This window comes from Cololabis saira, chromosome 16, assembly GCF_033807715.1.
Source record: "Cololabis saira isolate AMF1-May2022 chromosome 16, fColSai1.1, whole genome shotgun sequence".
NCBI lineage: Eukaryota > Metazoa > Chordata > Actinopteri > Beloniformes > Belonidae > Cololabis > Cololabis saira.
This window is the reverse complement of record NC_084602.1, coordinates 30,945,246-31,017,334: the sequence shown is the minus strand read 5'-3', so window position 1 is coordinate 31,017,334 and position 72,089 is coordinate 30,945,246. Positions and strand designations below refer to the sequence as shown.

Below are 72,089 nucleotides of genomic sequence, written 5' to 3'. Positions count from 1 at the left end.
AGACTGTAAAATAAATACAGGACTGTCTCAGAAAATTTGAATATTGTGATAAAGTTCTTTATTTTCTGTAATGCAAAAATGTCATACATTCTGGATTCATTACGAATCAACTGAAATATTGAAAGCCTTTTATTATTTTAATATTGCTGATCATGGCTTACAGTTTAAGAAAACTCAAATATCCTATCTCAAAAAATTAGAATATTCTGGGAATCTTAAACTGTAAGCCATAATCAGCAATATTAAAATAATAAAAGGCTTGCAATATTTCAGTTGATTTGTAATGAATCCAGAATGTATGACATTTTTGTTTTTTTAATTGCATTACAGAAAATAAAGAACTTTATCACAATATTCAAATTTTCTGAGACAGTCCTGTATATAAGTCATGTTCATTTTGATACAGTGCTGCATGCTGATTAAAATATGGGGTTTTTATTTGCTTTAATAATGTTTTTCTTTAAAAAACAAATGAACAAAAAAACTATTCTGGACAAGTTTTCATTATTTGTATCACCATAGTCAATCAAGGCCTAAAAGAGACCATTAAACTCTAAACATTCCCAAAGCACTTCTGAAAAACGCCGACCTGCAGTAAACAAGAATGGGTACCAACATTCCCACACTCATTATCATAATTATATTAAAATACTATGCCTCCCGCTGTGCCTTCTCTGCCTTAAACATCAAAGGTTAACACTTGACTAAATAGGATGTTGCACGCGTCGGTCATTAGAAGAGTGAGAAAAGTCAGAAAGGAAAAACTCAGCCTGTGGTTTCTGAGAGCTGTTACCAGCCAGGTACTGCATCTTACAAAGAAAACCATTTAAGCTAGAACTGATAAAAGAACTACGGCTAAACTGTTAGCAGCTTTAGTGCTTGTGCACTAAAAGCACCACAGTGCACAGCTCAAAGTTATTTTCCTGCATGTCAGAAAATTGCTACAAAAACAAATTTAGGTGCAAAATGCTAAAAGAAAAAGGAATTTGGAACATTTTCAGACTTCATTGAAATAAACTCATCTTCTATAAGTGCACATTGACTTGTGAGACGCAGCTTGTGTCTTTAACATGTTTGTATACATAGTGTTCACCGTTGAACCCTCTCAAGGCTAAAATGTCCTGCTCCTTTCCTGTCACCAATCAGGTGTTAAATGGCATGTAAAAGGTCAGGAGCTGGAGATTTATGATGAGATGCACTACAGCGTAACGCATTCATTATGCTCGCTGTTTTTGTTCAATGTGTAATTTGTAGCAGTTGCACAAACAAGAGGAAAGCTGCCTCAGTTTGTCACTATTCCTCACAGAGGCAGACATTCTGAACACAATGAATAACAGGTGTTTTCTTTTTCTTCTCTTTCTTTCTCTCTTTGCTGCTGAGATTGTTACTTCCCAACGGGTCTGATCGCGAGCTTCAGTGAAACTCATCTGTTATCCCTGACTGCCATCTGGTGCCAGCAGCTGATTTTTACCTCTGACAGCAGTACCAGATGTTCACCTTACCAGAATCCAAAATGAAGTTAAATCATATCTTCTTCTTCATTTTGTCAAATACAAATATCAATATTGAAATATCAAACTGTGATACTAACAGAAAGACATGATAGTGCTGATAAATTATAAACTACTGGTTTATAGCTCAAATATTTTGTAGCAATGACCACATATGTGCTTTCCCTCATGGAAACCTTACATCTAAATAAAGATGGTGATACTCAGCAGCAGGTTCTTCCCTATCTTTTGTTGGCATCTGCTTTCACTGAACCTTGATCGGATTTCCAAGCAACTATGGAAAAACATATCTGTAGAGTCTGGAAAGCAGAGCTGGATTGAACCAGTACATCCATGGAAATGGCATGCAAAAATACACATATTCTATGTTTTTGTCATATCGGTTATTTTTAATAATTTCAAACAAATGATTTATTTTGTATTTTTGGTATGACAAGAAGTCTGATATCTATTCTCTTTATTCTTAGATAGATCATCTAACTTTCTCCAAAATGCTCCCGATGGAAAGATGGGTTCCTCGGTCCCAGCTTTGCCTTTGAGGCAGGAGAAGACGGATAACAATGGGATGGGAAAAAAATCAAAGAGTGAAAACAAAAAGTACTGCATAAAACACAGACATAGGCGAAAACGGTAAAAAGAAGTACAGCAACGTGAGAGCAAGCAGACAGAGAGGAGATTCAGTCCCCTGAGAGCTCATTAACACCATGAAGCTGAGTTCAAGGCCACTTTAAAAAACTAATGTCGTGTCTTTTTCCTCCCTAACTTTCTCAGGATCTGCAAATAAAATGCACAGCTCCGAAAATTAACTGCTATTAAGGGGCAAGTAAGATCAGTGGTTGGTGCATGTCTCTGAGCGTGTTCAAAAACATCTCTGTGCAGCATCGTTAAAGTTGCTGCACAGAGACTGAAAGATCCTTGTGTTCATTTGTCTGGTGCACCATAAGAAAACCAGGGAACAGAATCAAATTTAATACAAGCTTTTATTATATCATGCACAATGTTTTCCAGCCGGAGGTAGACTTTTCTCAAACCACATAGGTAGGAGAGAAATGCACACCGTGGTCATCGATCCAGTCATATTTATACTGAAAAAGGGAGGTGTATGTACGTTATAGGAGCTGATGTTGAACCTTATCTGGGAAGCCAACTGCAGGGAAAGAAACTTAAACATGTCACACTTTCAGCCATATATTTTCTGTTGTCTACAGGGGTGTAGCACCAAATTCTGGGCCCTGTACACTCTCAATGTCAGTGGGCCCCTATCCTTGCCCGCGAGGCGCGTGAGAGAAAAAAAAAAAAAGGGGGGGGGGGTGTATTTATACAATCTACTACATTCAACTACAATCAGATCAGATTATATTGATGAGTGGTTCTGAATTGATGCATTTGGCCTACTTGTGCTCAAATACCTAAAACATTAGGCTACATCTGGCTGTAATAAGTTGCAGAGGCAAAAATGTTTTAAGCCATTTTTCAGCCAGATTGAGAAGAATAGCTAATTGTTTTTCTATGTTCTCACCACCCAGACCTATCTCTTTCTCTCTCTATCTATCTATCTGTGGCAAAAATCACAATCACAATCACTTTTGATTGATAGTGAGATCACAGTTATTTAACATGATTATTCATTGGCTTTGGTAACATCATGAATTTATTGAACATTGACAATAGCTTTTAAGCACAGCACAGCACAGCACTGCACCGCAATGCTAGGGCTTTTTACCAGACAAAAATAATAAATTGCGTTATTGCTCAATTAATATATTACTAGTGTGCACTTGAACCTACATGGATATTGGTATGTTATTTACATGTTGATATATGCAGCAGCAATATTGCTAGATGGATTCATTAAATCTCAGCACAGAGTTTAATTTTATTTTCTGTAATGCAAAAATGTCATACATTCTGGATTCATTGCAGGTCAGCTGAAGTGTTGCAAGCCTTTTATTGTTTTGATATTGCTGATCGTGGCTTACAACTTAAGAAAACTCAAATATCCTATCTAAAAAAATTCTTGGGCTGTAGGCCATGATCAGCAATATTGAAGTGGTGGAGGGCTTGCAGTGTTTCGGTTTATTTGTGGTGAATCCAGAATGTATGACATTTTTAGGGCCCGAGCACCTTCAGTGCGAAGGCCCTATTGTATCTGTAGGAATTTTTCTTTCTTTCTTTCTTTCTTTCTTTCTTTCTTTCTTTCTTTCTTTCTTTCTTTCTTTCTTTCTTTCTTCTGACGAAAGGAGGGCCTTTTTGCCCCCCTAAACGTGCCCAAAAAGTCACCAAATTTTGCACGCAAACCAGGCCTGGCGAAAAATTTGATATTTAATGGTTTGCATTAATGGGCGTGGCAAAATGGCTCAACAGCGCCCCCCGGAAAACTTTGTGCCTCAAGCCCCACGATACGGTTTGACGTACATGCACGAAAATCGGTACACACCTGTATCATGTCGCAACTTAAAGAAAAGTCTCTTGGAGTCATGGCCGAAACCGAACAGGATGCCGGCCATTTTGAATTAATCGTGTCATTTTGGCGAAATTCATGCCATTCCTTCGGCAGTTAATACGGCCCGAACCGTAACGTGCACCCAGGTGTGTTATACATCAAAATGTGCGTCTCCATCCTGCGACACGACGCATTACTTTTCTCTTTCAAAAGCATTACCGTGGCGACGCTAGACGCCAAAAAGCGCGCCCACCCTTCATCTGATTGGTTCAGACAGAAAAAACTTTGTGCCTCAAGCCCCATAATACGGTTTGACGTACATGAACGAAAATCGGTACACACCTGTATCATGTCGCAACTTAAAGAAAAGTCTCTTGGCGCCATGGCCGAAACCGAACAGGAAGTCGGCCATTTTGAACATTCTGAATTAATCACGTAATTTTGGAGCAAGATATGTCATTCCTTCGAGAATTAATACGGCCCGAACCGTAACGTGCACCCAGGTGTGTTATACATCAAAATGTGCGTCTCCATCCTGCGACTACACGCATTACTTTTCTCTTTCAAAAGTGTTACCGTGGCGACGCTAGACGCCAAAAGGCGCGCCCTCCCTTCATATGATTGGTCCATATTTGATAGTTCTCCAAAAGTCACCAAATTTTGCATGCAAGCCAGACGTGGCGATAAATTTGATATTTCATGGTTTGCATTAATGGGCGTGGCCTAACGGCTCAACGGCGCCCCCTAGAATACTTTTATCTGCAATAACTTTTGAATGGTTTGACATAGGGTGTTGTGGGTGGTGTCATGGGACTCTGTAATGAGTCCTTAAGCTTTGTTGGCCTTAATTAGCCCCGCCCCTTCTTCTGATTGGTTGTCCCGATTTTCTGCTATAACATTGGAATGGTTTGACATAGAGTCCTGGGTGGTGTCATCAGATTCTTTATGGAGTCCTTGACCTTCATTGGCCTGAATTAGCCCCGCCTCTTCTTCTGATTGGTTGTCCCTTTTTTCTGCTATAACTTATTAATGGTTTGACATAGGAAGTCGTGGGTGGTGTCATGGGACTTTGTACTGAGTTCTTAAGCTTCGTTGGCCTTAATTAGCCCCGCCCCTTCTTCTGATTGGTTGTCCCGATTTTCTGCTATAACTTTGGAATGGTTTGACATAGAGAGTCGTGGGTGGTGTCATCAGATTCTGTATGGAGTCCTTGACCTTCATTGGCCTGAATTAGCCCCACCCCTTCTTCTGATTGGTTGTCCCTTTTTTCTGCTATAACTTTTGAATGGTTTGACATAGGAAGTCGTGGGTGGTGTCTTTTCTGATATGCTTATGGGGGGCGGTGGCCGTGAGTGCGAGGGCCCGTTCATCGCTGCTTGCAGCTTTAATTGTTTTTTTAATTGCATTACAGAAAATAAAGGACTTTATCACAATATTCTAATTTTCTGAGACAGTCCTGTAAACTTGCTGGCGTGGTTGTGCTTGAACCACTTCTGAATATCCATCGTTACTTTGTGTTAACGGAGCAGCAGAGAGCAGCGTCTTGCAGATGAGTGACGTACACCGGCTGATTTATGGTTTCGCGTGGCACCAACGCAGATCTTGCGTCGTGGGGTACGCGGGGAAGCGAACGTACGGTGCGCGTCGCCGCGTAACCTACGCCGTAGGTTACACCGTCGATTTAACGCGGAACCATAAATGAGGCTTAACAAGCGCGCATTTGTCAGTTTTCTTTTCGTCTCTTCAACTGAGCATGCAAACACATAAACTGAGGGTGCAATGCTGATGCACCCTCGTAGAACCGGGCCTGTATAAGCAGCAGCTGTCTGGAGTGGACTATGTTAACTTTAATTGGACTTTGCATGACAAGCTAACTTGGTTCACCTTTGGGAAAGAAAGCAGTCAGCAGCTGCCTCCCCTCGTTCTGCCGTCTTTCTTTTTGTTTCCTCTCTTTCTTTTTCTGATAGGCCGATTTATGTTTTTTGGGCAGCATGATGTCCTGCACACAGGTCTCTGATCTGGGCCATGGATGTATTAAAGAAAACTGGATGGGGCGTCAAAAATGGCCGCCCATTCATTTCAATGCATTCTGCTCAGCCAGCGCATCCGCTGAAAAAATCTCTGACTTCCGGGTTTACTTCCGCATACAGCGGCCCATAGAGCATGCGCAGTTGAGTCACCTCCCATGATGCTCTGGGGCCTCCCATCATGCCCCGGGGCAATGACGCGATTATTAATATAATATGTATTAATATAATATATAAATTAATGTATATTATTACATGTATAGTATTACATATATTATTAATGTATTAATATAATATAATTACATAATATATATTAAGACACGGCTGTGACGTCAGCCGTGACGTCACGCCCAGAAAGAGACTTTTCTTTTACTTTTCTGGCCGTTATAAAACATTTTTGACGGATATAAAGTCCATGACTTAAAAATATAGAATACAAAGATTAGTAATTGCCGGTGATTACAGCTGGAGGTGTCCTGTGAACAGTTTTAGAGGCTTCTCTTTTACTATTGCGGTCTATGGGAAAAAAGCTTTCTGGGCCGCATGGGATTTTTGGTTGCAGTACCGCGGCTGGCCACTGGAAAAAATCGGCGCGCCTGCTGACTGCTGGACCCGGGGGCTGATCTGGGCGCACTGTCTGACCTGTTGCCGGTCGCTGTTGGGCGGACTAAACCATTTTGCATCTTCAAGAGGGGGGCCCCAGAATGTCTAATATTTTGGGAGAACTGTGACATTAAGTTCATTCTCTCATTTGATGTTATCAATATATTTGAAATAAATTATGACACCAATTAATTGGAGGGCCCAATTCATTCGAAATAAAAAAAAAAAAAAAAAAAAAAAAAAAAATCTGGATTTTCATGGGCCCCTCTCTCTACTCGGGCCCTGGGTAGTCAGGTCCACTTTTCCCCCCACTACCACGCCCATGGTTGTCTATCTCTAATCCGACATGCCAACCCAGCAAAGATCTACGACAACCAAAACCCAGGGAAAAACAGGAGGGGATCAATCTTAAACATCCGTTCCTCTTCACCGTCCTCACCTAAAGAAGAACTCAGCTAATCAGTCTAGTCATTAAAAACAGGTACAGGTTCTGCACTGAGAGCAACCATCAGTGTACAATGTTATAGAAAAAAACACTCATACTTTTAACAATTTCATAAAATCTTAACATTATGAACAATGTTGATGACTTTCACCAAGGTTTGGATTAATGTTTTCTACAGAAAAGAGCTCTTCTATTCATTTGATGCAATATTTATTCAGAAAAGAATGATGCAACCTATGAACAATCACACTTATAAATGCAACCCATTTTTCATAGCAGATTGAGCCAACCGGCAACCTTTTGTTATGGTTCTGACAACTGGTGGGCAGAGGATCTTTGTATTTAAATTATTTTATTCCTTTTTTTAAGTGTGTGTATGTGTGTGTGTGTGTGTGTGTGTGTGTGTGTGTGTGTGTGTGTGTGTGTGTGTGTGTGTGTGTGTGTGCGTGCGTGCATGATGAGGGGGCTGGGTAATTGTACACAAGAGCTGCGTCTGTGATGTGAACAGAATCCCATAAATCTGAACGGCTCACTGAATGACATATTGTCACATCTATCCTGACATAAGCTACAGGGTCAAGTCATGTTGGAATATTTGCTCTGTTCAGACTGTCGTATTTGGAGAATTTGGTATGAGTGCTCTGTTTTTAATGTCTGTCTGCTGAAAAGGGACATTTATCTATGCTGACCTTAAAACGTATGAGACTTTTCCATACCACCATGACATTATGAGGAATAAGTGGAAGCCAATTCCAGTCCTGTAAGCTCCTTAACTCATAAGGTGACACAGGTGTCACACTGCCTTTAAATGTCCTAGAAAGGTCCTGACACAAATGGTCCACTTCTTCCCAGTTTTCCACCCCATAATTTCTCTTCTAGTAGTATTCCTATGGGTTAAAAAAAATAAAATCTTAATGTAACACCTAATAACTCGAGTGTCGCTGCCACAACCATAAAGCTCGTAGTACAGGCCGGATAAAGCCACCGTGACAGCTTTTGTTATCGAGCAGCTGCTGAGTTAATTACAGCAACAGCTGCCAGACCCGGGAACACTGGCTGCGCTACTCATCTTTTTAAATGCAGTGGTAAAGACTTGTGCGGGTATTTATAGTAGCAAAGAGTATGAGGGTCCCTGTGAAACTAACGCATTAAAATGACATAATGCTTGTCCCAATAATGAACAAAAGTGCTTCCGCTAAGAGCCAACAACTGAAATTCCTCATGTGAAGTCTTTAAGTGAACTCTTCTTCGTACACGTCCACAGAAGTGACTGTGGTAAGGAAAACACTGTCCTTCCAAGAGTTTTATTCTCAGAGAAATTAAATGTCCTGGACCAGAGAAAGTGGAAAAAAGACATCACTAATTAGAAAGTCGATTCAAGAAAGGAGTCAACTTTATTTAGGTCATTAAATGAAGGTTTGAGTCAATGTTTCCAGTTTTTCTTTATAAAACATGATTTAAATGGCTAATTAATGAATGCTTGGTTACCTTACCTTGTGGCTATTTTTTTATCCAAGAAGAATGGATTTTGAACAGCAGTCAGTGATACATGGACATACATTGACTCATTTAACTCTTTTAAATTTCTTATGCTCACCCTTATTTTTATTGGATCTTACTGCTCTGTTTTATATTTAGTTTATCCTTTTTTATCATATTTTATTTTTGTTTAATCTCATGTTTTATCTAAATATTTTAGTCGTTATTTATGGTCTATTTTATACATTCTACTGTCTTATTCTTTTAGTTTTTAATGTCTTGCTTTCTAGACATACTTTTAGGATTTTATGTTATGTTATACTCTTTTAAACTCCTTTAGTGTATTTTATCCTGCTTTCTTGTAGCTTTTATCTCCAGTGTTTCCTCATGGGGAGCCTCCATGCTGGGAGTGACTCTGGCCTGCAGGGGGTCGTCCTGGGGGTGATTCTGGCCTGGATGGCATTAATAAGTTTTATGTTTATTTGTTTTATGTTAAGCACTTTGTGTTGCATTATCTGTATGAGAAGTGCTATATAAATAAAGTTTGATTTGATTTCATTTGATGATATTGGGAGTTAGCACAACAATAAAAGATATAATTCCTGAGTTAAAGTTTGTAAAGGCTGAAATATGCTTCTGCGTCACACCAACGCAGAGCACACGCCGCAGCCGTGACGCCGTGCTGAACCCTTCTGACTTCTCCGTCTCTCCGTTTGGTCGCGGTGCAGTACCCCCCGCGGCCACTAGTTAGCGATCTTTTTCTGAATGGTTTATCCGACTTTTTCCGGTCACAGTAAATCAAAGAAATAAGGACAACTATTGTGCAAAAAACAAAAACAAAAAAAATCACACATAAACGAAGAAAAGAGCCCTGGAAGTTCACTACTGATTCAAACCGGAAACCGGAAATGCTTCGCTTTCAAACGAACCAATCACAGCCCTCTCGGTCTGCGTGTGGTCGCCGTCTCCTCGACGCGTAGTTACAATTTTCGGGAGGTGCACGTCAGTGACGGCGCATGTGACGGCGTGTCCTCTGCGTCGACCCAAACCACACGCCGTAGGCAAGGCGCCATTTTGACGCAGAAGCATAATTCAGCCTTAACTGTTTGATTTTACACTTATGTGAATGTAACGATATGATAAATATGGTTACAAAATGATTAGCATGCCCACCTGACTATGGGTGAACTACACCTCGTGATATGGTTGGAAAATATAAACAACTAATTGAATGGTATATATTAAAGAATAAAATAATTTCAATATCAAATTAGATGGCTTGGTGTCTTTTATAACTGACAAAAATCTGTTTTATACTCACCATTTCCTGTGCTGAGCTGTACTCTTCTTTCCAAGGACACTTTTTAGTCTGTGAAAGTCTCTTGGAAAAAAACAGAATGAATGAAAGGTGTTAAGTTCATTCACATGCTTCATTTATCATGCCTCATTTTCTTCACTGTCTGATATCATCTGGTTCACATGAGTGACTTACCCGAACGTGCACTTAGCTTAACGTAACGCAGAATCTATTTAGAACACACATTCAGGTTCTGTCCAACGAACTCCACTTATCAAGTTTCATCATCTAAAATGTTAAGCTAATCATCTTTTTTGCTCTCACTAATATTGAACTTGACAGCTACAGATATGTGGTGTTGATACTATCATCTCTTCACTACTGTATTTCTTTAAGCAAGAGGAAAGTGAGGCGTGACTCACTAAATGTTCAACAATGTTTGAAGTTCCTTATATTTTACTGTGACAGGACCTGCACACTCAGAATTTGGGATTCTGAACTCTGTAAATGATATAAATGTTCATGTTTTCTACATGTTTTACCAGATATTCACTGAAATCCATGTTCTACAAGGACGACTCCACTGAGAGCAAAATATGAGTGAATCAAAGTTGAAATGTGGTTAGACAGAAACATTGAATTCATGTTGAAGCCATGTCTGCGTCAAACAGAATGCGTTGATTCAAAAATTGATAAGACGTTGGCATTAGAATTGGATGATTGATGGTTGATCTACCATCAATTGTCGACCTTAACCAAAAATCGACCTTTTTGACCATAATTCAACATTGATTTAACATCTTTTGCTCTCTGTCATCATGTTGTGCATCATTGCTTCATGCAGTCTGAGTTGAAAGTGTTGATGCAACACACAAGCCTCCTGATGAAGTTATCAATAAAAACTCTATTTATAAAACACTTTAACGTACCATAAGACAACCAAAGTGCTTTACGAGTGAATAAAAATTGCAAGTATCAGGTATCTCTCTCCTGTTGGAAGAGTACAAGCATTTTAAAAAGATTTTACACAATAAACTGTGTCTGCATGTGAAAATCTGCACTCACAGACATTAACTAATTACTCTCTTTCAACCACCCCTTTGTCTCTTTGCCCTTCATCTGACAGATGGCTTTTTCTGCGGAGCTGACTGGCCATTTATTCTGAAAGATAAAACAATAGAGGATGATAAAGGGGTCCGCGTGCTTGTATTTTATATAGACCCATAAAGAATTTGAGTGTTCTGTGTTTCAGAGTATGTGAAAAGGTAAACATTTATTTTCTATGTTCTTTGTTCGTTAAAAAGGTAACACTGAACAATGAAAGTCTTATCTCATTTGTCTCTATGGTGATGTCAGCCAGACTCAGGGGTGAGCGTTCTTTCTTTGGCTCCAAGAACAAGCCGGCCAATGTTGTAATCAGCTGAATTAATTATACTCAAGTTTTTTACTCAAGTAAAAGTATAAAAGTACTGGTTTCAAAACTACTTAAAGTATAAAAGTAAAAGTAATGTAAGGGGGAAAAAAGCCATTAAGGACAAAAGCCATTGAAAATGAATGCATCTTAGTTTAATGCAAATATATTAAAGAACCATATATGTGTACTATTGAGCATTAACATGTGTTTCAGAGAGCAGAAGATATGATGACTAGTTGCCTATAAGTATTGTAATTGTCACAAGGCGTGGTGTTGAGGACCCAAACGCAAGGAGAGAGAGGGAGGCTGGAGGCAGGAGTTCTCAAAAAACAGAAGGATTTGTTCCACAAAAAAGCCAAACTAAAATGCTGCAGAGCAGGATCAAAAACAACTCACGTATACGGGGATCGAAAACCAGGAGTACATGGAGGGAACAAACAGTCGACAATCTGGCAAACTAGAAGGTGGAAATGGGCCGGTATATGAGGGGAACTGCTGATGAGGGAAACCAGGTGTGGAGCTGGGCAGGGGAAGCACAGGTGAAGGGAATGAGTGGATTTCTGGCTGATGAGGGTGGCAGGGTCTGGAATGACAGGAGAGTGAGTTAACAAGTAAAAAACAAATCAAACTGAGAAACCATGACAGTAATGGTGCAAAAAGTCAAACTTCAGAGGCATGTTATCATTTATCCTAACCTTTATTGGAATGTACATCCAAGTTTAGTTGCAGGAATCTGAGGGAACGGATGTAAGAACAAAACTGGACAAGAACATCTGAAACAACCACAACCAAATTCACTCTATCCGGATGGAGCAATTTAACTGGATAGTTTTTTTTAAAAGCCGGAATTAAATAGAGTAACGAGGCTGTTTTTAAAATGTAAGGAGTAAAAAGTACAGATAATTGCGTGAAAATGTAAGGAATAGAAGTAAAAAGTCGTCTGAAAAATAATTACTCCAGTGAAGTATAGATAACCAAAATTTCTACTTAAGTAAGGTAACAAAGTATTTGTACTCCGTTACTTGACACCTCTGGCTAGTTTTAAGGATTCTAGCAGATTGCTGGAGATACTTTTTCTCATAATAAGACCATTTTGACTAGATTAAGGGATATAAGGCTTCTAGAGGGGTTGTTTTTGCAGCATAAATGTACAATTATGTTGAAGTTTCTGCTCCATATTTAACCTTTGTGGCATGTACAGTAAACCGTAGCGTGACATTTCTGGATTGGTGCTTTCATTCGTAGTTGTTTCCTCTATTAAGTAATATCTCTTTATTCATTTGGAGTTTGACATAATGATACTTTGTCCAGAGGATAAAAAAGTCTCCAGTAGCATTTGACTTTCTCAGTTTCATTGTTTGTGATACAGTCCTGTAAACGATATACCGCTACTGGGAGACGATGAGAGATGGATGAAATTCCTAAAAATAACATTCCTTCAAATGAAACTGAAACTGATCATTTAGCATGGAACTTCTCCTTGATGTCTTTAAGACGGCTCATCTTCTACGGGACAGAATAAGAGTAAGTCATCCACACATGCACTTGGGGCATTATAAAATGCATAACACAAATGGGAGTAAACAGTTGTGTAGCCATGAAAAAGGAGAGAAAACATTGATCACTGTGGTTACAGTAAATCAATGACTAAATAAAAATAGAAACAAAGTTTCAGTTATATGTAATAATAAAGACTGGAGAAAGATTGTGTGTTGGTGCATCAGGATAAGAGGAGCAGTAGATGAAGTGCTGCACCCATCATACCTAGCACCTAGCATGTGTTATAATGCAGGGGCTGGGAAAGACCCCAGGCCATAAACAAAAGCCCTTTATTAGAACAAAAAAACACAGCACAAGCAGGACGTCCAGAATAGAAACAAAGACTATTGATTGCAGGGAAAAAGAAGCAAAACCGAACCATAAATTAGAGTACAGGACCATGAAAGGACGGCAAAGAGACTGGCGGGGAAAAAGGTAAAAGACAAGACAGTATATCCTAACAGAGGCTGACTAGAGACACAGATGTGAGCAATCAGGAGTCAAACAGAACTAAACACACAAAAAACTGATTTTTAAACTTAAACAGGAAGTTTAGCAAGCAGGAATAAAATAGAATACAAGAAAACAAGACTAAAATCAGGAGAACTAAGAAAAAAAAGAAACAAAAGAAAAGAAATCCAAAAACCATGACACCATGCGGGTCAGTATGATGTGAGTTGACTTCCAATGGTCATGATTTGGTTCAGCAATGTTATGTGCTGAAAAACAAAATTGTTTTCTGTCAATTGATACTTTTTTCTTTCTTCAGGCATATCCCAAGATGACAATTCCTTGAGTTGTCTTTTTTCTGTGGATTGGCCAAAGTTCTTGACCCCTTTGAGACTCTACCTGCTGCAAAAGGCCGGCTCTTCCAGCATTAATACAAGCAACTCTGAAAAGAAATGTTGACTTCATATAAGCTTATTGAAATGATACCATAATAAATAGCTGCTGTAATTAAAACTAAAGCCCGTTCATCAACACTGTTTGGGGTTTATCTTTTTTAAGCCAGACAGTATACATGGTGTGTAAAGTGTGATTCATCAATAACTTTACAAAAGGTTCATCCATACTCATTTGTCAGCTGTGATGGTAACACATGCTACCAGCTAGCGTCACAGCCTTAAAGACCAACTGTTGAGGTCTCAGTTTAATCTAATATATTGTAATATATGCTATTTCAATGCTATTACTCTTTGACAATCTATAATTATTTTGTGCATATGCAAAGCATACTTTGACAATTACTTAAAAGTGAGCATCTTGCACTCCTCTGATGCCTGGAATAAAAGCAGGATAAAGGAAAATGGTCAGAAAACCACTTGTCCAGCTGAAAAGGACTGCTGCTGCTGCCCTTTATGCCAGTTTTTGACTTTAAAGTATGTGCATATTTTGCGCCACAAGAGGGAGCCGTGATCATTTCCTCAAATGAGAAGTTTTGCAGCGACCTCAGTGTTAAATCATAAGGACAACAATGTAAATGTAATGTAACCCTTCTTGCTCAAAGGTGGCTGAATGTGTAATGTGTATATTCTGTAAATGGATAAAAAGTCAATCAATTCGATCAATTCATAAAGAAAATATGAGGCTGATGCTTTTAATCCTGTTTTCTTCCAGTATTATCTGCAGCTACAAAATGTGGCATCACCTGACATCATAAAACAATCATATGAGCTGAATAATGTGACAGACAGATTGTTTGTTCATTTGAGTTCCAGCAATGTTGTATCCAGACTACTAACACACACACACACACACACACACACACACACACACACACACACACACACACACACACACACACACACACACACACACACACACACACACACACACACACACGTGTGTTCAGTGAGATGTGGTTCCATAGCGATTCACTGATGTTTTTCACTGCATTTATTTTGAGATGGTGAAAAATTTGTACGGTACTTTACATTTCATTGTTGGCAGTTTTAAAAGTCTTTCGCGTTGTGATTTTTTTTACCCCCAGAACAGAAATAATAACTGTGCCAGCTAGATTTTTTTGTTTTTTACCTTGCTTTCAGAAGACAGAATTTAGGCAACACGAATTATAACGACACAATTATAAATATAATAATAATAATAATAATAATAATAATAATAATAATAATAATAATAATAATAATAATAATAATAATAATAATACATTTTATTTATAACGCACTTTATATTTAGTAATCTCAATGTGCTACAAAACAGAAAAATAAAACATGAACATTTTTTAAAAATATATTTAAAAACAGAGCATATAGAAGATATATTTAGCTATAAGCTTTCTTAAAAAGGTGAGTTTTCAGGTCAAAGCCTCTTATATATCATAACAATGCATAGTTTTTATTTGGTTTTATTTTGAACCACGCCCATCATAACATGTAAGACCCGCCTCTTTCTAAAGGCATGATAGGATGGTTAACGAGGCATTTATTTCCGGTATTTAGTATCTAGATTTTCAGGTTTATACTGTGTGTATATATGTGTGTGTGTGTGTGTGTTGTGTGTGTGAGAGAGAGTTTGTAGTGTGTGTTTATAAACGCTCCTGGCTCGGACACTGTCACCGCTTAAAGGCTGATTTATGGTCCCGCGTTACACCAACGCGTACGGTACGCCGTACCTACGGCGTAGGTCTCTGCGTCGATTTAACGCGGACCATAATTCAGGCTTTAGCACGGCGGAGCAGGTTCTGCTTCCTACATGCCACTTCCCGTCGCTGCTGCAGCACCGCCGGTGTTCTGCCAATCCTTGCTACCTTACCGAAAAGTGCTACCTAATGGTTTTCTACCTTTGTTGAGCTACAATTTTACTGTGTTTTACTCCCTAAACCACTCCCTTTTCCCCCAAGTCCTTGTCGCTTGCCAGGCCGTCATTGTAAATAAGAATGTGTTCTTATCAATAGATCCATGGTTCTTATGCTGCGTTCCATTTACCTGGGAAGTCGGAACTCGGAACTGGGAATGACGTCACAGCCGAGTTATCAGCTTTCCAGTTACAAAGTAGATGTAAATTACACTATATAGCAGCATATATAGCAGCATATATATGCCGAACAATACTTGTATAAGACTGATTTAGTGTGACCAAAACTAGAATGAAGTGCTACGAATTTTTACAGAGCTCTCTTCTACTCTTTACAACCGGGGCAGCTATCTTGGAATGTGAACTCGGGGGTGGTGAAGCTTCTCCCACTTTCCCAGTGGGAAATCCCACTTCGAGGGGCGTTCCAGTTGAAAATTCTGACTGGGAACTGGGAAATCCCCACTTCCGAGGACAAATGGAACGCGGCATTAATGACCTGCCTGGTTAAATAAAGGCGAATGACTGAATGAATATCAAATAAAGCCATAGAATTTTTTTTTTTCTCTCTTTATCGTATAATGTTCACAAAGTATAATGCAATTCATGTCATGGGTAGTGTATTCTGAAGGATCAAAATACAACAACATCCCTTATTATTAATTTTACATCGTGCAAGAAATGATGGGGGTGGCAATCAAACTTTGAAAATCGACTGTGCGCATGCGCAGAACCACAGAGTAGCATTTCTCGGCAGGTAGCAAGGATTGGCAGAACACCGGCCAGCCATGAGCGAGAGCCCCGCGACCGGAGCCTGTCAGCGGGGGAGGAGCGGGCTGCAGGCCGGCAGGAACGGCTTCGTGCGGAGCTCCAGCGGCGGGTCGCGGTTCCACCCGGACGAAGAGGAGGGGAGGCCCGGGATGATGGCACGGGGAGGAGAGGTTGGTGTGCTCGGGGAAAACCTCCATTGTCTCATTTCTAGTAAAGTCCCAGTTTAGCTGTTTGGATGTGTTTATGAGGACTGATGAAGACATCGCCATCGTCGTAGTTTAAGGCAAGGCAAGTTTATTTTGATTTGAATTGATTTTTATTTTTGTACATGTAAAAAAACAACACTTCAAGAGAAGTTAAGAAAACAAAACAAAGAATTTCATCCTTTAACACTTGAGTAGGAAGAAGTGTAAACTTATTTAATCCTACCCCCATTCACTAATCATTTAACCTGTATTTATAAATACTCACACACTGTACTCACACTGCTAAATAACAGTATTTTTCTTCTTATTATTATTAATATATACTGTAATTATACTCACACACATACCTATACATACACACACATATAGTTGAATATTTCTATATATTTGTACACATATTATATTATACTCACACTGCTAAATAACAGTATGATTATTATTATTATTATTATTATTATTATTATTATTATTATTATTATTATATATCATTATATATTTAATATATTTAATTATATATTATATATATTATATATATATATATATATACACTGTATAAATACTCACACACATACATACATACGTACACATAGTTAAATATTTCTATATATTTGTACACACATGCCCATATAAATATGTATATAAATATACTTATTTACACTATACTGTCTCTATTAACTGCATCTGCTCTATATCTATATCTACTTACACACACACACACACACACACACACACACACACACACACACACACACACACACACACACACACACACACACACGTGTGTCTGTGTGTATATATATATATATATATATATATATATATATATGCATACATACAGATATAATATAATTTGTATAGCACAATTCAACACAAGGTAATTCAAAGTGCTTTACATCAACATTAAAAGCGGCAAGACATAACTAGACAGTAAATAACAAATAAAATGAAATAAAATTATGAGAAAAGAAGGTAAAATGATAAAAAGCACAAGCTGCTGAAAACTAAGGGCAGTAGAGTACCGCAGGTACACATCTCATTCACGGTTTTCAGAAAGTATTTAATTTAAGAGTACGCTTAAATACCAAATAAATGAAATAAAATGATAAGAAAAGAGGTAAAATAATAAAAAGCACAAGCTGATAAAAGTAAAGGCAGTAGAGTACAGCAGGTAAGTATTTGTTTTAAGAGTACGCTTCAGTAAACAGTAATGTTTTTAGTCCTGATTTAAAGGATCTACAGTTGGAGCAGACCTCAGATCTACAGGAAGTTTGTTCCACCGGTGAGGAGCAGAATAACTGAACGCTGCCTCACCTGGCTTGGTTCTGGTTCTTGGGAACCACAACAAACCAGCTCCAGATGAACCTCAGTGTCTGGGAGCTTCAGATCAAGCATGGATTTTGGTCCAAGACGATTCAGTGCTTTGTAGACCAGCAGTAAGATTTTAAACTCTATCCTTTGACTCACTGGAAGCCAGTGGAGTGATTTCATGACCGGTTTAATGTGGTCCAGTTTCCTTGTGTTTGTAAGTTTAAGTTGTTTAAGTTCTGATGGCTCCGTGCAAATCGAATCTCCATGACACAATGTCAGTATTTAAGAGTTCCGATTACATTTTCATGCTAAATCCTCCCCCAAGTAACTGATCTAATTAATTTCCTCAGTCTTCATCATATTATCTTTAATTTGGCTGCATATCTATTCCGAACCCTTCACTAATTAGCTCGTGCTGCCCTCACTTTTAGAGAAGGAAAGTTTTGAGTTTGCTCATCAGTGCTCAATTTTGAAGAATTATTTTATGAATTTTTTTTAAATTTTAAATTGGCATCGTTTCATCAGGTCTGAAAGAGTATGAGGCATGTTATGGTCAAAATATTACAGACAAACTTCACTACAAACTCTAAAGAGCCCTTTTCAACCATGTCTTAACAGCTGTGTTTAGAACAGCTGGTTTTAAGGGGCAGGTTAAAACACTAGTCCTGGCTGGACCTCTCTTCTGGGCAGTGTGGCTTTTAAGATTGATGTTACAGCATTTTGTTACCCACTTCTGAGATGCAGAAAATGCAGCAAGATGTGAAATTTGCAGTAACATGTAGAGCTTCAATGGCTTATTGAATGAGACTTCAAGCTTATTGTCGCCCCAACTAAGCTGACATTATTGTGTTTATGAAAGTATTTGAGATGGTAGTAATTTCAAACACTAAAATTAACGTTATGTCAATTTTTGGGGGGGATATGCCCCCTCTGAGAGAAAGACTGCCCAACTGTTTTTAAAAGAAACTGTAATTCCAAACAACTTGCTTTATAATTGGTGCCATTCCAGCAACTTTTAACTGATGACATTGTGCTACATTGCCAAGGATCAATAAGTTTACAGGTTGCATCCTCAGTTTTGGTTTTATGAAACACAGGATAAGATGTCAATTTCATTTTTCCTCATATCTTAAATTGAGTTTTTAGGGTAGGATATTAGTTTTAATGCTCCTTCCTACGATATTGACTACTCTGCTTCAAATCCAGCAAGAATTTGACAGAATTTTTGTTTTGCAAAGTTTGTGTATATGTTTGAGGGAGAAAAAAAATGTTTGAGTACTTATTAATTCAGTCCAAACTGAGTCAGAGCACCTGTTAATTTCAAGCAGTTTGTTGAGGCTGCATACATGAACTGTAACAGGGATTTTTTTTCCAAAGAGGCTCATAAAATGTTTACCCTTCACTGCACTCTCTACAACCCTTCCAATTAACAGCTTCCCTTTGATGTAATTTTATGGTTTTTCATACACGTACTGATGTTTAGGCGCACATATCATTTTTGATAGTTTTTTTTAATGTAAAATGAATTTATGAATTATCATTCCACTTGTCTCCAGATTGTACTTTATATGAAGAACTTGTTAATCACAGCACTGTTTATTATGGCATTGATGTTATCACACATGACTTGCGTTAGCAAAAAGAGTGAATTTCTTCTGCTGCACTGGCTCTGTGAAATGGTTAAAAAGGGAGTGCCTGTGGATTGAATCTGTGCATGATTAGAGTTCATGCGCGTCAGTGTTACAACTCTGTAAAGTATTTGAGAAAGAGAGGCATGACTGGTCACATGTGGTGCCTAACAGGCATGAGTTCAGAAACCAGCACGATGGAAACAGCAAATGCCTCCGAATAGTTCCTCTTTTGCCTTTCTGCTTATCAAGATGGAGATGCAGTTACAGGCATTTGGATGTTCATTTCAATGTACTGACATCAACATCAGGACAGACTGGTCCTCCCTTATTTTTCATTAACATCTTTCCACCGTCTTGGAAAGTAAGTTGAGTGCAGGCTTGAACTGGAGTTTATTACCCTCCAAGTTATCAACAAACCATGGCAACAGGAGAAAAAAAAAATCTGATTGGACTATAGGGAAGAAAATTAACTAAAAATGAAATGGACTCAGCCTACATTTTGTGAAATTTTACATTACTCTTGGGTTGTCTTCTATTTTCTATATAGTATTGCTTTTTAATTTCAACGTATGACTATTAAAATGTTCTTAAATAGTGAAAATGTCTGCCTATTCCTTTGAGGCTCCTGAAGTGGGTTTAAGGTTTTCAGTAGCTTCATTTTATATGGAAATCAATTTAAAACCACATATAATGTGCTGATAGTGTGTTTAATGTGTTTAAGTCCACCAGACGGATTATAAAGCTCATAATTGATTTTCTTCACTTCATAGCATCAATGCAGTCATCACTGAGACTAGTTCTTGTTTTTCTGTTTTCCCTGGTCTGGGTTTATGGTGTGTGATATATGGGGTCGGGGGCTGTGTGCTGATGTGCATGTCACCCGAAGAACGCATCATTGTGCATTCACAACTGCCGTATAATGCTGGTGTAATATTTCAGCATGAATGGATAATGGTCTGCTCTTAAATGGCCATCTTGTGATTTAAAGAGGAAGGTTAAAGGTGGTTATTAATCATCAAAACACTTGTGATGCAAAGGGGATGCTTCTACCTGTAATGTGATTAATACAAGACGTGTATATCGATGGATCTTTATTTTTTTTTTCTGTCTACACCAGACAGACTAATTACTTCACTTGTATTAACCTGTGTAAGAAAACATGAGCTACAATGTTGCTTTGGACCAGACATAAAGAAGGATAAAGGGGTTATTATTTATATAACAGTTATTTATTTTTATCCATATAATTCTATTTATGGCACTGCACTTTTTATTTTATTTATTTATTTTTTTATTTCTATTTTAATTTTTATCTTTTTATCTTTATATGGGTGTTTGGTTTTTGGGGTGTTTGATTTGTAAATGACAGTGCTGTGTGAGTGAGATGGAGATGTCAATTTCCCCGAGGGAACCTCCCAAAGGGATCAATAAAGTCGTCTGAATCTGATTTTCAGATAACTTGTATGTGTGGTACACTCACAACCTTTTGTTTGTGTATTATCTTAAATACCTTGTGTTTTTCTTCATTTTCTTTTGCACAGGTCCATACAGTGTCACGGCATGGCAGCTTGTACAACCGTCCCTTTATTGAATCTTTCGAAGAGACGCCCATGCTGGTGGCAGTACTCACGTACATGGGCTATGGCATCCTTACCATCTTTGGCTACCTCCGCGACTTTCTCCGTCACTGGAAGATTGAAAGGTGCCACATCGCCAGAGAGAGGGAGGAACAAAAGGTAAGAGTGTAGCGAACCCCAGCCAGACAATGGTGAAGTGTACTGATGTTTCTCAAAGAGAACTTTATTTATGTTCAGCCGTCATCCTTATTGATTGAACACAGCGTGAAACACCTTCAGGAAACACCGTAAGAGCTAGAAAAAATTGATAAATAAATGCAATTAGCTCTTACAAACAAATAAAAACCTATATGACTGTTAGATTGGCGGTCATTTTAAACACTTTACCTTGTTCCCAATTCCAGCTAGGTGCTTAATAATCATTAGATCAGCTTTTAGCAGCAGAACACAGTCTGTTTTCCGTACCCTGCTTCAGAGCTGCGTTCAATTGACTTACTTTTTAGATGCGCGATTGTTACTTCCGGCGAAGAGTACCAAAATAAAAGCATGTAACATGAAATCCGGTAAAACAAATAAAAGCATACAGGAGCAGTTACCTTATTAATTGAACATATTTAAGAGTTACTTACAAAGAGAGAGAGACCATGGATGCACGGTTGCACGTGGAGGTAGAAACGTATAAGGACAAACTACATGGGCCCTCAGAGAGCACATCTTCCACCAAAACCTATGTAACATTTCTGCTGAATGTATTGGTTCTTTATTTGCTCATGTTCCCTTGACTCATACGTTTTCTTAAAGCTCGCTTCTCTATTTTTTTTGTGTAATATCAAAAATGCGGTTTTCGTCCCGGGCGTGGGACACTGGACCAGCTCTACACCCTCATCAGGGTGCTTGAGGGTTCATGGGAATTTGCCCAACCAGTCTACATGTGCTTTGTGGATCTGGAGAAGGCATTTGACCGTGTCCCTCGTGCCTCGTTGGTGAGTATGGGGTCCGGGGCCCTCTATAAAGGGGTGTCCGGTCTCTATATGATCGGAGCAGGAGTCTGGTTCGCATTGCCGGCAGTAGATCAGACTTGTTCCCGGTGCATGTTGGACTCCGGCAGGGCTGCCCTTTGTCACCGGTCTTGTTCATAATTTTTATGGACAGGATTTCTAGGCGCAGCCAGGGGCCGGAGGGGATCCGGTTTGGGAACCACAGGATTTCATCTCTGCTTTTTGCGGATGATGTTGTCCTGTTGGCTTCATCAGACCGGGACCTCCAGCATGTGCTGGGGCGGTTTGAGGCCGAATGCAACGTGGCAGGGTTGAGAATCAGCACCTCCAAAACCGAGGCCATGGTTCTCCATCGGGAAAGGGTGGCGTGCCTTCTCTGGGTGGGTGGAGAAGTCCTGCCTCAGGTGGAGGAGTTCAAGTATCTCGGGATCTTGTTCACGAGTGAGGGAAAGATGGAGCGTGAGATTGACAGACGGATCGGTGCAGCGTCCGCAGTTATGTAGTCGAAAGGCGAGGCTCTCAATTTACCGGTCAATCTACGCTCCCACCCTCACCTATGGTCATGAACTTTGGGTAGTGACCGAAAGGACAAGATCGCGGATACAAGCGGCCGAGATGAGTTTCCTCCGCAGGGTGGCTGGACGCTCCCTTAGAGATAGGGTGAGGAGTTCAGTCACCCGGGAGGAGCTCGGAGTCGAGCCGCTACTCCTCCACATTGAGAGGAGTCAGCTGAGGTGGCTTGGGCATCTGTATCGGATCCTCCTGGACGCCTCCCTAGGGAGGTGTTCCAGGCATGTCCCTCCTCCCTAGGGAGATGTTCCAGGCATGTCCCTCCGGGAGCAGACCCTGGGGAAGACCCAGGACACGCTGGAGAGACTGTCTCTCGGCTGGCCTGGGAACATCTTAGACTCCCCTCAGAAGAGCTGGAGGAAGTGTCTGGGGTGAAGAAAGTCTGGGCATCTCTGTTGAGGCTGCTGCCCCCGCGACCCGGTTCCGGATAAGCGGAAGAAAATGGATGGATGTCAAAAATTCAATGGGGTGTACAAAAATCTATCAACAAATCAATGAAAAGCTAAACCTGTTGGGCATTCTTATTGGCTTAAAACAGATAGCTGGTAATGTTTGTCTCCTCTTACATATTAATTTCTATTTTTGCCTTTTGCCTGACACATCTGCTATTTTTCCCCCAATAGTTTGTCTTGATAAACTGCCATACAGTAACTGATAATACTTCAAAATATTCAAAATGCTGTCTTTTCTTTTATCTCGCGGGAGCCAACGTGAGCTGGCACATTAAGATTTATATTACTTATACAGGGGCAACTCTTTTTGCAATTTACTTCTATTTTATATTCAGATTCATCGACTTTAAAGAGATTTGAAGAGAGGCAGATTTGTGCATTTGAAACTGATGCTTGTTTCCCGTTGCAATCACAGAACATATTGGTCCCAACTGGATGTCTAGCCTTGCAATGGCTTGGGTATGACTACTTGTTTTTTGCTCATTAAATGAATGCATGCAAGTGAAAGTATTTGAATCAAAATGTATTCTCCCTGTAGCTTTCAGTGCATAACTACATGGACCACTGTGTGGCCAGTAGCTCCCATCCAGCAGAGAACAGGCCTACTGCTGCTGTGGTTCATACAAAAACACATGTTAACTCATGCCTTTCTGTGTTTGGGTCGCAAGGACAGCAGCTTAGGAGGAGAGGGCTACACTTCCTCTCCCTCACTACCGCTTCCAGCTTTTGCTCCAGGACACTATGGTCTCCCCAGGCCATTTGTGGAATATAATATCTCCAGTTTGAATGGAGTATGCATCAGGGCCTTCTCACAATTGGACATGTACAAAACACCTCCCTTGAGAGGCATCCTAACATGATGCCTGAACCACCGCGCTGATGTTGATGCAGAGGAGCAGCGATTCCATGCCCATTTCCTCCCGAATAGCAGAGATTCTCTCTCTGTCTCTAAGGGAGACTCCAGAAACCTTACGGATGAAACTCATTACAGCAGCTTGTTTTCAGTCTCATTCTTTCGGCCAATACCCACAATTCATGATCATACATGAGGGTAAGAACATGGATCAACCACTGGAAGTTTTGCCTTTCAAGACAACTCTCTCCTCACTACAACATGCACAAGACGTACAGAGTCCACACCTCTGCAGACGCTGCACCCATCTGCATGTCGGTCTCGTCCTCCTTCCCTGAAACGTGAACAAGATCCCAAGATGTTTAAACTCTCCTACTCAGAATCAGAAAGAAGTTTATTGCCAAGTAGTTTAACACACACAATTAATTTGTTTTGGTGATTGGTGCAATACAAAAGAACAAATAATATTAAAAGAAAAAATGTACAACATGTTGATTTTAAAGTGCCGGAGTAATGAGTCTGTACAGAGGTGAGTGACCTAGGATGTGCGTTAATGTGACGCATAAGGTCAGAAGTGGGGTGGGGGGACACTCTGTGGGAGAGGGGGGTCCGGGGCCTTGTTGATGAGGACAGCTGCAGTCGGGAAGAAACTGTTTTTATGGCGTGAGGTTTTGGTCCTGATGGACCGCAGCCTCCTGCCAGAGGGAAGAGTCTGGAACAGTTTGTGTCCGGGGTTGGAGGGGTCTGCTGCAATCCTTCCTGCACGCTTCAGGGTCCTGGAGGCTGCAGGTCCTGTAGAGATGGGAGATTGCAGCCAATCACCTTCTCTGCAGAGCGGATGATACGCTGAAGCTGCTCCTGTCCTTTACAGTGGCAGCAGCGTACCAGATGGTGATGGAGGAGGTGAGGATGGACTCAATGATGGCCGTGTAGAACTGCACCATCATTTTCTTTGGCAGGTTGAACTTCTTCAGCTGCCGCAGGAAGTACATCCTCTGCTGAGCTTTTTTGGTGAGGGAGGTGATGTTCAGCTCCCACTTGAGGTCCTGGGTGATGATGGTCCCCAAGAAGCGGTGGGACTCCACAGTGTCTGCTGGGGAGTCACACAGGCTGATGGGGGCAGGTGGGGCTGCGTTCCTCCTGTAGTCCACAATCATCTCCACTGTCTTTAGAGCGTTGAGCTCTAGATTGTTCTGACCGCACCAGGTCACCAGCTGGTCGACCTCCCACCTGTAGGCGGACTCATCACCATCAGAGATGAGTCCAATGAGGGTGGTGTCATCCGCAAACTTCAGGAGCTTGACGGACTGATGACTGGAGGTGCAGCTGTTGGTGTACAGGGAGAAGAGTAGAGGAGAGAGAACGCAGCCTTGAGGGGATCCGGTGCTGATTAGGGGTGGGCAAAAATATTGATATGGCAATATATCGCGATACTTTTCCAGATTCAATATCGATATTCAAAATTTGAATATCGATTCTTTTTTTTCTTTTTTTTTTTTTTAATTTTTAATTTTTTTTTTTATTTCTTTTTTTTTATCCCCGATCTTTTTCCCATTCTATCACCCAGTGCTCCTACCTAAGTGACAGTCCTGGGCATTGCCACTCTCTACCAACCCTGGGAGGGCCCTGCACTGAGCTCAGGTTTTATTTCACGTTTTATTTCATTTTATAATTTATTTTTTATATAACACAATTGCCTGTCCTTAAAAAATGAAAAATAATGGACAGAGGTTTATTTATTTATGGATTTATATCTATACTGACTGATCACTGTGCCTGTCCTTGGTTTTAGTACCCATCTTTCTTGTGTTTATTATCATTTGCCACATAATTAAAGCAACCTCATACTAAATTTAATGTTAATTTCATATGATGTAAATAATATGAAAAACATATACAAATATGTTGTAACTTTAGCTTGTATAGTTATAATAAAACATTGTTTTGACTCAGTTTGTCCCATGAATTGTCACTATAATCTGATGAACGTGCAACTCGGATTTTAAGATCCATCACTATCATCTGATGTACATATATACAACTTGGGTTTTAAGATGTGTAATGCATTTTTACATTTTTCGGGGAACTATGTAGAATATAATAATCGGGATATCGCATAATCGGGATATCGCAATGTGTATCGTATCGTGGCTCAAGTATCGTGATGCGTATCGTATCGTGAGGTCCTTCCCAATACCCACCCCTAGTGCTGATGGTCCGAGGGTCAGGGATATGTTTTCCCAGCTTCACATGTTGCCTCGAGGCGGTATCTCACTCCCAACCAGGAGAGGGCATTTTGTTTGTTGGTGCCGATCCTCATCCCTGCCACTTTTACACTCTGTAGTAAACTGATCCCGGGAGAGTTGACGATCCTCGTTCGATGACAGCAGCAAATTTAACTACAACAGTTAGTTCCTTTTTAAACCAACCACAAATATGGCTGTTAAACTTCATGATCATACCCTGTACTTACTTTTGTTCTTATGTCCTTTCTGATAGCTACCACCGCCAGGACCTAGTCCTAGTATTTTAAAGCTGTGTTGCAAGAGCTTAATGCCCCATGATTGGTCTGTCAACTGCTGAACTGCCCCATCAACCTTTCCTTTTTTGGTGTCATGTAGCTACTTCTTGCACAATCTATTTACATTGCTATGCGTTTTAGTAATGGTCACCCATACAGTTTTATGTGATCCACCATTCTTAGGATTCTGAAAGTAAAAACATAAAACTTCGTCTTGTCAACCACATTGAACCAAAGGGGATATTTACACAACGCAAAACACCCGTTTGAAACCCAAAAGGCTATTATTCAGGCTCGTGTAAAACATTTTAAACGGTGTTACTGAAAGCTTCAGTGTTTTATATATGTAGAGGAAGACGAATGAGCCAAAGCATTCCCTTGTTCAACATAAACTTGTAATGATATTTCCATTGGAGAGAATGATTCTCTCTTTTCCTCAGCGGTGGAGTACATGTATAATATCCTTGTCCACTGACATTGTTTTCAGCTTGTTATGTTATCTGTGATGGGGAAAGCCTCTGATTTAAGTACGCTGAGAAAAGGAAGCTGGTTTACTTGATATGGGGAAGTCATTAAATCACCTCGGGGATATCAAGTGGATGTTTCCTCTAAGAACCAAGGAAAATGGACTGGCTGGTGTATTTACATGTTTATAATGGAAGAGTATATTTTCCCTGCTGAGCTTTGCAAAAGCAGGAGTAACATGGATTTCCTGTAATTTCATGCTGTGTAAATAGAGACACTGGTGATCTGATGTGGAATTTCTCCATACCCTGCCGTTCAGGTCATGTAATTATCTTTCACGCTCCCCTTTTTTTTGATGTTGTTCTCTGTTTTTCGCCCTGTTGTAGGACTTTGTCCCACTATACCAGGACTTTGAGAACTTCTACACCAGGAACCTTTACATGCGGATAAGAGACAACTGGAATAGGCCCATATGCAGCGTCCCAGGTGCCAAGATGGACCTCATGGAACGGGTTTCCCACGACTACAACTGGACTTTTGAGTGAGAAAGACATTGTATTGAAGAGTGCAACTTGTTACCTGTAAGATAATCACAAGGTATTTAGACACCTTGTTAACAAAGGGAGGAAAAAACATGTCATGCCTAATGCCAAGCTAAATGACAAATTAGCAACAAAAGACAGAGTAAAGTTAAATAGCAAAACTGTACTGGAGTACATGCCCTTATTGCTGGCCAGAGCAGTTGCAGCATTGCCAAAGACAGTTCGATGTAATGAGGTTGTATGTAAAAGGAAACTAACAAGTTGGAGGCAAGTTTACTTATTGCATACCAACTCGCAGATAAAATAAAGTACTGCTATTTCTCTGAAGATTGGTTTGAGATCTGGGCAATCGTGAATGCGCTATGTGTACCGTGGGAATAATGAGATAGAATCTTTTTTTTATTTGGTTTTTTCCATTTCCCTTCAGCATCAACTAAATAGAGCAGCCATTAATGGTTGGAGGTCGCTGCTGACTATGCTCTGAAAAGTAGAGGAAAGGGAGCATCTCTGGATTGCAGAGCACTGTAAGGCTTTGCAAAAGCGCCCACTAGGGAGGGAATATTATGCCTTCATGGCATCCCTATGAATGCACAGCTGGAAAGTGTGTTTTTATGGGAAAGTGGCTAATATTAACATCCCACAGGCCTATAAATATAGTATAATTGTCATATTCAACTTAATCACAAATCAAGGTTATTAAGTTATTGATCAAGTATTTAATAGAGGTAAAATACATTTATAATGTGTTAATGATTAAAAATGATGTTGGATTTATGAAACTTTCAAATAAACATTCAGATTTATAGATTTTATTTTAAAAGGAACACATTTTCATTAGTTGTTTCACTATGGTCATTTTGCTTACGCCCCTTCTCCAAAGCTCATATTTTGTGCTGGAAAAAAATTGTTTTTCATGCCATGGTTTAAATAATGTCTTAAAGGTTAAGTATGGTATTTTTGACTGTAATATTGCCGTAAATAACTATTTGTCGTGTATTTATGCACAAGACTGTCCATCACAGTGAAAAAAGTCACAGTTGTTCCTTGCTTGTTGCAACTGTGCGGGGCATGCACACACATTAATGCGCATGTTTTTCTCCATCAAATATTCCATATTTCTGTCCTTTTTTTTAAAAAAAAAAAGAAAAGAAATACACAGACTATGTTTACATGCAGTCAATAACCCATTTCTAACCGGAATATTAGCAATAACCAGGTGTTGCGCACGGCCATGTAAACACCAACACCTTTGAATAACTGGAATTTTCTCATATTCCGGTTTTTAAAAACCCGAATATGACCCCTGAGTTACTCCTTTTCTTACACGAATATTTGGTCATGTAAACGCCTAACGGGATATCCCCATCAAAAGGAACATGAATTTCTTTTATGCGCATGTTCTTTTCACAAGGAATCTTGGTCTTTTGAGTCCAGGAAGCGACATAAGGAAATTCTCACGCCAGTCGGCGTCGGTGAACTCCATCATTACGACCCGTTCCCACCAGTCCTGACTGCACCTTCATCCAAAGTGTCCGGGGTGCTCTGGTGGAAACGGGTAGCATGGATATGGATGGCACAGCTCCAGCTCCAGCTCCATTTGCCATTTCTTCACGTTCTTGCCTTCCATTAATGAAGAAGGCGACGAGGAATAGTGTTAAGTCCTGGTGGTGGGTCAGTACCAGCACCAAAGTTCATTATCCGCCGTGCTGCTGTTATTGTTGTTGATTTGGATTTAGATACAGGAAGAAGAAGCGGAAATGACGGGAATTGCGTCATGACGTTCTCTGTGCGTCGCTGTTTTGATCCAGACATCCCAAATGATTACAATGACCATGTATACAGGGATAACCCTGTATGCTCACGCATGTTAACAGATTATTCCCAATGTTTCAGTAATTGACTTTAACCCGACTTTTGCCTGCATGTAAACGTAGTCACAGATTCTGGAGGTTGAATGCAGATCATTTGAAATGCAAATCAGGTCTTTTCTAAACTGCAAACAAATCCAAATGACCCAGATCTATCTTCATGAATGCTCACACCCTGAACAGATGCTCTTCATTCTTCTTCATTGCTGTCATGTGCTGTTTGTACATGTGTTATATACCATGTGACGACCCAAAGCTAGGATGGGCATCAGCTCAACCTGCTGTCATGACTCGGCCTTGATGAAGCCTGTGTGACGGCTGCAGTGGAAGGTGTTCAGTATTATGGGGATGTCGTGTGAATTGGGCCTTTTGCACTGCAACTAAGCAGACAAAGAAAAAAAATGTTGGGTAGGAGAGCACAGGTTGGAAAGACCACACTGAAGTGGAATAAAAAGGCCCAACTGCATCAAGTTACTCCTTGTTGGTTATCTGTGTCAATCGGTACTTTAATGATAATAGACTGCCAAATCTTTTCCTTCCTCTCCCTGATTGATTTGTTTATCTTTTCTCTTCTCTAGTTATACAGGTCGAGTAGGGAAGGATGTGATTAACTTGGGCTCGTATAATTACCTCGGCTTCGCTGAGAATACGGGTCTGTGTGCTGACGCTGCAGCGGAGATCACCATGGCGTACGGCGTCGGAGTTGCAAGCACCAGGCAGGAGATTGGTACAAACACAGATACACCTGCTACATTTCCTGTTACTGCTGCATATAACTAAAATAATGCTCAAAGATGAATTCACCGTGAATAAGTAACATTGACCAGTTTGTTAATGATGCAGTGATGCGTGAAGAATTTCATCCAACGCTTTACTCTAAATATGTTTTCCTTTTCTGCAAATACTATAATACGGTACACCCTAAAGATGATTTTAGAAAAGAAAAAAAGTATTTGTTAAGTCCTGAAAAGTATTGTAGAAATACTCGTCACACTAACGCTATAGATAAATCAGAAAACATGGCCTCTCTAACAATAATGTGTTTAATGGCTAAATGCCATGCTTAAAGGAATACTCCACATTTAAAGCAATACTAGGTCTATTATCAGATGGTGAGGAGTGTAAACCAGAACATCATAAGTCAAAACAGTTTTGTGTGAGAAGAAAATATGTTTGCAACAAAATGGTCATTAATGCTTGGTGCCATCGATCTTTGTCGAAATAAATTGACTCTGTGTCATTCCACTTAAGTGACAGTGTGGATAGATTCCCTACAGGAAACTAGAGATGATTTTAACTTGGCATGATTACAAAAAGTGAATTAAAAAAGGGCGGTTTTGTTAAGATGGATCTCCCTTTGGGCGGCACACTTTGTCCGTGCAAGTCGACTACTGAATATTACACAAACTGCTGTCAAAAGATGCAAAAGGAAGAGTTTATGGCCTCTGCTTCCTAGTTTATCCAATTATCAAAATCGAAGTACTTTTCAATGTTTATGGAAACAAAGGCTGGGAACTTAAACTGATCGAAACTTAAAACTGGAAGGAGATCTCAGTCTTATAAACCTTTTTCTTTACTTGCAAAGTTAAAATTTCTTTGGTTTTCTGTAGAGACCCGATACACAGCATCACTTATGTGAAATAGCTTTCTTTCTTTTTTTTTTGAACTTGTCAGGGCTAAAGGTTTACTTTGGAGGTTGAGGCTAACTTAAATCGCAATATTGCTGCAAACACACATAATCTCTTCTCACTGAAAACTGCTTCAATTCACGTTATTTTAATCCCTAATGACCGTTTACGCTCCTTACCATCTCATTATAGACCGCAGGTTGTTTTTGTAACTTCAGGCCTTTCCCTGAAGCAGATGAGTAAAGTCATTAATCTTGTGTCTTTCTTATTTGAAAAGGGCAGAATATTCAGTATTTTTTTTTGCAGAACTCTTTCACTGCAATTGAATTGGAGCGCAAGTTTGATAAGATGCAGGAAGTGAAATCTTCTGGTGAGCAGATTTACCCTGATAAAGTAGAGGTTTGATACGCATGGTTTTATGGTGTTGAGGCACTTAAATGTTGGACATGTGGGTTTATTTTGCATTTTGGCCAAAAGAATCATTTATGCTTTGGAGGAATTTTTTTTTTTCTTGGCCAGAGTTAGATGAGAACATTTACGGAAGAGTATTAGGGCCAGGCAGGAGAAAAAATATCTGAGAGGGGAAGATATTTTTTTTTTATTGTGCACTTGGAGTAAAAAGTCGAAATGTCAAGATTAATGTTGAAATACAATTTAGAGAAAAAAGTCGAAATGTCAGGATCAATGTTGAAATACAATTTCAAGAATAAAGTCGAAATTTCGTCAATAAAGTTGAAATTTCGCCCTTTTTTCTCAACATTTCAACTTTATTCACAACATTTTGACTTTTTTCTCGAAATTGTACTTCAACATTAATCTCGACATTTCGACTTTTTTCTCGACTTTTTTCTCGAATTGCATAATGAAAAAAAAAATCTTCTCCTCTAAGATATTATTTTTATTTTTCTCCTGCCTGGCCCTAATACTCTTCTGTAGAACATTAAAGCACCGCTCATGCGTCCATAAAAGATTGATGTTGTTGCAGCCGACTGCTGCTGTCCTTTAGCTTTCCATAAAAGCTGGCTGCAGAGATACAGAAATATGCCACTGAAGACAGCCATCGGTGAACACAAAGAGGAAAGTGTTGAATGTGAAGTGGCCCCCTCTTTACTTCGTATTAAACGGGCCGATTCAGGAATGCCTTTCATCTTTGTTTATGATGCTGAGCAAGAAAACAAAAGGCTGTGATTTGGATCAGCCCAACTTGGGTCACTCAGGTACTGGTGTGATTGGTGGGATGTGTTTGTGCACCTCAGGTAACCTGGACAGACACGAGGAGCTGGAGAAACTGGTGGCCAAATTCCTTGGCGTGGAGTCCGCGATGATATTCGGGATGGGGTTTGCAACCAACTCCATGAACATTCCAGCGCTTGCCGGAAAGGTCAGGCCATTTCTTGTGAGGTTTTTTTATGCACTGCCTAGCTTCCTCTTTTTGTTCCAGATATTTTTGATTTTTTTTTTTTCTTGTGCATATTTGCCAAAGATAATACTAGCAGCATTTTTACTAACAGCCAGCATTTTGTTATCAGCGTGCTAAGTGGAGATGCTTACAGAAGCATTTCACAACTTCATGTTATCACAGGTCACCAGTCGTAGCAGATTTAGAGACGCAGAAATACTCTACGGTATCTTATCAGTACGAAGCAGTTCCTGTTGGCTTAATGAGGCTGACGGTGAGAATCAACAACGTTCAGAACAGGCTGCTTTGTCACACTGCTGCTAACGTTGTTCAGCGCGTTGTCGGCTTTTGCCGTTGACTGAAGTGTGAAAGTGCTGCCTGCCTTTGTTCTTGTGAAATGATGTAAAAGCAGGGGTAAAAGGGTGCAAGCAGAGCAGTCGCTACACACTGAGTGGTATTCTCAGTGTAATTTTCCCAGGACACATGATAATCCACCCACCCGCCAGTAAATAAAATGCACTAAACTGATTTTTTTTTTCATTTAGTAGTCTTGTGCATTGATTGCTGTCTCAGATGGATGAAAACAAATCATAAACCTCTTATGAATTACTTATTGTAATTGCCTTTGGTCTGGCCCCTGCAGGGATGTCTGATCCTGAGTGATGAACTCAACCATGCCTCCCTGGTTCTCGGAGCCAGACTCTCCGGATCCACCATCAGAGTCTTTAAGCACAACAGTGAGTCATAAATGAATCCGATCAGTCTGTCTCCAACTTCCTTTAATACGTCAATATTTCTTTTTTTGTATTCCACATGCATCTTTGTCTGTCTTTCAGTCCTCCAGTTTAATTGCTTTGCGTCTCTTGCTATTGCCGTGCATTGGCCATAGTTAAAGCCGTCGGTTTCTCATTACTTGAATTCAATAGAATATTTTTTTTTCAAACTTTTAGAAAATGGTAATAAAACTGAAGAATGTCAAGGACTGTCACGAATATTATAGTGGTCATGCAGGCCAGAACAAATGCTATGAGCTAAGAGTGTGCCATCTTTCCTGTCAAAAATACTCAGCACTGCTTGTACCACTTTAAAGATTCTGGGTTTAATCAAAAGTACTACTTTTCTACCAGCGCCATGTTTTTTAGAGTGAAAATTTCTCCCAGATTTCATTGTAACACTTGGCTCTTGCAGTGGAAATGCGATAGTTGTGGCAATAAACCTCTAAAATAACCTTTTTAGAAGAAGTTTCATGCAGAAATGCTGGAAATAAAAATAGCAAAGACTGGCATTGAGGCTCCAGAAATTAGGTTTCTTAATGGGACTAGAAACCAGAAAACTGTAGAGATACTATCATGAAGTTGGATGCAAATGTCCGACTTCATTGCAATAAACTACAAATGATTTTATGTCACCTTTGCTAAAAACTCAACTTAATATTTTGATTGTTATCCTCTGACAGATATGCAGAGCCTTGAGAAACTGCTGAGAGAAGCCATAGTTCACGGCCAGCCCAGGACTCACAGACCATGGAAGAAGATTCTTATAGTGGTAGAGGGCATTTACAGGTACACCTTTTTAATATTCCTGTGATTCTTCATTCCACAAGCAGCAGTTTTAGTTTTTTTGTTTTGTTTTGTTTGTTTTTTCTTTTGCTAGGCAGCTGTCCCAAATCAGCTGATCTCTCAGCAAAGTTCAGGGATATGAAACAGCAGTCGGATTGAGTGTAATTGGTTATACAAGCCAATTCTTTTGTCTCTCAGTTAATTGGATGACAATGCTGGCCTGTGTAGCCTGTCACATTGTGAAATGATATCTGTGTACTTTATAAATGTAATATCGAGGATATGGCAGAAATTGATTCAGCCGGTGATGGTGTGTGGAGAGATGGTAGGAAGATATTAACAGTCATTTATCAGGACGTCTTGTGCTACTCACTGACTGCGTTTACATGCACTCAATAACCCTTTTAAAACCCGAATATTGGCAATAACCCGAATTTGCACGGCCATGTAAACACCAATAACCCCTTTGAAAAACCGGAATTTGCTCATATTCGGGTTTTTAAAAACCTGAATATGACCCCTGGGTTACTCCTTTTAAAACCCGAATATTCGGTCATGTAAACACCTAACGGAATATCCCCATCAAACGGAACAGGAATTTGTTTTCTGCGCATGCTCTTTTCACAAGGAATCCTGGTCTTTTGAGTCCAGGAAGTTCTTATAAACACGGAGAAACGCAAGACCAGGAGGAGACTAATCACTTCATAAATGTAATGAAGGATATGAACATTTTGGCATTTGTAGACGGTAGAAAGTATCGGGATAGCGAGATTTACAAGAAGGTGAGCGAAAAGTTGCGCGAAGCAGCATTTTTTTAAAATTTGGATACAGGAAGAAGAAGCGGAAATGACGGTAATTGTGTCATCACATTCTCCGTGCGTCGCTGGTTTGATGGAAATATCCTGAATGATTAATTACCATGTAAACGTGGATAACCCTGTTTGCTCACGCATGTAAACGGAATATTCCGAATGTTTCAGTAACCGGAATATTAGCAATAACCCGAATTTTGACTGCATGTAAACGTAGTCACTATTCTTTGTTTTCCCCCCGTTTACTCTGTGCAGCATGGAGGGCAGTATAGTGCGCCTTCCGGAGGTGATCGCCCTAAAGAAGCGCTACCGGGCCTACCTGTACCTGGACGAGGCCCACAGCATCGGGGCCCTGGGCCGCCGGGGCCGGGGGGTGGTGGACTACTTTGGTCTGGACCCCTGTGAGGTGGATGTTATGATGGGCACGTTTACCAAGAGCTTCGGAGCTGCCGGGGGATACATTGCTGGGAAAAGGGTGAGGATGGAGGCAAAGGACTTTTTAAAGTTTACTTTACGAGCATATCAGTTCCCAGTTTTCCATCCTAATACAAGTGGAACATTTATCAAGGAGGCTTTGGGGTTAAGATTGAAATAACAGTTTTGGGTGACATGAATCTCAGGTATGTGGATTCACATCCTTGCAAGGAATGTGCTCTGCATTCCTTACATATTAACCCTTTTTTTTTTCTCTATCTCCTCAATCAAATCTCTGGGTTCGTAATTCCTTAGAACCGCTGAGTGAATTGCAAAATACAAATAAGCTTCAGAAATTCAACTATGAAACTCTGCCCTGTGATGGTGCCAACAAGCGATGGAATGTAGCTTTAGGTGTAACGGTAGTGGTTAAAGTGGATTTATGGGAATCTAACAAGTAATGTTGAAGATGATCACAGAATCAACAGGAAAAGCAACTCCTTATCAAACCTTCCTTCCCTGAATGGATCGTAGAGAAATTAAAGCTGCATTTTCTTTCAGGCATATCTACTTACTGCTTGTATATCTGCTGGGTTTAGGAGCTTATCGAGTACCTGCGCTCCCATTCCCACAGTGCTGTGTACGCCGCCTCCATGTCTCCTCCTGTGGTGGAGCAAATCATCACTTCTATGAAGTGCATTATGGGAGAGCACGGAACATTAATAGGTAAGTTCAGATTTGGACAAAGCTTTAGCTTTTTCTTGTTGCTAAAAGTTTCAAATTTGCTTTTTGTTTATCATATTTGTGTATGAAGTGCTGTCAGCATGTTTGTAAGGGGTCACTCAACCAAGAATGAAGGAGAACCTCAAGTTGTCACTTTTACAAACGCTAAAGGCCACTGCTAGAGTCAAGTTTGTGTTATCTGTTATTGTAGAAACATGAAAGTGGAGCAGAAATGTTGTTTTCCTTAAGGAGACACTTGCCGCTCACTCTAGATCAGGGGTCGGCAACCCACGCCTCTAGAGCCGCATGCGGCTCTTTAGCGCAGCCCTAGTGGCTCCTGGAGCTTTTTCAAAAATGTTTGACCTTTTTTTTCTTCTTTTTTTCTTCTTATTTTTTCTTTTTTTTCTTCCTATTTCCTTTCCTTTTTAATCTCAACATTTTGACTTTTTTCTCGAAATTTTGACTATTTCCTCGACCTTTCAACTATTTTTTCGACATTTCGACTTTTTTCTCGACCTTTCAACTATTTTCTCAACATTTTGACTTTTTCCTCAACATTTCGACTTTTTTCTCGAGATTGTACTTCAACATTAATCTCGACATTTTGACTTTTTTCTCAACATTTCGACTTTTTTCTCAAAGTGCATAATGACAAAAAAAAATCTTCCCCCAGTCATAACTAATATCGATACATGCAGCATGTGTTGACTTCATTCTAAGGCTTATAAAAGACTTTTCATTTTTTGCGGCTTCTGACATATTTGTCTTTTGCATTTTTGGTCCAATATAGCTCTTTCAACATTTTGGGTTGCCGACCCCTGCTCTAGATTAACAAAAAAAAAAGAGAGAATGAATTACACACTAATTAATCTGTTACTGAAAATATATTCCATTTGGACAACAAAGGACGTCTCCACCCTGATCCCTGGAGTTAGTTTCACAAGCTGCAGAGATAAAGGCCATCATTGTAAATAGGAATTCATTCTCAGTTGACTAACCTGGAAAAATAAAGGGTAAAGGAAATAAATAAGACCGGAGTCTTTGGGCATAACTGACTGCTATCAAGACAAAACATTAATATTGAAGTATTTTACTTTGTAATGTGTATTAAAATATTTGCACCAAATAAATAAAATGGGCCTCTTTTCGTTGTCAATGATCTTTCCGTCAAAGGATTAATTTCTAACAAGATCTTGAGTAAGCCAAAGATGATATAAAATCATTATATTGCTAGATAATTTGTAACAGAAAAGAAATATTTGCAAATAGAAATGTTCAGGTCCATGTTCAGCCCCCCCACCCGTTTAACCTGACTAAACTAGTCTTGACATTGGAATCACATCTGCTGACAGGAATGTCTGGCATGGAAGCTTCATTTTTTTTTTTTACATAACTTATTTTGTCTGAGTTGAAGCTGTAAGTCTCATCAGTAGACACCAGAGGTCAGTACAATCTTATAAATGTTGGAAATGTTCAGCTGGGTAACTGGTAGTCTATTTGTAGCCAGTCTAAGAGCTAAAAATGGGAGTTAAGGATAGAGTGGCTAGACTCGTCGTCTAAATCGACATATGATCAAATCAAGCTGTCCTTCCCGATAGCACTCAGATCTCAATCTACATTTCTCTTAAAACAATAATATTGTTTATTGGGCTGTGCACAATTCCATCTCTGTCTCTGGGAACGGTGAAACCCTCCCCAGCAAGGAGCAAATGCTTCTCTTGTGACTGGGTGTCTCTTGCTCGGTTACTCCTGTTCAATCTCATGCTGCAGGTAGCAGCTCTGTGTGTCGAGGTGAGTCTGAATTCGTGAGCTCGCTGACAGCTCGTTGTGCTCTGTTTTGATGTGAACAAAGCATTTCAAAGAAACTCATCCTTGGGGAGAAGAAAATTACATTTCAGAGAAACCAAAAGCTAAATCTCCCCAAGGTGCCGGGATGCTCCTCAGCCTCAGTCATCTCATGAATGCAACTGTGTTCAGCTGATTATTGGACTCCTTCTTCTATCTCATCAAAGACACCTTAACCCACCTCTGAATCATTTCTTTTCTTTTTTTTCCTTAGCCATCCAGAAACACAAGGCTTGTTAAAGAATAAGCCCTTGTAGAGGAGAATGGTCTTTGTTCTGCTCTCTTTTCATTTTATTCTTTATTTCATTCAAAAAATAAAACAATTCAATACAAAAACAAATGTTCATAAATTGTGAATGAAAAGGGAGCAGAAAGAAGAAGAATCTTATCTAATCTGCCCCTTTTTCCAAGAAATAAATTCACAAATAACAAATTAAAAATTAAAAAAACAACAACTAAGTCAATAAAAAACTAAAATAAAATAAAATTACTGCCGTCTATGGGTATGTCAATCAAACTTAACTAACATATTTAATTATATTTACTTAACATACAGGCTTTAATTGGTCTTTTGAATGTAATGTTTGATTTGGATTCTTTGTTTTCTTTATTCAGATTGTTCCATAAACTGATTCCTTTCACAGAAACACAACGTTCCATCAATTTTGTCCTGCATCTTGGTTTTTTAAAAATCTCTGTTCCTTTAAAGTTATACTTGCATTCTCTTTTTTCAAATCGTTTCTGAATGTTGATTGGTAAAGTTTTTTTATGAGCTTTAAACATAATTTGCAGAATACTATAGTCTACCAATTCATGAAATTTCAACAATTTTAACTGAAGGAATAATGGATTTGTTGGATCTCTATATCGTTTTCTACTGATTACGGTATTCTTATGGCTTTTTTACCATCATTGGCAAATTATACTGAACAGAGCGGATATTTTGTGCCTCTGTAAATATCCACTAGTTGTTCTTGAATAACACATGACAATATAGATGAAATTGAAGCAAGTTGTTCATATTTAAATGACTGATTTATTAAATATACAGATGCTTGGTTAGCGTTGCATTGCATTTGCTGTCAGCGGCCATGTTTCAGAATCTCTTTTCCTCCACAGGCTGCGAACGTTTGCAGCAGCTGGCAGAAAACACGGTCTACTTCCGTAAGAGGCTTCGAGAAATGGGTTTCATCATCTACGGCAACAATGACTCCCCCGTCGTGCCCATGATGCTCTACATGCCCTCTAAGATCGGGTGAGGCATAAACTGCACGGCACACAGCTGCCGGTAAAATGGTGGTCATGTGCCCCCTGATTTAATCTTTGATTTGTGTGTGTGTTTGTTTGCGTGTGTAAAAAGATAATAAAAGTCATCTGACGGTAGTGGGCCTTAGTATTAGACATGGCAAGTTTATTTGTATAGCACAGGGGTCGGCAACCCAAAATGTTGAAGGAGCCATATTGGACCAAAAACACAAAAAAAAATATGTCTGGAGCCGCAAAAAATGAAAAGTCTTTTATAAGCCTTAGAATGAAGGCAACACATGCTGCATGTATCTATATTAGTTATAACTGGGGGAAGATTTTTTTTTTCATTATGCGCTTCGAGAAAAAAGTCGAAATGTCGAGAAAAAAGTTGAAATGTCAAGAAAAACATCGAAATTTTGAGAAAAAAGTCCAAATGTCGAGATTAATGTTGAAGTACATTCTCGAGAAAAAAGTTGAAATGTCGAGAAAAAAGTCAAAATGTCGCGAAGAAAAAAAGGGAAAAAAGGAAAAAAGAAAAAGAGAAAAAAGGAAAAAAAAAAGAGAAAAAAAAGAAGAAAAAAGAAAAAGAGAAAAAAAGAAGAAGAAAAGAAAAAAAAAGTCAAACATTTTTGAAAAAGCTCCAGGAGCCACTAGGGTGGCGCTAAAGAGCCGCATGCGGCTCTAGAGTCGCGGGTTGCCGACCCCCGGTATAGCACAATTCAACACAATGTAGTTCAAAGTGCTTTACATCAACATTAAAAGCGGCAAGACACAATTAAATAACAAATAAAATGAAATAAAATGATAAGGAAAGAGGTAAAATAATAAAAAGCGCAAGTTGTTAAAAAGTAAGGGCAGTAGAGTACAGCCGGTACACATCTCATTCTTAAAATTTAAATGAGCTGACAGTTTGAGCAGACCTCAGGTCTACAGAGAGAGAGAAAACTCATAAACGGCATATTACCTTTTATCACCATGCCATTATTTAACAATAAAGAAGCCAAAGAAAAAGTCATGTGGGCAAATGCTAAGTAGCACCTGTCTGCTTTCATAGGATTTAAGCCAAGTGATTATCATTAGCCCATAAAGTATCGGTCATCAGCAAGTGCTCCCACTTTTTATGAAATTAGCTGGTTTGGCAGTTTTCTGGTTTTCAACGTTCTTGTGTGTGTTAACACAATGCCAAAAGGGTAAGACATAAGAAAAGGTCTTAAACTGTGGTCACACTTCAGGCCAAAGCGACGCTAATCCCTTTTTCATTCGTCACTGACGTCAATTCTGCGTTAGTGAAGTCATGTCCCCACCCTCCACTCCTGGTAACAATTCCCCATCTGGACTCGTCTCAGTGGAGATTTCGAAGCCATCGCTGCACACAGGCCAACGTTAAATATTTTGCTCTCCTTTTCCTCAGTACTCTTCTCAATATAATTAGTTTATGAATTTCTCAGCTTCCACTGCACAAATACTTCAAAAAGAAATCATACAGGCTTGTTGCTGATGCATCCATGTTTACCTCCGTTCACCTGACGTACCTCATATGATGTCACTTTTGTATTAGTGCACAATAAATTCTGATATAAAATGCATTTAAAATACTAAACACTAAAAAAAGTAAGAATTGCTCACTAAAACCTCCAGTATGAACATGACCTTAGAGAAGCAATTGTTGGTGCACACCATTCTGGAATTGCTATAAAACCACTTTTTACCACTTCTAACTTCATTGATCTACAATGAGAAATGGAAAGCCAGAACATTTGAGACAGCTGACTCTCCTCGCAGGGGGTGGACGTCCCCGCAGATTTACCCCAAAGTAGGTCTATGGAATGGTAAAAGAAATGTACAATAAATCAATCTATCAAAGAGGTACTTCTCCCAACTTGCAGACCTCATTTAGGTTGTTGGAAGTTAAACTCTATGACAGCACATGGATGGCTTACACTTGTATAGCGCTTTCCTACAGCTCCAGAGCGCTTTACACTCTAGACATTCACCCAGACACTCACGCGTTCACACACCGGCTGTCGGCGGAGCCGTACAACAGTGCTGGCATGACAACCGGGAGAAACTCGGGGTTCAGTGTCTTGCCCAAGGACACTTTGGTGGATTAAGGAGGAACTTGGGCTCGAACCACTGACCTTCAGGTTCATGAGAGAACGCTCTACCTACTGAGCCACCTACCCCTTCCTCTAGATCAGTGATTCTCAACTGGTGGTCGGGACCCGGAAGTAGGTCACAGACCCATTTTCAGGGGGCCCTGTGCCTCAGATGATGGTAATGATCTCAGGTAAACCTACATAATTTTCAGCCTTTTTGGATATACTTCCCCTTTTCATGTATTTGCAGGAAAACACGACCTGATTCGGTTTAGAAGTGGCTGTTGAGATACTTTGATTGTCACATTAGCTTCCTGTTTGAAGCTTGTTTAGTGACTGAGTAACTTCACTCCTACTGTATTGTGCTCATAATTAGTGGATGCTCAGCTAAAGCCATATATTTGGGGAAATATTTTTCAGTTGCTTTTTTATCTCACGTTAGTACGTGAAAACACTACACCACACCCCTGCTCTAGAAGACTGATCAAGACCTCAGTTTTCAGGTCTATTATCAGATGAGTTGTGTTTTTACAAAAAAAAAGCATCAAAGAGGGGATTCTACTTTTTGCACGACTGTTATTCAATTCAATTCAATTCACACTTTATTAATGACACATCTCGAGAAGAGGTCCATAGTACCATTAAAAAATTATACATATAACATACACGATATAAAAGACAACAACCTATGAAATAAAAGACAACAAAAACCACAATACAGGAGACTTTAAAACAACAGTGACACAAAAAGAAAACAGTGTCAGGCGCAAGTGTAGAGACATGAACGCCAGTGGTTCCACAACGTAGATGTGAACCTGACTGAGCTAAGTGCAGGATTCATTAAGCAGGTGATAATGCTATTTAAAGAGTTAGATACTCTACATATAAATTTATACATCAAATTCCGTAGCACAGCAGAACAGGCTGGTACTCAAACACTAGCAAACAGATGACTGGCACTACAGCACCTTGGGACTTTAAGAAGCAGCCTCATGCAGTCATTATAAGCCACAGTGAGCCTCTGCATGCTGCTTTTCTTGTTGCGACACCACAAGTGTTCAACATTATTGTATGTTGAATGAAGCATATTGATATATACGTGGTCACGAGGTATAATATATCATGTGTTAATTGTACGACATCATAATACATAGAGTATACAGCTATAGAAGAGTAAAGAGAAAAACTATTTGAAATACTGGGGAAAATAAAGGGTGCGGAGCCAGCTAAAAACACGTGACTGGAAGGCTGACAGTAGTGTCGAGTCATCACCGTAGACCAGGTGTTGCGATGTGAGCTGGGAGCTGCAAATGTAACCCTGCATCTGCCAAACTTTCAACATAAAGATTCACCGTTTCAAGATTTCGCAGCATGGTGGTTACTTAGCACTGCTGCCTACCAGGAAGAAGGTTCCCGGTTCAACTCCCGGGAACCGTAGGAATCTTCCTGTATGGAGTTTGCATGTTCTCCTCGTGCTTGTGTAGGTTTTCTCTGGTTACTCCGGCACGTCCAAACACATGGATGTCAGGTCGATTGATGATTCTAAATTGCCTGTAGGTGTGTGTGAGAGGGAGTATGTGTGTAGTTGTTAGTTTATCTCTACAGTATGTTGCCCTGCAACGGACAGGCAACCTGTCCAGGGTTTCCCTGCTTTTACAGCTTTTACTTAATGGGCTGGATTGGCTCCAGCAGACCTCTGCAACGCAGTACAGGTTTAACCCTTGGGCTGTCTTTGGGTCAAGGGAGGGTGAAGGGAGAAAAGATGGAAGCAAGGAAAGAACGAAGTAAGGAAGAAAGGATGGAAGGGAGGAAAGATGGAAGGAAGGGAGAAAGGAGAAAGGAGAAAAGAAGGAAGGAAGTAGGAAAGGGAGTAAGGAAGGGAGGAATGGAAGGAAGGAAGAAAGGAGAAAAGAAGGAAGGAAGGGAGGAAAGATGGAAGGAAGGGATAAAGGAAGGAAAGAAGGGAGGAATGGAAGGAAGGGAGAAAGGATAAAAGAAGGAAGGAATTAGGAAAGGGAGTAAAGAAGGCAGGAATGGAAGGAAGAAAGAAAGGAGAAAAGAAGGAAGGAAGTAGGAAAGGGAGTAAGGAAGGGAGAAAAGATGGAAGGAAGGGAGAAAGGAGAAAAGAAGGATGGAAGTAGGAAAGGGAGTAAGGAAGGGAGAAAAGATGGAAGGAAGGGAGAAAGCAAGGAATGGAGAAAAGGAAAGAAAGAAGGAAGGAATGGAGAAAATAAGGAAGGAAAAGCAAAGAAGGTAATAAAGGAACAAATGATGAAAGGGAGGTAGGAAGAAAAATGAGTAAAGGAGGGTAAAAAAGGAGGAAAAGAGGAAAGGAAGAAGGAAGGAGAGAGCATGGCAGGAGGAAAGAAGGATAGAAGAATTGGGTCATTTTGACCCAAAGACAGTACAAGGGTTAAGCTGGTAAAGAAAATGGATGGATTTCAACTAATACCGCAGGAGATCGCCCTTCAGTATGTGTTGGTGATTAACGAGGGCCACAGTCACAAGTTTGACATTATGAAAATATGAGTGTTAGAAGAGATGTTTATGTGATGCAACTCAAAATTATACTTAGACATTTAAAACAAACCTTTAATGTTTCAAACCTGTTTTGTTTTCAATTTTCTGTCTTTTAAAATCATGGATTTAATCCTGTGATTTAATTGTATTGACTTTGGGGGCAGCAAATAATTTATAGGCCTACATATCATTCATACCTAAGGTGGGTATTGCATTAAAAAAAGGATAGATAAAAAGAATAATCACTGTTTTATTTTCGACTTACTTACAGAAAAACCTTTTGTGTGTAGTACTATATACTACGTGTACTATGAAATTTGGAGGTTGAACTGCTGATTAGGAAGTGTGGGGAACCTCTCCAGAGAGGGTTGCTACAGTCAAATACAGAGTGAAACTGCACTAAATAAGTTTGCTGACCTTCATTTCTCAAAAATCCTTTTTTTTTTAAAGAAAATCTTTTCCTTTCATTATACACAATGAGGTGAGTGAACCAGAGCCCATTTCACATTCTGAGGAAAAGCCACATATCTCAACTTTATCAAAAGAATCGCTTTTTGCCTGAATCGTTGGCAGTTTTCTCAATCCTCCGGAGAAAACAAGGTTTCCCCCTCATAGAGATGACCCGGTTGTCCTTCGCATGAGAATGCCTCTGAAATAAAGTTCTAAGTGCATTTTCCGACAGGATTTTTTTATTTTTAACCAAAGTGAATTTGTGTTTTCTTCAACCAGTCATGTGACTGTAAGGTAAACCTCATGTCAGTTTCCTTATAGAAGGGGAAACAAGGCAAGGTCATTTCTAAGAAAGTAAAAATAGACTTGTTAGGAGAAAATTGAAAGACCGTTTTAGACTATTATGCTGGTTTAAGAATTCTAGCCAGGACTTTATTTACTTTTTATTACCCAATTTGCTGATGTATTTGCTTATAATCAAACCATTTTAACTAGATTGATGGAATATTAAGATTATTCCTAGAGGAGCAGTTTTTGCTGTGTAGATTATTATAGACCCGAGGTCCATTTGAACATAATTAATGATAAAAGCAGACATGAATTTAAAAGACAACTGTACCAGTGTCTCCAGAGCTCAGACTGACATTATAAAGCACTGAACTTAACATTTGATAACAGCAAGATTATTTCATTTCTAGAGTCATTTTGTCTGCCAATGAATTCAAAACGTGACAACCCTCAAGACAGATGGAAAAGAGCTGACTGGAGCTGACTCTTTAACAGTCTCCTTAGGGCATCATTATATTGCCACTTTCTGCCTCTGAAGGCTTGCTTTTTTTTGTTTTCTTTTTTAATTAGACCAAATATGTACACTATACAAAGAGGTGCATTATGTCAGCTTCACAGGGTCAGTACATGAACTAAATTTCTGTTTGCTTGTACGTTCATAAATATCGGCTTCTGTAATCTAATGTCCAAAATATTTAACATTATTGGAAACATTACCTGCCGTGTTAAAGTGAAAAAAGCTCATCCATTTGTCTTCCTTAGTTTTCTTGATCGTAACAATGCTCTGTGCATCATTCAGTCTGTCTGATGTCGTGTTGTACCGTATTGGCCCGAATATAAGACGACCCTGATTATAAGACGACCCCCCCTTTTTCAAGACTCCAGTTTGAAAAACGAGTTTTTGAACACCAAATTAATTTTTTTTATACAGAAAATAATTACAGTACATCTGAAACAAATGATTACAACAATATATTCGAGAGAAAAAGCATGTTATTTTGCCTCATTCAAATCATCATCTTGAAGTTTGCATCATAACTTCTTCCACCCACTTTTCTCCAGATTGTCGCTACGTTTCTCCATTTTCTGTTATCTCTTCTCTTATTCTTTTTCTCTTTTCTTTCTTACCGCTATTTTTTATTTTTCTTCTTCGTGCTACCACTATTTTTATTTTCATTCTTGGTGACAGGGGTTTGCTTTGGCCTGGGGAGTTAAGTTCAGCATTCACTTTAAAGATATCTGGCGCCATCTAGCGTTGTGAATGGGTATAACGTCTAGACCCCGAATGTAAGACGACGCCCACTTTTTCAGTCTTATTTCAATGCAAAAAACACCGTCTTATATTCGGGCCAATACGGTATATCATAACCAGAGCATATGTGAGACAGCTCACCAGTGTACTGCCCACCATACCAGTTCTACACATGTTCAACTGTTAAGACAAATCTAAACAGTGCTGAGGACAGAACACGTCCTTGTCTGACACCATTACATATGGAGCTAGAACAGTCTCAAAAGTGACAAATGCACAGGACAAGATTCACAAATGCACACGCCGATTCACTGGTTGAACGGCCTGACAAACCATCTCCGATCGCACTGTTTTCTTTACGAGATCACAAGAAAAGCAGAGCAGTGATCTCCTCTCCATCCCGTGTTGCTGTCTTGTTCATTTATCTTTATTCCACCAGCTGGTTTATTAAACTACTACAAAATATTGAATCACTTTTCTAAGCGAACGGACGCGAACGCAGGCTCAAACAGCAGGTGTATCCGCCCCTTTAATCTGATTGGTTTATGAGTAAATCGTCCCCCACGTGGGGTGCGCGCTTATGATTGGCTGAAACAAAGGAGGATATCTGATTGGTTGCAGAGCCTTCCATGTTTAAAAAAAAAAACATTTGTGGATTGAGTCACGTCAGGGGAGTCTCAAAAGTCACACACAAATGCAGCTCAACCCACAGACAAAAGAACGTTTGTAATCAGGTTATATTTGTGTGTGCATCAAAAACACATTTGTGTATCTTGTCCTATGCACGTGTGAATCTTGTCCTGTGCATTCGTGGATCGGTGTGTGCATTTGTCACTTTTGAGACTGTTCTAGCTCCATATTACACTCACGAAAAGGTGCAGATATACAGTTTTCCCATTTAACTTGCTTGGTCTGATGGGAAGACCAAAAAGATTTAGACACGGCCACTTGATTCAATTGGTGAAACAATGTTTGTCACAGTCAAATATATTAAATTTACCTTTTATAAACAGTAAACCTATAGATGTTAGAGTGGGATTACCTTTTGTTTTTCCTGTCTATGTGATATGACTGGTAAAAGGAAGGAAACGCAGTGTGTCCTCATGCCGCTCTTGTTGTCTGCCATCAGAGCGTTCGGCAGGGAGATGCTGAAGAGGAACATCGGTGTGGTGGTCGTGGGCTTCCCTGCTACACCCATCATCGAGTCCCGGGCGCGATTCTGCCTCTCTGCCGCCCACTCCAAAGACGTGCTTGACAAAGTAAGCAGTCGCCCCAGCTTTTAGTGGCTTCCTGGTTCAAAAGTGTCCTCTAACGTTGTAAACATTCACTGCCTGCGTCGGTGAGACAATGCTCTGGTCGACTGAGTTAAGAAGTTTCCAGCAGAGCATCTTATGTGACTTATTTTAAAGGTAAAAGTTTTCACGACAGCAGTTTACGGATTTATTTATTTATTTTTGCCGGTAAGTGGCGTTTACTCATCAATCATACTAGTTTTTTTTTCCAGCTTTTACACAGCTGCTCCTTTTGTATTCAGAGTGCAAAATCAGCACAGTTTGACTTTGATTTGGGAAAGAGAAAAAAAAAACTTCAGAACAATTTCTTCACATGTATTGATTTTGACTAGTCTTGCGTAGCCTCGTCTCACTGTTGTCTGCCCACACAGGAGAACGGGCCGAGTGAGGCCATTACTATTCAGTGAAAAACTCTCCAGCTTGTTACAATTCCTCTAATTAGTCGGAATTGTTAGTCCCAGGGTTCGCTGCTCTGAGCTCACTGATGCTTTTGTCAAGTATTCATCCAGTAGCCTATGGCTAATTACAAAACTTTGATTATTTATATTTAAAAATATATATTTTTTTTTATTTATTTCCTTGTCAAACCTTTCCTGTGTGTGGTTATTAGCTCGACTTAACCTGCAGGACTCCTACAAACAAGACCCGGGCGTCTGCTAATAATCCACCTGACTGGTGCTGCACGGATCCAATTTTTGTTTTGAGTTTCAAGCTTTAAAGTTGGTGAAAGTCAGAACATTTTAGAACAAAGTATTCTGAAGACTTTCAAGTTGTTTAAAACCAAGTCAGGAGATTAAAGTGACACTATGAGGAAGCAGGGCTTTAGTATGTGCAGGAAGGCTGTAATCAAAGGACAAAGGTTGATCCCCCGTGAGTCAAACGTCTCATTGAAGTCACTAAGACGGGCCTCATCCCTCCCAGCTCCGTCTGACATCCACAGCTTCAGGAAAAGTTTGACTGACTTGACTCTTGTTTAAAAAGAAACCCCCCGTTAATGTGTAACATGTTGCGAGCACCAGGAGTTACAAGCAGTTTAACTACAACGGGGCTCTTTGTGCCGGCATGTGGCTGCGCAGACTGCCCTAATTTTATTGCTGGTGAAAACGTACGTAAAAGCTGCCGACTGTTTTTAGAGCCGCTCTGTTGAATCCGCTACAAACGTACCAGCTTTCAAACTGCCAAACACTCCTTAAAATTTGGATTTTCCACAGTGTGGTCCTTGTTTTAACACAAATGCCGGTTGGAAGAGGGTGGTTGAGCCTGAAGATCTGAACTGTATTAAATTAAACTCTTTTCCTGACCACCTCCATTCTCCACAGTACCGTAATGCAGGGCCTTCTGCATCAGCTTAAGGTTTGATGTTTTATTTATGTGTATTTGAATGTTCTGAAAGGAAGTCTGTAGTTATCTTCACAACACTTCTTTCAGGATGCTGATTAGGAATGGGCGATATTTTACCGTTCACGATATACCGTCAAAAAAATTCCTCACGATAAGAATTTGTCATCTCGCGGTAAAAATGATAAATTCCCGTTTTTGTGTAAAGCCGATTTTTGGAAGGGAGAAAACAAGGAAAGAAGGAAGGAAGGGAGAAAAGAGGAAGGGAAGAAAGAAGGAGAGAGCAGGAGGGAGGGAGGAAGGAAGGAAGGAAGGAAGGAAGGAAGGAAGGAAGGAAGGAAGGAAGGAAGGAAGGAAGGAAGGAAGGAAGGAAGGAAGGAAGGAAGGAAGGAAGGAAGGAAGGAAGGAAGGAAGGAAGGAAGGAAGGAAGGAAGGAAGGAAGGAAGGAAGGAAGGAAGGAAGGAAGGGAGGGAGGGAGGGAGGGAGGGAGGAAGGAAAGGGGAGAAAACAAGGAAAGGAGGAAGGAAGGGAGAAAAGAGGAAGGGAAGAAGGAAGGAGAGAGCAGGAGGAAAGAAGGAAGGAAGGGGAAGAAGGAAGGAAGGAAGGAAAGAAGGAAGGAAGGAAAGGGGAGAAAACAAGGAAAGGAGGAAGGAAGGGAGAAAAGAGGAAGGGAAGAAGGAAGGAGAGAGCAGGAGGAAAGAAGGAAGGAAGGGAAAAAAGAAGGAAGTGAGCCAGAAAGAAAGAAAGAAAGAAAGAAAGAAAGAAAGAAAGAAAGAAAGAAAGAAAGAAAGAAAGAAAGAAAGAAAGAAAGAAAGAAAGAAAGAAAGAAAGAAAGAAAGAAAGAAAGAAAGAAAGAAAGAAAGAATGAATGAATGAATGAATGAATATCGGGGTAAATGCCAGAAATTATGATGATACATTTTTTAGTCCATACCGCCCATCCCTAATGCTGATCCACTCCCAAAAAATTACAAAAAGATGTTTGTTCATCTGTTTACTTGCTGTGCTTGATGTGCTTTAGTTATGTCACGGATTATTCTACTTTTGCTGAGTACATGTGGGATGTTTGGAGATGTTTCTTTGTGAGGACGCCCACCTTTGCGATGAATGATCTTCCACACAGGTTTGATCATCTCCTGTACGACGTACCTGTCGGTCAAGAGGACCCAGATATACGGATTCATGCTACATCTGAAGCCGTTCTCTTTTCTAAAAAGCTAAAAAGCCCAGAACATAATGAGGTGAAGACAGGGAGTGGGAGGGTTTTAGGGCTGCGTGCTTTCATTTGTCCTGATGTTGAAATCGCTCGCTTGCTGTGGATTCTCCGTATCATTTTCACGTACTGCTCAGTGTCGGGCTGATCTGTGCTTTTCTTTCATCCTCCAATGAGCTTGGAGGATGAAAGGAACACCATGCATTCACATGCACATAATTGTAAATCCTTTTATCGTGCCTACGTCATTTCAGTGACTGCATGAATATCCTGACCTTTAACTCTGTCTTTCCCGGATCTTCATGAATGTCCTTAAACACAGTTACAGATATCATCATGAAATGCGACTTTGGCCTCCAATGACAGCAAGGGATTAACTTGATGATGGAAACTTTCACAGATGTGAAACGTTGTATCCTTCTTTTCACAATTTCTTAAGAACTTAATGCGTCACGCTGGTAATACGATGCAGAAGCTCCCGATTCAACCCCGCCCTTCCAGCTCTGGTCATAGAGACTAGTATTCAGTGGGAGAGTGAGCCTGGCTTTTTCTTCTCCCCTTCCCACTCACTCGTTATAAAAAAATAGGAATTTTAAATGTTCCCACTACCCTACTTTGTTTAACAAAGCATCTGACAATTGTTGCAACATGGGTTACATTGCTGGAGTTAATCCCAGAAGGCTTCACCGAGCAGGCGATTAAAATCAACAGTGTTGGGTTTTTACAGGATTCAGAGGAGTTCTGTGTTTAGTAACATTAAATTGTCATGGGAATACAGAGGGAAAGTGCCTCTGGAAGCAGTGGCTCTTCCTGCTTTGTATCTCTGAATATAGTCATCCTGGTCTGTGTGAACTGATGTCAGAAATGCAGATGAAGGTAATGGACTGAGCAAAAAGTGGTGGCTAAATACTGTAAGTGCATTGTGCTGAACCCACAGACCCCCCTGTTCTTACTCTGTCACTAGACTCTGGGTCTTCTTCCAGTTGTGTACCTCGTAGCTGTCTTGCTTTGTTTCAGTCTCATGCACTAAATTTAACCCTTGTACTGTCTTTGGGTCAAAATGACCTAATTCTCCTGTTCCTTCTTTCCTCCTGCTCTCTCCTTCCTTCTTTTCTCCCTTCGTACATTCTTTCCTTGTTTTCTCCTTTCCTTCCTTCATTCTTTTTTTCCTTCATTCTTTTTTTCTTTCCTTCCTTCCTTCCTTCCTTCCTTCCTTCCTTCCTTCCTTCCTTCCTTCCTTCCTTCCTTCCTTCCTTCCTTCCTTCCTTCCTTCCTTCCTTCCTTCCTTCCTTTCTTCCTTCTTTTCTCCCTTCCCTCCTTCTTTTCTCCTTTCCTTCCTTCTTTTCTCCTTTCCTTCCTTCCTTCTTTTTTCCCTTCCTTCCTTCTTTCCTCCCTTCCTTCCTTCTTTTCTCCCTTCCTTCCTTCTTTTCCTTCTTTCCTCCCTTCCCTCCTTCTTTCCTCCCTTCCTTCCTTCTTTTCTCCCTTCCTTCCTTCTTTTCTTCCTTCCTTCCTTTCTCCCTTCCTTCTTTTCTCCCTTCCTTCCTTCCTTCCTTCTTTTCTCCTTTCCTTCCTTCTTTCCTCCCTTCCTTCCTTCTTTTCTCCCTTCTTTCCTCCCTTCCTTCTTTTCTTCCTTCCTTCCTTCTTTCCTTCCTTCCTTCTTTTCTCCTTTCCTTCCTTCTTTCCTCCCTTCCTTCCTTCTTTTCTCCCTTCCTTCCTTCCTTCCTTCTTTTCTCCTTTCCTTCCTTCTTTCCTCCCTTCCTTCCTTCTTTTCTCCCTTCTTTCCTCCCTTCCTTCTTTTCTTCCTTCCTTCCTTCTTTCCTTCCTTCCTTCTTTTCTCCTTTCCTTCCTTCTTTCCTCCCTTCCTTCCTTCTTTTCTCCCTTCCTTCTTTCCTTTTTTTCTCCCTTCTTTCTTTCTTTCCTCTCTTCTTCTCTTCCTCCTTCCTTGACCTGAAGACAGCACAAGGGTTAACTTCATTTAGAGACACAACAGGCATCTGTAATATCCCTGGGAGGCATTAAGTGCTGGAACCAGCAAGTTGCTAACATGATTAAACCGGATGCAGTCAAAGAAAATAGGTACTAAAACACCTTCTGTAATCCATGTATACATGCATGTAGTCATCAAACATGTTCTTATTGTTGACTATATAATGTGAAATCTTAAAATGCCACGCACGACTTTAGCTGAATGAAATTTCAGCCAGAATGGAAAACAGAAGATGGGGCAGATGGATGAGACATCACTGTCTTCACAGAAATGCAAATCACTGGTAGTTTCTTCCACCAGCAACATGTAAGGCTGAGAAATGTGAAGAAATTGGTCCAACAGTCTTCCCTCTCAGCTCATGTTTGTGATTTCTATGTTGGAGCCTTCCCATTTTCCCATTAACTGTTTTCTGCTGCAGGTTTAACATTCCTCATACGTCATGCTAAACAGCAGTTTTTTTTCTTCTGCAAATGTGTCCCCAGGCGCTGGGTGCCATCAGTGAGGTAGGAGACCTGCTTCAGCTCAAGTACTCCCGTCACAGAATACAGCCGTCTCTGGAGCGGCCGTTTGATGAGGACGTTTACGAGGACATAGATGACTGATAAACCAAAGTGGTGGGAATCAGAACAGCCACAGAGAAATACAGGTCAAAATGCATCACAAGTCTTCCAGGAGGACCAGGATGTGCACACGCCCCCACCTGTCACTAACTTGCCACAATATAACCCCACAACAAATGGAAATCTCATCCGATTCTTCTTTGCCTTACTTACACATGCAGAACTTGTGGTGAATGCACTGAAAACAGCACCTCTGCTTTCTCCTGTGTACTTTTGGTGTATTTTATGTCATTGTTATTATTTTTATGATTTTGTTTTAAATACTTTTGCATTTATTTTATTTTTTTAGTCACTTACATGTCGTGTGTCTTGTGGAATTTGTTGTTGTTCAGCCTTGTTACACATGTGAGGTGCATGTCGGCTCTCCAAATGTTACTGAGAATCTGCCTCAAGGGGACTCTGGAGCTGATTTCATGGGTTAAAGTTGCATTTAGCTGTTAAAAACACATTCCTATCCAGTACTTTTCAGCTCACTGATTATTGCCGTGAACAGAACGGACAGGATCGTACGAGCTGCCTGTCTGAAGGCCAGCTTTTATGGAACAGCTACGTTTTTAAAGTCAAAATCCCTTTCCCAGAGTGGGAATATTGCTCTGAACAGTCATTTCTGACAGAATCAGGTTTCAGTGTTTTTTGTTTTTCATCCTTGATTTTTATTTCCACCAGTTGTTTTTTTTTTTCTTAATTTTTTTATTTTTTTTTTTTATTTTTTTTACGTTTCTATTTCTGTAACACTAAACATGAAATGTTAATCACCAAAGTTTCGAGGTGCTGAATGTCTCCAACCGTCAGTCTTTCAGCTGAGCGAACTGCCGCGCTTCATACAGTTTGTAGTATAAACACAAGCTATTTACTTAAAAGATAAGAGGAAACAAGTCCAATTTGAGCTTTTAAAGGCACAGTTCACCTCCAAAGCAAATGCATTTCCCCCCACTGGTCTGTTGTGCTCTTTTCCACATTTTCTGGGGTGTTTTTTTGGTTGGTTTTGAATTGATCAGTTTTAGAAGACCTTTGCCTGCTGTTCAGTTTAATAAATGTGGTTGAGACTTGACTTGTAGTCAATAACTTCAGAAAACTGTTTTTTTTTTTTTTTTTTTGGTAGATACTGCTTTCTCTCTACCAAACCATCAGCCATGTGTCCTTCACCGCAGTGCTGGTGGAAGACTGATGGGAGATTTAGTCGTTCAGGCCCAACTCCCTCTCGTGTAGGCCTAGCCCGGGGATCAGCAACCCGCGGCTCCAGAGCCGCATGCAGCTCTTTAGCGCCGCCCTGGTGGCTCCTGGAGCTTTTTCAAAAATGTTTGACCTTTTTTTTCCTTTTTTTTTCTCTTTTTTTCTCTTTTTTTCTTTTTTCTTCTTTTTTCCTTTTTTTCTCTTTTTCTTCCTTTTTCCTTTCCTTTTTAATCTCGACATTTTGACTTTTTTCACAAAATTTTGACTATTTCCTCGACATTTCAACTTTGTTCTCAACATTTTGACTTTTTTCTCGACATTTCGACTTTTTTCTCAAGATTGTACTTCAACATTAATCTTGACATTTTGACTTTTTTCTCGAAATTTTGACTTTTTTCTCAACATTTCGACTTTTTTCTCGACATTTCGACTTTTTTTCCTCAACATTTCAACTTTTTTCTCAACATTTCAACTTTTTTCTTGACATTTCGCCTTTTTTCATGACATTTCGCCTTTCGCCATTTGCCTTCATTCTAAGGCTTATACAAGGCTTTTAATTTTTTGCGGCTCCAGACATATTTTTTTTTTTGTGTTTTTGGTCCAATACGGCTCTTTCAACATTTTGTGTTGCCGACCCCTGGCCTAGCCTGCTGGAACTGAGTCTTCTTTTTGCCTTTAATAACGACTGCCGCTTGGAACTTGGTGGTTCTGTCGGCAGAGATAAGACATCATACTGTTACCTGCAGAGGACATCACCTTTACTTCCTGTCCAGGAGTTTGTGCGTGTCCAGTACCAGATGCACGCCGTCTTCTCGGCTTGAATAATGTAGTTAGGAATGGAAAATAGTTCTGATGCGAAACTGCGTACAACAAAGCTTAAGGGTTTGTCTGGTGACGCCACGAGCCAAGCGCCCTTTAATTTTGTTCTTTTGGGGTGAACTGTCCCTTTTTAAAATGTCTAAACCCTCCTACAGTTGGATGATTCATTTTCTGTTTTTTATTTTTAAAAAAGGTTCAAAAACGTTACGTTGCTGCTTCAGAGCCGTATCCGCCTCGGCTGCCAGAAGCTCTTGGTCAGTACGACTGTGCCAAAGTGGAAATGGACCAGTTTGAACAAGTGAGAACAAATGCTCATGTAAGTGTATTTGTATACACTCTAAATGTAAGAATGAAAACAGTATTTGTATGTTTTCTAAGTCTTATAGACGCTCTGTATTTAACTTTAGCTTCAGATGGCCGACTGAGGAAAGAACGGACGGAACAGTGAGGTTCGGTGCGTCTCAGCTGTTCCAGTTGCTGCTCTTTTGACACACAGTTTCGTCCTCGTACACTTTTGTTATAAGCAGTTTTTCCGTACATCCCACCGTTGCGCTTCACGTTGGCAACACCTCGTACTGAGGGGAGCTGTGGAAAACACACAAACACTTTCATATACTGTATGTGCTCAGTGAGATTTTTGTCAATGAAGCTGCTTCGCACAGATTGTGGTGCTCAAAGATGACTTTATTTTAATCTGTGACAAGTTAACATGTCTGTATGTCTGTCTGTCTGGAGAGGCTTTTAAATCTTAATGTAAATGGGAGATGATTGTGTTCTTAGGAAATTATTTTACTTAAGTTTCTGTTGGAAAAATGCACCACTCGTGCATGAGCTGTAAAAACCTACGGAAGAGTATTTGGGCCAGGCAGGACAAAAATAAAAATAATATTTTAGAGGAGGAAGATTTTTTTCATTATGCACTTTGAGAAAAAAATCGAAATGTCGTGATTAATGTTGAAGTACAATTTTGAGAAAAAAGTCGAAATGTCGAGAAAAAAGTCAAAATTTCGTGAATAAAGTTGAAATGTTGAGAAAGAGACAAAATTTCGACTTTATTCTTGAAATTGTATTTCAACATTATTCTCGACATTTCGACTTTTTTCTCGAAATTGTATTTCAACATTATTCTTGACATTTTGATTTTTTTCTCTCGACATTTCGACTTTTTTCTTGAAGTGCACAATAAAAAAAAATCTTCCCCTCTCAAATATTTTTCTCCTGCATGGCCCTGGTTCTCTTCCGTAAAAACCTTTTGAGTTCTCACACAGAGATTTTCTTTTTATACTTAATGCATTTACTTTTTCACCAAAGAAAAGGGTCAAACGATGCTAAAAGCAGGCATTTGGAACTTGTTTTAGCGTCGCTATTTTCCGCTGTAGAACCACTCGGCCTCATGTCGCGATGCATTGGTTGGTACTCCGTTAACGCGTCAAGATGTATCTGTGAAAACTCCGCTGTTAACTCCTCACTGTTACTGAGAAAGATCGTACAAGCGGGGTAACCAATTGGTTGTTAGGGAACATTTTTATTATGGATCACCCGGGACACGCGAGTGAGTGAGTGAAACTGACCCCACGCTACAGATAATTGTTTTCTGATATTTCATTAGTGCCTTTCGAAGCTAAATATTTTGCTGATTGGTGTCAAAGTTCAGTTGTTCATGTCTATTAAACCTCAAGCTTTTATTATTAATGCTACTTCTGATTAGCACTGGGTGTGTGGCCACTGCTGACTAATTGTCATGTTTTAAATCATACAAATGCACTTTTTTAAAGACATCAGCATCATTTTAGTGAAATGTCACCATGTCAGTTGAAATATATCATTAAAAACAATACTATCTTCAACTGCGTGCAGTTTTTAGACTACAATTGAATATACTTGGCTAAGTTGTTCTTTGTTTTCTTTGTAATCTGATTTCTGCCCAACATCCAGAATATCACCCTCTGCTCCTGACCAACCTTTTTTTTGGCACAAGTTGACGGCGCCCAAAGCATCAGCCCTGTGTTTGTGCCGCGTGGGGAATAATGGCGCTTTTCCACTAGAACCTACTCAGCCCGACTCGACTCGCCTCGGTTTTCCGCTTTTCCACTAGGAGTGGAGGCGGGTGGAGGCGTGCTGAGTAGATACTTTTTCTGTAACTATTCTGCTGAGGTTCTAAGCGGCTGAGTCGGGCTGTGACATCATCACACTACAGGCCACCGATTGGTCGGGGGCTTGGAGTCAGACGTCTGAGTCAGGAGGCGGATATCAGCGAAAAAGCAACTCTGACGCAGCTTCTTGTTCATTTTTATTCGACCAGCAACAGCAGCGCAAAAATCTGTTTCTGATCCAACTCTGAGGTGCAGATGTTCATAAACCTGGTGGCTGAGGAGAAAATTAAAAAAGGGATCTAGACGGGCGATAAGAAACGACAACATCTACCAGGAGCTCTGTCACTTCATAGCTGCTTAAGACTACCAACGTACTTTTCAGCAGCGCCGAGACAAACTAAAAAAAATTAAAAATCGTCGCCACTTGAAGCTTCTCTCACTCATTTTTTCACTTGATATCGAACACAAGTCACAGACCAAGCAGCACATTTATCATCTCCTCCATGTTCTATATCTTTAGTGTTGTTGTCTTCTTCGTTTAGATCACACAATCAAAGACGTCACAGCAGCTTCGCTCCAACCTCCTACTTCTCCAGATGCTGAATTGTTATGGAAAAGAAACTTGGCTAGGTTGAGTCGAGCCGAGCTGAGTTGAGTAGAGCCGAGTAGGTACTAGTGGAAAACCGCCATAAATGGTCATGTTGCTGGCAAGCACCGTCTCCTTTTTCTCCAATGGTTTAGTTTTGGTTTGGAAATGGCAGCAACCTCTGCCCTCTGATGTCTACTTATTTAAATAGCCTCCAATGGGAAATGTGGCTACAGGACTGGTGCAGCCCACCTTTACTGGGGGGGACCTTCACACCCGGTCCGGGGGGAGAGCAGAGAGCAGATCTGGACGAAGGTTGGTCCCTGCACTCTCAGATGGGGCCACGAGTCTCTGCTTCCTTTCCTTTCCTTCCTTGCTGTATGTGGCGGGTATCAGTGGAAAGCCTTGGTCTGCTGTTTCTCCAGCTGCTGCATTCTGGTCACCATGAGCACCACAACTTAACATTTACATATGATCTTAGTCCATCCCTGAGAAACTGAACCTCTGATTTTAACTAATTCAATTCTGAGGGTGTTTCAAATGGTACATAGGGAAGCCTGCTGTCACTAAGTTGGATCATCCAACCGAGACACGAATGGTCCAAATAAAACATAGAACATTAATAAAAACAACGTACTACTTGTGTGTATTTATAAATGCATCCCTTATGTTTAATTGTCTTTCTGAGCTTGATAAATGAAGCAACTACCTCTAATTTTCATAAGGCTGCATATCCCTCATGTAAAACATGTACCGGTACAGCAATAGAATTAAACTCTACCAGACGAAACGTTGCTGCTGAAGCAGAGGCTTTAAAGGGAAAGATAAAACCAGACATAATTTGCCATGAAGATCCTGCTGTACTCATGCTAAGAAACTACATAGACTTCAATTTCCCTGAGCGGGAGACAAAAACTGTATAAAAAAATCAGATAAATCCCTTTGTAACTGTGAATTGACTTTGTTTTGAAGCCAACTGGTGGTCACTTGTGGAACTGCAAGGTTTTTGGGAATTCAGCGTTGATGACAGATTTGTCTGTCGAATGTCACTCTGGATAAATCTTCATTGAGATGGTTTTTTTTATGATTTTAGGAGCAGAGACGTTGAATAAATTACAAAAAGTGTTGTGTAAAACCCCAACGAGCACAAGAACTAATTTGTTAACTTGATTTGTTGGTGTATAAAAAGTAATCAGTTCCAGAATCATTTAAAGATGTTTGGCACAACAGAAAAACACATGCTGCAATAGTTAAACTCTTTGAGAAAAGAACAGACATAACTTCTTGTGGTCTGCCTCACACGCCGGGGAACGTGCTCTGACTAGTGCAACATTTCCACGGCGCCTGTTTGTCACATGTCTGTCAAACAGCAGCTGCCCGTGGGTGGTGTCTGACCGGTCACAGCAGGTGGAACCGTTTCAGCAGGAAATGTCTTCAGGAGGCAGAAAATAAAACACATTTCACAGAAAAGGTGTCAAGAATTGTTGCAAGTGTAATGACAATGAAAATAAACTTAATTTGCATAACTCTCTTTAAAACAGAGTTGCCATAAAGGTTCACCCTGGACAGGTCGGCAGTCTATCGCAGGGCCACATGCAGACAGACGTACGGCTGTCAGTATATCCACACGAATCTGTGTAGAGTTTACTTGTTCCAACTGTGCTTACGCAAGTTTTTTTTAAGGTTCTTTAGCCTCCTAAAGTAAAAAAAAAAAAACATTGATGCCAAGTAGGGATGGATAAGATTTTAGGATTCCAATTCCATTTTCAATTCTGCTAAATGGCTGCGTCCGAAATTCCATACTTCCACCCTAATGAGTATGCAAGATTTTTTAGTGCATACTCAATAGTATGCGCTATCCATACTCATTCCGGAGACATTTTTTAGTGTGGATTGATGGACACTAGCCGAGCAGAAACTTCCCACAATGCAATGCAGCAGCGTTTGGTTGCTAAGTGATACGTATAGTCATAAGTATAATATTAAGTATAATAATATTATTATATAATATTAATATTATAATATTCGTATTTAATAATATCATATAATGTCATCTTGTTTCGGCCAGAATAAACGGGAAATAGCGGAGCGGAGCGCTATTACCGCTATTACCGCTGCTACCGCTGCTACCGCTGCTACCGCTGCTACCGCTGCTACCGCTGCTGTGACAGGTTACCATGGTAACAACCCCCCTCCCTGCGGCAGGAAGTGCCGTGTGCGCTCTTAATAGTACGTCCGAATTAATGTACACTACTGATATTTACTCAAAAGTGTGCTGAATTTAAGTATACTTTTTAGTATATACTTTTTAGTATGGCATTTCGGATGCACCGAATGATTTGGTTCTTTATCGATTCCCTTATCGATTTATTTTTTTTTATCAAAAGGACAACAATGAGGCAAATTGCACTAATATGATAGACAGTGATTGTTTGTTAACCAGTTACCTGCAGTATTATTAGCCAAGGACATGCTAATGTTGCTGCTGGGTTGAGAATTACTGAGGTTGGTCCGGAGCGGGGTGAAAACGTGACGTTTATTGATTGTTATTGGTTGCTGTTTGGACAAATGTTTTAGCATGTTGATAGTATTTTTTTCCCTTCGACGATATAACCACTTGGCAGGTATTGCAAGTTTCCCTGTTGTCCTCTTTTTGACTGAAATGTAACCATAACTTTTGAGCGTTTGTATTGCTTGGGCTGGCTTACGCTCGTTGCTTAGCAACGTGTGTGCTGACGTCATTCATGCCCACTGGAATGGAAAAAGGTAATCGTTTACTAAATTTACAAACGATTCCAAGGAATTGAAACACTGGGGACCGGTTCTGAACGAGAATCGGTTCTCGATTCCCATTCCTAATGCCAGGTTCTTTTCCCATAGCAGTTTTCTGATGGTGAAAGTGTGTAAGGTTGTTTGTCCACTTGTGGCCCTGCGATGGATTGGCCATCGGTCCCTGTATTTTACCTAAAGACCCACCCACCCCCAGCTGCAGCTGTTATTACTAGTTCTGTCATGCCTGCAAGCCAGTAAAAATTAGGGCTGGCGATCGATTCAAATGTCAAGAATCGATTCGATTCTGATTCTTAAGATTCAGAATTGATTATCAAGATTTGATTTGATTCCGATATTGATTTGGGTTAGTGTTATTAAAACTGTTTTTTGAGCTGTTGCATGAATTATATGACTGTAGTTATGCAAAATATTACTACTAGTATTATATTGAGATTAAACAGCAAGTATTGCAGCTAATGATGCTGTAAGGACCAATCAGCTCCCAGAATGCTAATAGAACATCATCGTGGGTCAGAATTACCAAACAGATCCAGAGCAGCAAACAGAGGACGAAAGAAATCGCTTTTATTTTTTCCCACATTCCGTTTTTATTTATTCCATTTGTCTATTTTGGTTTTTAATTTCTGAACATTTGGTTTTTAGCATTTTTTGCAAATGTAACCCCAAGACAGTATATAAAGTAATGAAATATAAACAATTTACGCAATTTACACTTTAATGTGTTCATACCTTTAAACATATTTAAAGGCAAAAACATGGCACCAGTTATTCTCGTGTCCAACAAAACATTCCTTTTTTGGGGATAAACAAAAAAAGTACCAAAAGTTGTAATGTAATGATGAAAAAAAATAAATAAATAAATAAAAGAAAAAAAAAATCGATCTTTAGACATATGAATCGATTTTTAGGAATTAATATGAGAATCGATTTAGAATTGGAAAATCGATTTTTTTCAACACAGGCCTAGTAAAAATAAAGTAAAATAGAATAAAATCTTGCTATATACTGATCCCTACTTCTTTACCTGATTAAGTACATACAAAAATCAACTGATATACAGTTGCCAAGGATGTTAAATCTAGCTGTAGAGACCTGAACCATTTTTCCCTCGCCATGGGAAATCGACTCATTTTTGGAGTCAGTCTTGAGTGATCATTGATGGAAGTGCACTTCTACTTTGGCTTCATTTAGGAAAATGAGAGGTTGCCCTTTGTGTAGTAGCTGCACTTCCCAGGTGCCTCGGGAGCATTGATCATGGTCATTATATTGAGTTATATTGTCTTGTCAGGCACTGGCTTTTTTTCTAAGCTGCTCTCAGCACCAGCTCCTTGATTGTAAACTCCTGAAGGTTATTATTGATGTGTGTCTGAGGCTTCAGATCTGATCTTGTGTGTCAGAGACTTGTGGAGCCATTGCAGATTCAGATTTGATTGAGACACGACACGAGACAGAGTTCAGTTTAAAGATACAATACAGTTTATTGATCCTGTATAGTCTTTACACCATCTGTTTTGGGTATTTATTAGGCTCCACATACATTTCTTGTACAGTTGAAACAATCACTCTGTGCCCATGATCCCCTGAAGAGTTCTTGCCTGTTCAAGGTGTTTTGTGGAGACAGGATTTCAACATCCAGGGGGTTTTATTTGGGAAAGATAGTCAGAACTGTACGGATGCTGTTGAAAGCAAAACACAAAATTAAAAGATTTGAATTTATAATTTCCTCAGTTTTATTAGTTAGTGATTTAGGAAACATACCATCGGCCGTGCTTCATCAGCTCAACGGCATCGTTCACTTGGTCCAGGGTCATGCTGTGGGTGACGAACTCGTCCAGTTTCACCCTCTTCTCCAGGTAAGCTTTAACCATCTGAGGGACGCCATCCTTGCTCTTGAACCCTGAGAACAGAGAACGGACACAGAATAAAACATAGTTGTGGTCACAGTACTGGCTGAATGGTTGCAGAGCTGATGGTCAACCTGTTTGATGAGATTCTTGACTCAGATTGTGCTAATCTACATCTGAATTCAGATTCACCAGCTTGACAAAAACCTGCTGAGCTGGTCTAACTTGGAAACTGCACGACTGAACCAAGTCGGTGAGCACCGGTGCACAGAAATGGTTCAGATAACCGAATAGCTAACGATCACTAGGAAACCTGGAAATCTCTTTAAGGTTGGATAAGCTTTCTAAAAGTAAGTAAGAAGTTAGTAAAGTTTATTTATATAGCACCTTTCACAGACAACGGAATGGCACAAGGTGCTTCACAAAAAATAAAACATCAATTATAACACAAATAAAACACTACAATAAAAATAGAAATGTGATAAAAACGAGACAAAAGTTGTAATAACAACCTAAAAATGTGTAGTTCTATCTTCAAGTTTAAGGAAATGTTTAAATAAAATACTGTCAATAAATATAAAACACTATAAATGTAAAGTATACTATCAAAAACATTCTAGAATGTGAAACGTCAATTTTATATTTTGTCTTACTTATTTTTGTCTTTTTTATGTATTGTTTGTTTCCACGGAGTAATGCTAATGTCTCATATTTAAGTTGATCATAAGAAAAAAAGGGTAGGCACTATAAGCTACGGCTTCAGCCTGCACCTTTTCGGCAAAGGAAATGTTTTTTTTTTACCTTTTCATCTTGTTTTGTAAAAAAACTGTGTACAAGCCGAAATAAAGATTCATAACATCATAACACAATACTGATAAAACCTCCTAAAATAAAAGTACATAAAATCAACATGGTGTTCATAAAACCAACCATCTTTTTACTAATGTTGAAAAGCTCGGAGAAACAGCTGGGTTTTAAGTTTGCTCTTAAAAGCATCGATGGAGTCCAGAGAACGTAGAAAGCGGGAGATCGTTCCAGAGCCTTGGTACGACAGCCTGGAAGGAGCGATCTCCTCGCGCCTTAAAGCGGGTACAAGGGACCAGCAAGCTCTGGTCACATGATCTCAGCCTCCGAGATGGAGTGTAGGGGCCTAGTAGGTCCTGGATGTAAGAGAGAGTCTGACCATGCAGAGAGCTAAAAGTCAGGACCAGGATTTTAAAGTTAAAACCAAAAGGGATGGGGAGCCAGTGAAGAGTTTTTAAATTGGGGGGATGTGAGCCCTTCTATTAGATCAGCCTTGCTGCAGAGTTTAGGACTTGCTGAAGACGAGACAGTTCCTTCTTGTTTAGGCAAGAAAACAAACTGTCGCAGTCGTCCAAACGAGCTGACACAACAGCATGAATAATTAGCTCAAGATAATTTTTTGAGACAACTGTTTTTAGTTTAGAGATATTCCTTAAATGGTAAAAACAGTTCGTCATCAGCTGTTTGGAGTGGCGTTCTAATGACACGTCTTTGTCAAAGACAACACCAAGATTTCTTAGGCTTGCCTTAAAAGAGACCTAGAAACTGGCTGCTAGCTGGAATGACATCATCGGGCCAATCACCAGCAGAAATATAAGAGAAAGACAGCCAATGCAAGCACAACTTCTGACAATCAAAGTCCTAATCAGTGGTGATACGGTTGCGTCACCTCCAAACAGAGAGCCCTTCCATGTGCGCCCTGCAATCAGCTGAATGGGTCGGGAGGCAAAGTCGTGCAAGTCGGTCCAGCCAACAATCACGCTGACACCCCAGCCTTTCACACAGGCCTCCAAGGCACTGCGCTAAACGGAGGAGCAGAACAAGGTTAGTTGATCCGGTTTGGTTGTTACACATGAAAGAAAGCCATCGAATCTTTGGGCAAATGTGTCTTTGGTCCTCACCATGACTCCCACATTCCCGACACATTCCAGGGAGTAGTCCACTCCTCCGTTGGTCATCTCAGCCAGCACTTCACTGATGGGTTTCTTGTGATCTTTGGAGTTCACAAAGTCGGTGGCCCCAAACACCTTGGCGATTTCAGCCTTCTCTGGGTTGATGTCAACAGCAATGATCTTCTTTGCTCCTGCAAACTTGCAGCCCATGACTGCGGCCAGACCCACGGCTCCTAAACCGAACACAGCACAGGTGGAGCCCGGTTCAACCTAAAGAGGAGAAATTATAGGTCAACGTGGCACGAGATTGGATGTATTAATCGCCCTCTGAGGCAAATGATGCAGAGTCTGACACTTTGCATCCTCCAGGGGTTTGGTATGGTGGCCGAGACCCGCCATTGCTGAAAATAAAAGTAATGCTGCAAACAGAAACAAACGCTGCTGCAAATTAAAGAAACACTGCAAATAAAAATAAACGCTGCTGCAAAAAAAATAAACGTTGCTGCAAAAAAAAAAAATTACGCAAATAAAAAAGCCACAACGAAAGTGATTTTTTTTTTTTTTTGCTGATGCACCGGTGTGTTTTATACGTGAGAGGAGAAGAAGACGAATAGGACATAAGTGAAAAGGAAAAAATAAGAAGAGCGAGGAATAAGAAGAACAACGAACAAGAAAATAAGTGAAAAGGTGTTCTTTTCCTCTCACATAAAAACACTGGTGCATCGGCAAAAATAGTCTCAGGTAATTCACTTCCGTTGTAGATTTTTTATTTGCGTCGTTTTTTTATTTTATTTGCAGCGGGTTTTATTTTATTTGCAGCAGGGTTTCTTTATATTTTCAGCATTTCTTTTATTTGCAGCGGCGTTTCTTTTTGTTTGCAGCGTTACTTTTATTTTCAGCAATGGCGGGTCTCGGCCACCGTAGTTTGGTATTGGTACAAACCTGAGCAGTGTTAACTGCTGCTCCAAAGCCTGTGCAGACCCCACAACCGAGGAGACAGACTCTGTCCAGAGGGGCGGCAGGATCGATCTTAGCCACAGCAATCTGGTTTATCACAGTGTACTCAGAGAAAGTGCTGGTTCCCATGAACTGCAGCACCTTCTTCCCCTTACAGGTAAACCTGGAGTCTGCTGAGGACATCACATCAATACGATCGGCAGCCCTGAGGACAAAGTACTATTAGTGACTTTAAATGTCACCATGAAGTGGTGTTTAAATGCACCATCAAATGACTCAAAAAAAATGAATAATTTATTAAGGACATTAGTAGATGAGGGGATAAAAAAATGAGCTCACCATCCTTTCTCACACTGGTTGGTCTTAGGACTCTTACAGAAGCGACATTCTCCACACTGGGAGATGAACAGAGGGATAACCCTGTCCCCTGGATTTTGGAAACATCAAATTAATTTCCCACCAACATAAATACAAATGAAAACCAATGCAAACATGTCGCTTGCTTGGTCTTTTTTCTGGTGCATGGTGTCCATCCCCCCATACATCGACTGCATAGGGGGAAATAAAGTACATCCTGAACAGCCTGCCGGAGGATCTGAGAGGAGCTGGAAATGTGGACATTTTTAAACGTAGACTAAAAACTCATCTCTTTGGTCTGGCTTTTATGTAGCATCACATTTTATAGTTTTAGTTTTATTCCGTTTCAAATTTTTTAAAGGTATCTGTTTTACTTATTTATCTATCTCTCATAATGTTTTTATTATTTTTATTGTTGTGGACTGATTTTTTTTTTTTTTAGCCTTAATCCTTGAACCTTTATCTTTTTATAAATTTTATATATTTTATATTGTATGTCAGGGTGCATTGGTCTCCCAGTTTTTATCTTTTTGGTCTCCCAGTTCTTATTTGTTTATTATGCTTATTTTTCAATCAAAATGTCAAAGCACCTTGTATTTCATGTACCTGGACGAAAGGTGCTATATAAATAAAATTTGATTGATTGATTGATCCGATACTACGGTTTTTATTTTGTGTGGTTTGACTGACCTGGCTGAAATTCAGTGACACCAGCACCGACACTTTCCACTACGCCGGCCCCCTCGTGGCCGAGGACTGCGGGAAAGCCGTCTTTGTGCATTCCCTCAAACAGATGGTAAAGGTCTGTGTGGCACACTCCTGAAGCCATAACCTGAACAGAAGAAAACAGCATCAATGAAGGTAACTAGACTTGAGTCTTTCGTACACCTGGGCATAGCCTTTTTATTTAAAAGTGCTTTCACTCATGATACTTGCTGAAGAGTTTCCTTGAACAACTCACGCTCATTAGTCTTTACATTTTGACAGAAATCAGTATCATCACAGTACTAGTGTGGCTTACAGTTTGAGAAATGCACTAACACAGGAAGGTACTTGCAGTGGATGTTGGACAAAAGCAACACTTCCACTCTGATGCAAAGGTCAGTGCTGCAATGCCTGTACCTGCTGTTATCACAATCTCTAGCTTCTAAAGTCCTAGAAATCTGTAATAATTATTCATTCCTACACATTTTGATCACTTCTATTCATTCTTACTCACCAACGCCGGAACATCTGCTTCTCTACATTTGTGTGTTTTGGTAATGGCCGTCTCACCTTGATGCGGACCTCATTGGCCTGAGGAGGCGCCACCTCAATCTCCTCAATCACCAGAGGCTTGTTGGGCTCCCAGGCGACCGCCGCCCGGCACTTGATAACCTACAGCAGAGGTGGGTAGTAACGAGTTACATTTACTCTGTTACATTTACTTGAGTAAGTTTTGGGAAATGTTGTACTTTTAGGAGTAGTTTTGAATCACTATACTTTTTACTTTTACTTGAGTAGATTTGTGAAGAAGAAACTGTTACTCTTACTCCGCTACATTAGGCTACGTCAGGGGTCGGCAACCCAAAATGTTGAAAGAGCCATATTGGACCAAAAACACAAAAAACAAATATGTCTGGAGCCGCAAAAAATGAAAAGTCTTGTATAAGCCTTAGAATGAAGACAACACATGCTGCATGTTTCTATATTAGTTATAACTGGGGGAAGCTTTTTTTTTCATTATGTCGAAATGTCGAGAGAAAAAAGTCAAATTTCGAGAAAAAAGTCGAAATGTTGAGAGAAAAAAGTCAAATGTTGATAAAAAAGTCCAGAAAAAAGTGAAAATTTCGAGAAAAAAGTCGAAATGTTGAGAAAAAAGTCGAAATGTCGAGAAAAAAGTGAAAATCTCGAGAAAAAAGTCGAAATTTCGAGAAAAAAGTCGAAATGTTGAGAAAAAAGTCGAAATGGCAAGAAAAAAGTCGAAATGTCAAAATGTTGAGAAAGGGGGAAAAAAAAGAAAAAAAAAGAAAAAAATAATTTTTGAAAAAGCTCCAGGAGCCACAAGGGCGGCACTAAAGAGCCGCATGCGGCTCTAGAGCCGCGGGTTGCCGACCCCTGGGCTACGTTGAGCTTGTTACTTTTCTTTTATCCCTTTTATCCGCGTACTCGTCAATCTCATGACATCACTGAGTGATTCTTTGGGAAAAATGTTTGTTTTTGCATGTTTTGTCACATTTACACAGACTCAAACACACACAGAGTTCATGGGCTTTTTCTAGTTCTGCCTGGTTAAAAAAGAAAAGTACAAAGGCTTGAAATTTTGCGCTACTTGTGCTTAATTTATTTTTTATTCTATTATTTTATTTATTTTATTATTTATTAAAGTACTTGAATTTACTTTAAGATTATTTTAATTTAAGCTATTTTTTATTTTTTTTTAAATTTTAATTTATTTTATTGATTTAATTTGCCTGAAGATGATTATTTTTTTTTACTTTTGTCTGTTTGAATGGTTGTGTTAAAAAAATAAATCAGACGTTACTCAACAGTTACTCAGTACTTGAGTAGTTTTTTCACCAAGTACTTTTTTACTTTTACTCAAGTCATTATTTGGATGACTACTTTTTACTTCTACTTGAGTCATATTATTCTGAAGTAACAGTACTTTTACTTGAGTACAATTTTTGGCTACTCTACCCAGCTCTGCCTACAGCAGAGGAGACATCAGCAGGAAATGGTGCACCTGGCCTTTAACTATATTCATGGAAGGTCCTAACATCATTTCCTGGACTAACTTAAGCATTCACTTAAGTGACAGCTTATTTCAAAAGTGTTTGAGGTTTTTTAACATTTCGTGTGTTCGTTGGGTACATAGTTACGACGCCTGAGTATCCCATCAAGCATATTAAATATACTGATATGGAGTGTTATTAATTACATGCAACAATAGAGTGTCTCAGGTAAAGTTGCTTCTGGGGCAAAAATAGAAACAAAAAAAGATGAGGAAGAGTTTAAAATCCATTTACCAAACAATTACCCAAACGGCTCCTGCCCACCTTCATTGCTTCATCCAGAGCTACAGTCCCTCCCGGCAGCTAAAGACTCAGCTCTTTAAGCAGCACTTCTGCATCTAGTAAACTTCTCTGCTCATCAGAATGAGTTAGAAGATCCAGCTCTTTGCAGGACTCAGCACTGAGTAAGCAGAGTCCTGCAAAGAGCTGGAAATGATAGTATTTGACCACACTTTTAAAGAGGATAGCATCATTTAATGCAGAGATAGCAAGTTGTTTTTACACGAGTACATGAACCAGGAAGGAAATGAATAAACAATCTCACTTTATGGGCAGAGTTCAAACCTCTCCTCCCATCCCCAACTCATGCCAATATACACAGTTGCGCAAAACTTTCAAGATAGTTTCAAACAGTTTTCCAGTTAAAAACTGGACAAGCCACAGATGCTTTTTCTTTTGAAATCAGAAGTAATAAATAAACAGGTCCAAGTAGAACAGAGATACAAATATTGATTTAAAAGATGGGACGTCAGAGGGTTGAAATAATTTCCTGTCAGATATTTGCCAGGTTATTAAAACTTTCTATACTTAGCTGCTGGATTAAATGTAAATGTAATAAAAATGGAATATATTTTACCGTACCTGAATATGCAATTAAAATGGGATCATATCAGGTTTGTCTTAGAGTCTTGATGTTTAGTTTTGCAACCAATATTGAGTACATTGTGCAATAAAAATCTAACAAAAAGTCACAGCTGTATAAAGAGTGCTCTCGTGTTGGATTGGGCACCTACCTTCCCAGCTGTGGCCATATCTGCAGAGGAGCTCAAAGAAACAGCTGCTGGACAACAAAAAGGAAGGTGGAGAAAAGCTGGGATTGAGGGCTATATATACTGCAGCTGGAAAATCAGTTGTGCAATCACTCCTCATAAAAGGTTTTTTTTGCAGACACTGGTTAGTCATTTATTACTGGGAAGGAAGAAGCATTATAATAATGACTTGTATTTATATAGCGCCCATTAAGCATGAACATGCATAATATTCAGCTGTTAAATACTTTTCATCTGCATTTTTCCCTCAGGGGAAAAAGAAGAAGGAAAAGCTGAATGAACATCCTTGCAGTCCTCGCTCGATTTCATTTTACCTCAGCTTTCTGGCTGAGCTCTGCAGCCGTACACTTGTACCGGCCGACAGTACTTTTTAAATGCAATTTATCTTTGGGTGTTAATAGAGTATTGAAATGTATTTTTTTTTTGGCCCATTCTAGTCTGAAAATAAGGGCAGGACCACCTAAACTATAAACTATATCTGTTAACGATATAACTACACAGTCTGGCATTGGATGGAGACTGAAAGGGCATAACGTTTTTTAGATAATTTACAGATTCAGTTTCTTCTCTTGAAAGACATCAACATGTTTACAATGCTAAACAGACTTTTTTTCCAGACAGTTATTCACACCTTCATTTGTTGTAGTTTGTACAACAGTTGTAGTTTTTGTTGGGGTGAAGGCAACAGGGTTGTCACCCCAAAAATAGAGGATTTGTACTTTATTTAGCGTGGAACAGGATTTCAACATTTCTAAATTTAATAGCGATAAAACAAACCTTGTATTCCTCATAGTCAGAGTCATTCAAAATTGATAGCAAATCTGTAGCACTATAGAGGATCAAAAAGGTCAAGTCATGGCTGCCAACAAGCTGAAATTTAGATAGCAGTTAAAACAGAAGCTATAGGATTTAATTAGACATGGAAGAGCTCCAAATTGTGGCAGGAAAGGAAAAAAGATCCCATGTCTCAGGCCAGCGGCCAAGACAACGCCAATTTAACCATGTGGCTCAAAAGTACAACTTCAGTAACTGCAACACATTCAGAGGTCAACTAAGTTTCTAATATCTTCAGAAACAATCACATAGTGGTGAAGCATATATTTGCTAAACCTTACGCCTCAGAAGATGATATCTTATCCACATTCCGGATTCAGCCCTATATATATCTACAACCTTATTCTGTGAGCCTGGGGGACTCCGACGTCGTCACCCAGGGGGATATTAGCCCCGTCCTTTTCTTGCACGTCTTTATCGTGCAGATTCCTCTCCTCCAATATACCTGATATAAATGAAGGCATCACCTCATCAGCGGGTCATCAGGCTCTGCACAAGCATGTTAAATACCTGTTTTTTTAAGCCGGGTGTGTTGGCGTGAGGAAGCGTCTTGCACCGGTATCTGATGACCAGGGGTGGCCTGACGTTTCCCGTGGGTTTGTTTCCTTTTCTTACCTTATTACCTCAATGGCACAGAACACATGTGTGTTGTTGTCATATCACTGTCATATCCTTTCATGCTCATCTGCAGAAATCCCTCATTTACATTGTTTTACACTGTTGTTTACTGTTTTAAAGAAGCCTGAGGCTCCTTTTAAGAAATGAGACTCATTAGCGCCACGATGGCCGTCGGGGGTACTGCAGCCAACAGCGAAGCCGGCACGGGAGAACGGGGGGAACGCGCATGCAGTGCAGTGCATGTGTTTGACTTGTTTTCAGCAGTACGAAATTCATTTAATCTCTTAATGTTGATGTCCTTATTGCTTGACGAATTTCTTTTTTTTCAACAAATGCTGTTCTGTAATGAAGATTTCAACTCCTGCCTCTCACCTGTGATGAGCTGGGATAAGGTCCAGCTGACCCCCGTGACCCTGCACTGGATTAAATGGATGGATGGATGGATGGTTGGATGGATGGATGGATGGATGGATGGGTTTTAATTCTGTTTATGTTTTTTTTATTTGTGCGTTTTTAAGAGTCCATTTTACCTCCAAGGATGTTGCATGTGCAGGTAAAAGTTTTACTGACATTATTAAACTTCTTATCATGAACACTAACAAAGTCATCTTCCTCTCCAAACACCTTTCATCTGGGAGAGAGAGTGTTAGCGTTCCAAGTTCCTATAGCTTTTGATTAATGCTTACAGCATTCAGACAGGCCCTGGGAAACTTACACGGGTGACTCATCTCCCCGTATTAAATTGCAGTCAACAGGTTGGAAAGTGTAGGTGCATCCATTTCTCCACAGGGGTGCTGAGAGAGAATCATCTGAGGGCAGGATCAGTGGAGACTGATCAAGCAACCCACTGCCATCATCAAACGAAGCAGTGTCGGGCTCCGGCTGGAGGAAAGAGGGAGACAGCAGTGGCCAAATGACCACTTAGTGACCACTAACACAAACACAGGTCTGATGTCTCAGCTGGTGGGCTCCTGTGATGAAAAAGGCTTTAACAACCAATGATAACTGATTTAGCAATGAATAACACCACATGGAAGGTTACACCGTTGTTTTTTTCCTATTTTTATTACTGATTAATATTATGCTGACAACTTGCAAATAGTACCATTAGTTTTGTATCAAATGCTTGGAGATAAGATAGAGAAGATAAACACACCCTGTGCTATTACAACTGCGGTAGATGTAGAAGAGAGGTGAACAATTAAGGTTGGACACTATCAGAATATTTAGAAAATGATTTGCCATATAGGTACTCATAAAACCCAGACAATAATCCTCTGTTGTTTACTCACTCCATGTGTCCCATGTTATCAATTATAAAAATGTTCAATCAAAAAACTAATTTCAAAGAAAGTTATATCAAAACATAGAAAAACACATCAAATGTTGAAAGTAAGATCGAATATTCGCTCAGTTGGAATTTGAGGAAAGCAACACTTCGGGGACAGGAGCAACAAGGACGGAAAACTGGTACTAAAAAAGAAACCTGGAGGAAGATGAAGAAAATAAGAAATATAAAAAAAAGAGGTCAGCGTTAAATTACAGCGTGTAATTTAATTTGATAAATTTGGTTTTAAATGAAAGGTTGGGTAAGATATCTTTTTTGGCTATATTATTTGAATTTCCCTTTACACACCAATAACAATCAATTATATACATATACACATAAAATATATATATATATATATATATATATATATATATATATATATATATATATATATATATATATATAATATGTTTAATCCATTAGGTGATATCTGGATTAATCTGGAATATCTGGAATAAAACTAAATTTAATCAAGCAGTTGCGCAAGTGGGTCAGAACATCAGAACATACATCAGGCGCGATGCAGGACATGGGAGGGGATCCATAATGACTTTATACACCACAAAATGATGACTCATCCTAATGATTCTGATAAACATATCATTGTAACGTCAGAGCTATCAGTTTCCACACCCAAGCCAAGGCTGATACCTCCATCAGTAGATTTTAGTTGATCAAATGGCCAATGTTAATTTCCATCACACTCACTATGAAGCGAAACACATTAACAAATATCAACATAACCCAACCAGTGGGCCTCTTTCATGACTTCTTTGTAAATCTGTGAGTAGATTTTCACATTAATCACCTCTTTAGTAAAAACCCACTTGCTGCATATAACTCACATGCATTTGTATTCGTATATTCATAGATGCCAATCAACCAACCACACACTCCAGCTGCTGTTTAATAAGTGTAAAGTGGTTAGGGA

The 72,089-nt window shown here is 39.7% G+C and overlaps 2 protein-coding genes across 2 annotated transcripts; one reads left to right on the top strand and one right to left on the bottom strand.

Annotated features, from left to right (window-relative positions):
• Positions 1-16,072: 16,072 nt before the first annotated feature.
• On the top strand, positions 16,073-53,018 carry LOC133462240 (serine palmitoyltransferase 2-like). Its single transcript, XM_061743375.1, has 12 exons — positions 16,073-16,510; positions 21,027-21,221; positions 27,308-27,462; positions 29,910-30,058; positions 32,216-32,340; positions 33,002-33,095; positions 33,815-33,920; positions 34,985-35,204; positions 35,743-35,869; positions 38,831-38,966; positions 46,695-46,824; positions 51,878-53,018. The coding sequence occupies exons 1-12, from the start codon at positions 16,358-16,360 to the stop codon at positions 51,995-51,997; spliced, it is 1,710 nt and encodes a 569-aa protein (XP_061599359.1). The 5' UTR covers positions 16,073-16,357; the 3' UTR covers positions 51,998-53,018.
• Positions 53,019-60,932: 7,914 nt separating this feature from the next.
• LOC133462592 (alcohol dehydrogenase 1-like) lies at positions 60,933-68,447 on the bottom strand. The gene is made up of 9 exons (XM_061743908.1): positions 68,341-68,447; positions 65,829-65,930; positions 65,244-65,385; positions 64,536-64,623; positions 64,182-64,401; positions 63,249-63,509; positions 63,017-63,149; positions 61,238-61,376; positions 60,933-61,155 (listed from the first exon to the last, which is right to left on the bottom strand). Exons 1-9 carry the CDS (start codon positions 68,356-68,358, stop codon positions 61,122-61,124), a joined length of 1,137 nt encoding a protein of 378 aa, XP_061599892.1. The 5' UTR covers positions 68,359-68,447; the 3' UTR covers positions 60,933-61,121.
• Between the last annotated feature and the right edge of the window lie 3,642 nt (positions 68,448-72,089).

Bases quoted from the DNA above. Each gene is read 5' to 3' on its own strand.
- LOC133462240 (XM_061743375.1), top strand. From the start codon at position 16,358: ATGAGCGAGAGCCCCGCGACCGGAGCCTGTCAGCGGGGGAGGAGCGGG. The intron at 16,511-21,026 runs GTTGGTGTGCTC...TCTTTTGCACAG, and splicing joins TGATGGCACGGGGAGGAGAG to GTCCATACAGTGTCACGGCA. The intron at 35,870-38,830 runs GTAAGTTCAGAT...TTTCCTCCACAG, and splicing joins AGAGCACGGAACATTAATAG to GCTGCGAACGTTTGCAGCAG.
- LOC133462592 (XM_061743908.1), bottom strand. The intron at 64,402-64,535 runs GTGAGCTCATTT...CTTTGTCCTCAG, and splicing joins AACCAGTGTGAGAAAGGATG to GGCTGCCGATCGTATTGATG. The intron at 61,156-61,237 runs GTATGTTTCCTA...TGCTTTCAACAG, and splicing joins CTGATGAAGCACGGCCGATG to CATCCGTACAGTTCTGACTA.